The sequence below is a fragment of the Garra rufa genome, chromosome 1 (genome assembly GCF_049309525.1).
Source record: "Garra rufa chromosome 1, GarRuf1.0, whole genome shotgun sequence".
Classification (NCBI taxonomy): Eukaryota; Metazoa; Chordata; class Actinopteri; order Cypriniformes; family Cyprinidae; genus Garra; species Garra rufa.
Genome location: NC_133361.1, coordinates 40,744,235 through 40,815,932, shown reverse-complemented (window position 1 = coordinate 40,815,932; position 71,698 = coordinate 40,744,235). Strand labels below are relative to the sequence as shown.

The window sequence follows — 71,698 nt, the reverse complement described above, 5'->3', positions numbered from 1 at the left end:
TACTAAAGCTTTTTATTTCCGATAAATGCTGATATTTGGATCTTTCTATTCATCAAAGAATCCTGAGAAAAAACTGAACTCAACTGTTTTAAATATTTATAATAATAATACAATTTTTCTTGAACAGTAAATCAGCATATTACAATGATTTCTGAAGGATCATGTGACATTAAAGACTGGAGTAATGATGCTAAAATTAATGATCACAGGAAAAAAATACATTTTAAAATATATTCAAATAGAAAACAGTTGTTTTAAATAGTACAAAATATTTTACAATTTTATTGATTTTGCTGTATTTTAATCAAAAAACATTAAAAGTCTTACTGTTCAAAAACTTTTGACTGGTAGTGTATGGAAAAGTTAAAATTGCAAAAGGTTATTATCCTTTAACAAATGTAATACTGACTTGGATCACTAATAGAAATATTATTGATTTTAATTAATACATTACATAAAAGTTACATAAAAAAAATAAACTATTAAATTCAATTTGAACATACCTTTTTGCCATTTGTGATATGAATATGTGATATTTACTTAAATAAATAAATAGGGCTGGTTTAGATCTTATGTTTTCAAATTAAGACTTTTATGATGCCTAAGACTGCATTTATTTGTAAAAACAGTACATGTAAATTCTATTTTAATATATTTTCAAATGTAATTTATTCCTGTGATAGCAAAACGGAATTTTCAGCAGCATTTCCTCCAATCTTCAGTATCACATGATTCTTTAGAAATCTTTCATACTGATTTGGTGCTATAGGTTCCAAAAAACTGTTTATATTTGAAACAGACATTTTTATAACATTATAAATGTCTCTACTGTCACTTTTGATTAATTTAATGCACCCTTGCTGAATAAGAGTATTAATTTATTTTAAAAAAACTTTTGAAGGATAGTGTGTGTAGTAAATTGTCCATCCAGAGAGTATTACATTAGGTTATACATTAGGTTAATGATACAAAATATCAATATTAGGCCCTTGGGTTCTCTCTTTCACAGTCTGATGTCAGTGTTTTGGACTTGACCAAGTAGGAAGAGTCCAAGAAAAAGGCAGGGGCTGAGAGAAGCTCACACACCCTCTAATCTCTCCAACACTCCACACTGTACTGCAGCACACATGCTCACAAACACACACATACACACACTCCAGATCTCAAGCTCCTCTCTCTTGCACTAAACATGCTCTTTTGGGAATTGTGTTTAGCCCTGCTGATCACCGGCTTCCCAGTGTGGGCTCTGCCTTCAACAAACATCAAGATCACACAAGGTGAGTGCCACCAGAACCAAAGACAAGGATACAACGCAGACACAGTTAATATGCTTTAATTTGCTTCTTTACATGGTGAATAGACAGTGTGAAGCTAAACCAAAGATGCTTTGCCAAGTTATAGATGCTTCCGTTTCGAAAGTATAGTTTTAACCTGTATTTCGCAGACAGTTTTCCCAGTGAAAGAGGGTGTGACATAAATGCAATGCTTGAAATGTTTTATTGATTTACAAGAGCTCAAACTGGCAGTGAAACCATCTGATTTGAAAAAAGTTAGAAAAAAAGCCATAGCACTAAATAATACAATTGTTTTCCCACTTGCAAATGCCTTACACTGCAAATCATTTATTATTTAAATTAGGAAGCATTTTGTCTTACGTTTAGCTGACTTGTATGATTGTAATGTAATATTTAAATACTGTAATGTTCATAATTTTTGGTGGAAAGTGCACCTTATAATGGTTTTTGTTGCATATCACAATTTATTTAGCTCTTGCACAGCTCTAATTAAATTAAAAGCAGGCTAGTGTAGTGAAAAGGAAACTTTGACAATATATTTTGAAATCAGCTAGATACTTTCCAGATGATTTTTCAAATAACATAATAATTTGTTTGTCAGTGTTTGACCAATTATACACTCATACTGTACAGAACTGCTAAATTAAAACAGATTTGTCACTTTCTCTAGCACTGCCCATGCAACTGTCAGACTCAAACCAGCCTGTGACATGTCCGCTTTTCTGGACTGAATTTGTGGGTTACTGTTACCGCTTCTTCCCCTTGAACCGCACGTGGGCTGAGGCAGATCTGTACTGCGCTGAGTTCTCAAACGGACACAAATCTGCCAAACTCACCTCCATTCACAGGTATGACTCTGCAATGATAGTGCAAAAATGCCACAATTTGTCTTTCGGTACATGATTTGGTTGGATCTTCTATTAAAATACACACTTTCTCATAACTCTCATAGCTGGGAAGAAAATGTGTTCGTCTATGATCTTGTGAACAGCCGTGTACCAGGAATTCCAACAGATATTTGGATTGGCCTTCATGATAGAAGACAGGTAAATATGATAACATTTAGAACAACAGAAGTTACAGTTGAGGTCAAAAGTTTACACCCCCTTTTAGAATCTTTACCAAAATAAGAGGGATCATACAAAATGCATGCTATTGTTTATTTAGTACTGACCTGAATAAAATATTTCAAATAGATGTTTACATATAGTCCACAAGAGAAAATAATAGCTGAATATATAAAAATGACTCCGTTCAAAAGTTTACATCCTCTCGATTCTTAATACTGTGCTGTAACCTGAATGATCAGCAGCTATGTTGTTTGTTTAGTGATAGTTGTTCATGAGTCCCTTGTTTGTCCTGAACAGTTAAACTGCCTGTTAATCTTCAGAAAAATCCTTTAGGTCCTGCTAGGGATGGCGAAAACTAAAAAATTTCTTGACCGACCACCGAGCCTCATTAGCCGGTTGAAACCGGTTAACCGATTAGTTTAAAATATGGTACGCTATTTGAAATAACAGCCATTTCCAGCCGCGCCTGCAATTTCGCAACTCTGTCGCATCTGGCCGCGATCACACCGAACGCGTCTTTTAGTTCTAAAAACGCGAGGCGCACAGCACTGCCTTTTTTTGGTGACTTTTAATAAAAGAGCGTGCTGCGTTTTTTTTATGTTGCTAAGCAACGACCAAAACAGCTGTCCTGTCAGTCAAATCAAAGGATTATAGCGCGAGCGCTCTAAAATCTTAGTTTTATGCTGTTAAGTAAACTGTCATATTAGCAGAAACCCTAAATAATACAGCTCCGGGTTACCCACGATAGACACAAAAGGTTTCTCCTCTATTTCTTGCAGTCTCCGGACTTTTTAAGCAACCGTAAAATTCCGTCACCACAACAGAAGGCCCGCCTCTCCATTCATTCGATTGGAAAAGAATGCGAATGACGTTGGGGCGGTTGGGCGTTTTTCCGCTCAGAGTTGATTTTTTTTTCAACTTCACGCGCTCAGAGCGCTCCTGCAAAAACGCGAGGCGCAGCAGGCGGTGAAAACGCGAGGCGCCTGGGACGCATAAGCAGCGCGTAGAACGCTCACTGCCAACAGAAAACCATTCAAAAGAGGCGCCTCCATCTGCAAAAACGCGTTCGGTGTGATCGCGGCCTCTCTCTGCCGCTCTGCCTCCCGCACACACACACACACTGCCACTCACGTCACTTTTTTAAAATCCCCTACAGCGCGAAACATGAGTCCCGCAAACGCGGCGCCGAAGAGCTTGTTGTATGTAATCGTAGGACAAATGGCTCCTTAGTTTCAAATGGTTTGGGTACAAGGTGATCGCTTTGAAAATAAAGGCGTTTGTCTAGGTTAGAAGCTCATTTGAAACATTGCCACGGCTCATTTAAGAAAATGACAGCTCCGAAGAGACGCCGCTTTAGTTGAGGTAGTGCTAACCATATTAAAGAAAGATGATGATCATCATCACCTTATCGGTTACCACTGAAATGTAGATGTAATGTATTTCCAAATCTAAGCCCATCTTATGCGGAATGTTGCCTAATAGACTGCAACATGATAAAACCAATGGATAAAACAGGCACCTTCAGAATGCGTAAAAGACGCACAGGCACTTTTTTTTTTAACCGACTACCGACAACTTTGACCGGTTAACGTTGATACGGTCAACCACCGGTCAAACGGTCATCGGTTAACATCCCTAGGTCCTGCAAATTCTTTGGTTTTCCAGCATTTTGTGTATTTGAACCATTTCCAATAATGACTGTATGATTTTGAGATTCATCTTTTCACACTGAGGACAACTGAGGCACTGATATGCTGATATGCAACTATTACAGAAGATTCAAGCGCTTGAACTGATGCTCCAGAAGGAAAAACCATGTGTTAAGAGCCGGGGGTGAAAACTTTTTGAATTTGAAGATGAGGGTAAATTTAACTTATTTTGTCTTCTGGGAAACATGTAAGTATCTTCTGTAGCCTCTGAATGGCAGTACTAAATGAGAAAATATGATACTTAGACAAAATGAGAAAAATGAACACATCTCCATTCTGTTCAAAAGTTTTCACCCCCGACTCTTAATGCATGGTGTTTTCTTCTGAAGCATCAGTGAGCATTTGAATCTTCTGTAATAGTTGCGTATGAGTGCCTCAGTTGTCCTCAGTGTGAAAAGATGGATCTCAAAATCATACAGTCATTGTTGGAAAGGGTTCAAATACAAAAAAATACTGGAAAACCGAAGAATTTGTGGGACCTGAAGGATTTTTCTGAAGAACAGCAAGCAGTTTAACTGTTCAGGACAAACAAAAGGACTCAAGAATAACTATCACTAAGCAAAAAACACAGCTGTGGATCATTCAGGTAACAACACAGTATTAAGCATCAAGGGAATGTAAACTTTTAAAGGTTGTATCAGCGATTTCTAGCCTGAAACATAAAGTGTCAATTTCAGCTGACCTTTCTTCAAGATCCGCTCGCTGCTTGCCCCATAAATTGTCTGTGAAAAAAACGCGTCTCTCTGGTCAGCCTAGGGTCCGAGATATGCCAAAAAAACAATCGGCACTACCAACCCTTCCACAGATAAACAAACAGTGTTCCAACCAATCAGCGTCAGGGGTTTGGTGTTGTGGACTTTCCTACTGGTGCAGGGATGTGAGGGAGGCAGAGCGAAAGTCCACAACACCAAACCCCTGACGCTGATTGGTTGGAACACTGTTTGTTTATCTGTGGAAAGGTTGGTAGTGCTGATTGTTTTTTTGGCATATCTCGGACCCTAGGCTGACCAGAGAGACGCGGTTTTTTCACAGACAATTTATGGGGCAGGCAGCGAGCGGATCGTGATGAAAGGTCAGCTGAATTTGACACTTTATGTTTCAGGCTAGAAATCGCTGATACAACCTTTAAACATAAAATGCATTTTGTATGATCTCTCTTATTTTGGTAAAATAACATTTTGCAGATTCTGAAAGGGGGATGTAAACTTTTGACCTCAGCTGTATGTAGTGTGTGACTGATTCACTAATATTTTATTTACTGAGATGCAATGTGAAGCATTTGTGATTCCTAGTTACCTATGAAAAACATAAACAGCTACATGACGGACATAGCTTGTGTCTGCTGTAAAAGGCCAAGCCCAGTATGTCAAACCTCCCACTAATAATCCCGTGAATGGAAAATATAGTTTCTCCGAGTGACGTTTAATCATTTCCAGACCAACACTTTGGTCTAGCACCAAGCTGAGGTAGATAGTTTATAGATGATGTTGTAACAAACCCCCCAGATCTGTAAATTGAAAGTTTCTTGGAGATTCTGGATCAAATGATCCAAAAAGCTCCAAAGCCGTGAACTCATGTCTGGCAGAAAGATTTTAGTTATCACTTCAGGGTCTAAGGGCAAGGAACAAGCAAGTGTGATAGAGTTGTTAATCATAGTTTGTCGGTAGGAGGGCACTATGGAGTGGACAGACGGGTCACCCTATGAATACAATTACTGGGATGGAAATCAACCAGATGACGGCATCCATCGCATTCCTGTGGAGGAGGACTGTGTGGAGATCTGGTACAGACAAAACAGTGGTGAGTTGACACTTTTTTGAATCATATAACATTAATTAATTTAGTTAATTAAGGTAACAAGTGTCTTTGAAAGAAATCTTTTATGCCCACAAAAGCTGCAATTTGTATCTGATTTGTAATGAGTAAAAACAGAAATATTGCTAAATATTATTGCAAATAACTTTAAGATCTATTTAAGTATATTATTTAATGTCATTTAATCCTGATGTCAAAGCTGTATTTTCAACATCATTATTACAGTCTTCAGTGTCACATGATCTTTCAGAAAACATTCTAATATGCTGATTTTGACGCTTGAATGACATTTCTTATTTTTAGCAATGTTAAAAACAGTCCTGCTGCTAAATACTTTTTGTGCAACCAGTATTAAAAGTGCAGCCCCATTAATTATGTAACATTACTGAGACAGGACATTACAAAATTTCCATCTTTTCATCTTTTGCAGCACTGAGGTCTTGGAATGACAACAGCTGTGATAAGGCTTTTCCATTCGTCTGTAAGATTCCTACACTGGAAACCTAACCTCAGATATAAGATTGTTTATCCAGTTCTTTATCGTCAACACTGACACCCCAACATCACTCCATCACAGAGTAGCAACAAGATATCCGCTCATCTCCATCCCTGCAGTGATGAAGGGCTCTTTCCAACCTGCTATAGGCACTTTATTTGCATTTCACTCCCCTTTACTTCAATTCCCTGCCCCTATTGTCCTCCCATCACTTATATTTTGAAATCGATACCATGGAAGAACCATTTTTGGATTCCCAAAGAACCTTTAAGTGAATATTTGTTTCTGTGGCAAACATTTTATTAATCTTAAGAGCCTTTTTTTCCACTATTGACCTTATTTAGCCCCATCCCCTTTTAGCACTGCATACTGTGTTCTTTCTTCCGGTTGTATTTACACAGTGATCTGACGGATTTATGAATTAACCGCTTGTTTTAAAATCTTCCTGGTCTACTGAAATTTGTTAAGACATATGCTTTAAACACTACAATGCTCACAATAACTTTCGTTAACTCTACAATACATAAATTCACTTAACCAGCTAAATTAGCGATGCCATATAAATATACAGAGCTATCGCACAAATGGAAGTTCAAAGACAATATTCTATCAAGATGAATAAAGATGGTGACAGGCTTGTTTCTCTGAAGAACAAGGTCAATGAAGAACATTTTGTGCAATGGTAAGCTTCCATGAATGTGGAATGTTCTTCATGGAACCATAGAAGCCAATAAAAAACTTTTATTTTTAGTGTATTTTGAACTGAACTGGACTGAACCGAGTTCATGGATGTTTTTTTAAAAGAAAACTGAGGTCCCCATATCTAGGCATTAATGATCTGAGACACTGGATCCTTCTTTTCAAATAGGGTACTTTTGCTGGAGACCCCAGGATTTTATCAGTCAAATCAAGTCAGAAAATATGTCTCAGTTTTGAAAGAAAGGATATTTTTTAATTTCTTGCAGATGTGTGTGTCCATAAAATGACTCCTGAGTTTCGGTCTAGAATTCCAAACACTGTCAGTGTCCGTCTGTGCACATTTATCTGTCCTTGACCTAGAAGGTGAGATTCTAAAAGAGAAGGCATTTAAGCCTCTGTTGACTGCAGAGCTTCAAAAGGCAGAAAGAGCTTAACCTCAACCAGAGGAGATGACCTTTTTTCTCTTTAGTTTATGTGCTGGACCAATTAGTGACTCTGTTCTTTTTCACACAACTGCTGGTAATGCACCTAAAATTTCACCAAAATTCAAAATGTTGAAAAATGGCTTCTTTTTATTTCATTAGCTGATCTGGATTTTCAAGGCTGTTAAATTGCAATCTGAACTCGGATGACAGGAAGAGAAATTTACTACATTACACTTAGTTTACCCCAAAATTAAAATTCTGTCATTAATTACTCACCCTCACGTCATTCCAAATCCATTAAACCTTTGTTCATCTTCGGAACACAAATTAAGATAATTTTGATCTAATCTAAGAGTTTTTGGACGCTGTATAGACAGCAAAGCAACCACGTTCAAGACCCAGAATGGTAATAAGGACACACTGTAAAAAATGCAACTGCATATTTTCCAATTTCCTAAACCTTTTGAGTCTCAAATACTAAAAAAATGCTATTTTCTTGAAACTGCATAAAACCCTTGTCAGTCCCACAAAATTGCACCAAATGTTGTCCCAACTTGTCAAATACAGTTGTCTGAACAAAGAATTTAATATTGTTAAAATGTTAAGGCTTTGTGAGTTCCCAGCATTAATAAATTATGCAGGTACTGTTATAGGATTATTTTTTTGCTGTTTGCTGACTTCATATAAACTTTTTGTTGTTGTTTTGTCATTATTGTTAGTTATTTGTTGTACTGTGATGCGAAGAGCTCATCTTTTTAACATTTGTTGTTTGCCACCGTTCTTGAGGTAGTGTGTTTAGTCTAGTCACCTAGAGTATGTTCAGCCACTTACATCTGTTTCTTGGTTATCTTAGTCTTGTAAGATATTTTACAAACACAGACAATGTTGTCTACATATTAGACTAACTTATCCATTAATAAAAATTAATAATGTGACTTTTTACACATCTTTTTTTATTCAAGAAACAGAAAAAATTAACTCAACAACAGTAATTTTTGTTTCAGTAGCCGTGAAAAGAATTTTTCTATTATCAAAATAAGACAATCAGCATTGCATGAACAAACAAATTTACGTTGGCTAAACAAAGTATCTTTACTGAAAAGAACAAGTATAAAAACTATTGTTGAGAGAACTCAAAAATCTTACTGCATCAGGTTTCCTTTTTTATAGTTTTCTCAAATATTTATTTTTTACAGTGCATTTTAAAATAGTCTATGCGACATCAGTGGTTTAACCATAATTTTATAATTTCATGGTACTCTCATGAACGCACGTCGAAGACTGACATGAAAGAAAATAAACTGTTGAATAAAGTGTTTTTTTCCCCTCTGCACGCAAAAAAGTTTTCTTGTAGCTTCATAAAATTATGGTTGAACCACTAATGTCACATGGATTATTTTAATGATGTCCTTACTACCTTTCTGGTCCTTGAACATGTCAGTTGTGTTGCTGTCTATGAGTCAGAAAGCTCTTTAAATCACTTTAAAGAAATTCAACACTGTCACGCAATAGATTAGCTTAATAACAATTATGCTTTTTTATTTAGAATATACGTTGATATTTTGAAAACATTTTATATTAGGGGCTGTTCATACAGAACACATTTTTGTATTCCACTGTACTTTTCCAATTGTTTTTCTATGCAAACTTGATAGATGGATGACCATTGCACTTTGTCTTTTTTACATTGTCTCACACGGCACACTGCTTTAAAAATGTGGCGATGAAATGATTAGATCAGCAAAGTGGGAACCATAAAATTAAAAGTTCGTTTTTGTTATAAGATTTTAAAGTTTTCATTTCAAAACCTCAACTTAAATTGCCTTTCTAGATGGGAGTTTTGAATTATGTCAAGAGGAATATTCCAGTTCGTAGAGTTGTTTTGATGATTATGTGCCCGACCCAGGACTCATGTGGACAGTGGGGTTAAGCTGTTCCCCTGTTGCTGAAGAGAGTAATTAACTGACCCTCTTGTAAACCTCAGAGTAATTATCTCCCCCATAAATCCTGCAGAGAGAACATTTTTTACACAAACAAGCCTGAATCATTTTGCTGTGATTTAATTAGTGTATTGCCAAGGTCATCATTGCAATTGGAAAATGAATAACATATAGATTACTCAGTTTTTTTAAAATAATCTAATGATGTTGGATTATTGGATTATTGGATGTCCAACCAAGGTATATGAAATATGACAGATATAAGATTCTATAAAAATATAGAAATGAAATAGCATGGTAAAACAAAGGGAGCAGCATTAATAAACATCACTTTAATGCATTACATCCAAAATACACTTTCCTCACTTACATCTCTCTGATTGATCACACATAACAATCTCTGTGGAGGAGACCTTTAAAGGGATTCTGCTAATCAGAGGTCTGCTTCATTTCTACTCACACTTAATAAACCATTACATGGACAGTATCAGCGGAACAAACTCTCAGAGCAGACAGGGAGACAGTGGACGGAACATTTTTGTTTAGAATATAATGAAGACCGTTAAAAACAGTCACCTTTGAAACTAAAATCATGATTTATCTATATTTCTTTTTTTTTAATCTATATTGCAACATGCTTTGTTCAATTCTCTGTACACAATTTAAGTTATATATATGTACAGATATGTTTTAGAGATTATTGTATAGCTATTATTATATGCATTTTTTATCTAAATAAATAAATAGATAGATACATATCTTCATTGGCACAGTGTCATTATTATTATTATGTGTTAGTATTACGACTCTAATCATTTGTTATCATCTACATTAACATTGACATTGGTGGAAACATACAGCTGACCTGAAACAAACACTTATCTCGCAAAGGTCACACAGAAGAAAGATTTAGAAGACATACAGTAATGTTTCTGATTGCACTTCGATTTATATGCCAAGTATACCCCCCCCCCCCCCAAACGTATCCTATTTATACATACTTCATAGATTGACTGAGAAAGAGTCGAGACAAAACACAGCTCCAAGACGATAATACAGTACATTAACTGAACTTGGCAAAAGCGTGGAGTGAAGGTAACACAGCAAAGAGAAATTCATTTATCTGCACTTTCTTGCAACAGCATTACATTGTCCAAGCTGTGAAAACATGTTCACTGTTGTGTAGACACTAACACTAATGCATTTACAAGGTGATACAGACCTCTACAGAAGCTTTAAAGGGGAAGTTCACTTCCAGAATAAAAAAATCCTGATAATCATGTCCTGATCATGTCTTCAGTCACAAAGAAATGAAGGTTTTTGAGGAAAACATTCCAGGATTTTTCTCCATATAGTGGACTTCAATGAGGATTAACAGGTTGAAGGTCCAAATTCCAGTTTCATTGCAGGTTCAAAGGGCTCTACAAGATCCCAGCCAAGGAATAAGGGTCTTATCTAGTGAAACAATCTGCCATTTAATTTTTTTTTAAATTTATATACTTTTTAACCACAAATGCTCATCTTGCACTAGACTCTTTAAAATAAAGGTGCTTCACAATGCCATAGAATAACCCTTTTTGTCTAAATGGTTCCATAAAGAACATTTAACATCTGAAGAAACTTTGTTTCACAAAAGGTTCTTTATGGCGAAAGAAGGTTCTTCAGATTATAAAAAGGTAAGAAAGAGATGGTTCTTTAAATATCCTTTGACTGAATGGCTCTTAGTGGAACCAAAAATGGTTCTTCTACGGCATCGCTGTGAAAAACCTTTTATAGCTTCTTTATTTTTAAGAGTGTAGCTCTGTGAAATGCATGTGTGTCTTTACGCATTGTGTAATCATGTTGGAAAGATCTGTGTACTTCGATTAAAAAAGGTAGGATAGGACGAAGAACTCGCATCAAAAATCTCATGTTTACCTCCAATTTCAAAAGTGTCCAACATCAGTGTTTTATCTTTTTTTGTAAAGGGCGTTTTTTTTCACAGTCACTTTGTAAACACTGGGTTGGTATTTCTGCCCACATCAAATTAAGCTGGTGCCAGACGGGGATTTGTGGTTAAAAAGTATATACATTTGAATTGTATTAAGAAAATAACCGATTGTTTTGTTAGGTAAGACCCTTATTCCTCAGCTAGGATTGTGTAGGGCCTTTTGAAGCTGCACTGAAACTGCAATTCGGACTTTCAACCCATTGGTCACCACTGAAGTCCACCACTGAATATGGAGAAAAATCCCTGTAATGTTTTCCTCAAAATCCCTAATTTTCTAATCTGAAGAAAGAAAGACATGAACATCTTGGATCACATGGGGGTGAGTAAATTATGAAGAAATTTTTATTCTGGAAGTGAACTTGTAGGATATAAATACAATAACGCATGGCCTCTTAGGGTTTCTGTAGACCTCAGCTGCCGTAAGTGCAAACATTTACCAAACGCACGCTCACAAACATTATTATGTGCATGGAGAACAGTAAAATGGGTCACAAAACACGACAAAACCAAGCTTTGGTGTAAAATTGTACTTTAAACATTCAAAACGATCGACTGTGTTGCCACAGATTTCCAACTACTTCAAAAACTGCAATCATATTGAAATCTGAAAAAAGAAACAATATGATTATTAAAACACTGCAGACCAAACCAGTGGTTAGGTGTGGTTTCACTGCCTGAGCCTCACAGCTGCTCTTTCCTCTGGACACCTGAGCAGCCTGAATGCAGCCGAGGATCAGAAGATTATGAGATTATTGAGCTCCCATGTAAGATAGTATCAGTGTGATAAAAAGAAATCATGGACAGCAGGCTTCTGCTCGTCATCAGAAACAGAAAAACTCTCTGAGATCTTTTCTACAGTCTACATCTCCCCATTATAATAATGGTGAGGGAGAGTGAACACAAATAATCACAAGACAGAGCCCACTATTATATAGAGAACAGATCTATTAGTTTATGTTTCAAAACGTTAAAAATTACTCACAGAAATGTTGGGACAATCCCAGATATTTGTGTTTTAAGTTAGAAGTTGAAGTTCTTTTTCATAGATTTCTATCTCACCTTCAATGACTGTCCTGTATTAGTATTATGTGACCTCGAGTGAAGCCGGAGAGACGCGGTCACACTCGGCACGGGAGCGCAGGCTGTGCCACTGTTCCACCGGGGTGCGCTGGGAGCCCAGAAGCCGGCGCCAATGTGTGGTTTCCTGCGGGCCAGTGGAGAACTGGCCAATCACAATGCGGCCAACAAAATCATTGCTACTCTTCACGTTATGTCCGTAAACTAAGAAGGAAAAAACATAAAAATCAATGTTAAAACCATTCAGATTAAAGGAGAAGTCTGGTGTGATATTGACCTAAAGTGTGTTGAAGCATGATACCGAGTGTGAACTTACCCGTCATAGCTCATGTCGGCTTGTCCACTGCAGTCCGATATCTGGCGTTAGTTAGCCGATGCTAACAACAGGTTGTCAATGAGGGTGAATAGGGCATCGGACTAGCCATGTAAATAAATCACTGTTTTACACCATTTACGAGGCACAAAGTAGCGGCACACTTCATTGGTAGACTTCCAAGGGCCCTGACGTTTAAAACGAGACATTGAGAACTCAGAAAAAGCACCGGTAGTTTATTTACAAGAAGATTTATACAGACATTCCCCTTAGTAAAATTACCGTTCGCCGCCATCTTGAATGTAGTCAAGATAAGTCGAGTGTCGAGCAGGAAGGAAACTACAACCTGATAAGTTGATAACCTGATAAGTTCCTTTCTGCTCGTCACTCGACTTATCGTGACTAAATTCAAGATGGCGGCGAACGGTAATTTTACTAAGGGGAATGTCTGTATAAATCTTCTTGTAAATAAACTACCGGTGCTTTTTCAAAGTTCTCAATGTCTCGTTTTAAACGTCAGGGCCCTTGGAAGTCTACCAATGAAGTGTGCCGCTACTTTGTGCCTCGTAAATGGTGTAAAACCCGTAAAAAAAAAGTGATTTATTTACATGGCTAGTCCGATGCCCTATTCACCCTCATTGACAACCTGTTGTTAGCATCGGCTAACTAACGCCAGATTTCGGACTGCAGTGGACAAGCCGACATGAGCTATGAAGGGTAAGTTCACACTCGGTATCATGCTTCAACACACTTTAGGTCAATATCACACCAGACTTCTCCTTTAAGAAGAGTCTGTTTTCTCCAGAGCTGCTTTACAGACGAATGAAAGTCATTTCATAATTGACCCTTCACAAACAGCTTGACTGACAGGCAATCTGACCAATCATAACGCTGAATCTGCCATTTTGTCCGACAAACAAATCTGACAGGAGAGCAAATTAATTTTGGTGGACTTAAACTTGAAAAATTGTATTGACGTCTTTCTGCGGTTGAAATAAAATAAGTTCTGATGTTCATTCATGTTTATTTCGTGTTTTAAGTTCACATATTGATTGATCTAATAAGGCAATACACTGATCTGTCGTGACACATTAAAGAGCCACAAAACGGTATTTATTGTTTGAATTTCTTGAAAAATGCCAGCATTTTAAAGCTGAGACCTTGTTTTATACCAGAAGTAACCTGCTCTGTCTTGTCTGTCAGCGTGTTGTCAGTTTCCTCTTTGCTCCGCAATGTATTTTTCACTGCGTGAGAACATGATGTATAGTGTGAGAGCGGTATTGTTGCATGAACTGAATCAACAATGAATGGATTTCAACTGAATAATGACTGTTTATTACTGTCTTTTTAGAGCTGCTTCACAGCAGAATTGAACTCAGTTTGCTTTATTGAATCCTTATTCTCCTGTTTATTACTGTAAAGCTCTAACTGTAATAAATAAAGGTGACTTGACTTGACTCACATCTTATTAGCAATAATGGCTATTTGGAATTAATAAATTAAGCTTTTCCCTCATTCACCGCTTTAGACCTACTTACACACAAATCAGGGTTATTTTTATTAACCATTTAAAATATTACAAAAATATTAAAATAAATAAACTAAACCTAAAAAATAAAACTAAACACTAATATTAATGACAAAAACACATGCGTTACACCTTGGGTGTGCATTATTTCCGTAGAATTCTACGGCCCGAAGTCAATTATTCTGCTTATACTACAGTTACCACACCTCAAGACATCGATCAGATGATATATTTCAAGACATTTGTCCTGTTTTTATCCTTAAAATGCTACTGTGAGTAGGATTAATTTCTTACGCAGCTCATTCAACAGCTTTGTTGCTTGTTCCAAAACGTCATTTTAGACCAAGTAACGACGCTTGAGCCGTTGATAGCAAACTAATGCAGTTAATAATGAAGTTTAGACAGACAAGCAGACAGACAGAAAGAGAGAGGGGGAGAGAGATTAAGATCATAAATGACCTCTCTCAAGTCTGTGCGTCTCTCAAAGGTGACTGGCAGCATCGTCTCTACTAACAGTTAAATTTTAAGTTCATTTTCTTCAAGACCACGCCATTGTTACCTCGCGTGAGAACTGTCATGTCATTTTTTAAATGTCAGAGCAGCGCTAACAACATTAGCGCGAATGCTAACACGAGTGCTAACTGTATGTGTGTGCGTCTGTGAGGGAGAGAGCGAGAAAAATAGTGTTTGTGTTTTCTTTACATAATAAAACGTAATATTGTGGAAAAAACATGGACATAATCTGACGTTTTTATCCTGTTGTTTACTGCATTTATTAGTTTGGTCCGTGTCATTGTGAGTTTTGGTTATTTTGGTGTTTTGGGCTATAAGGACCTTTAAAATAACTGAAATCGTGTGGCGAAGTGATATGGACATGTAATGCGGTCAAAAGCTGCTTGGAACTACGTTTGCCGCGCATTTCCCTGAAAATAATGCACACCATTAGAACGTTCGTCAGCCAATCAGATTCAAGCATTCAATGGCCCTGTAGTATAAAACCATTTTATAAAAGCAATAAGGTACTTGTGCTGTATAGAGTGTTTTCACTGTTTCATCAATCGGCCATATTGGTGGAATAGAACATAGAACATAAACAATGCCACTGAACTGAACGAAACCCACATATTTTGCTGATAATTGCTGCTGAAAATGGTCAATTATTGTCATGTTTTTGGCTGTATTATAGACTGCCACATAAACTGCCAAACGTTTTAACAAATCAAGGAGAAGAGTTCGAAAAAATTGTCTGAGGAACAAAAGGTGTTTGTGGTTGACCAAACTGAACCAGGATTTCCAGTGCAAGAATCTTGACAACATTCATGTTTGTTCTTATTTCCGGTCAGGTAGGTGAAATATTAGGCTAATATCTGAATTAATACTGCTCGTATTACCATTAACTTTAGTTTGTCAAAAAAAAAAAAAAAAATCGCAACCTTTCCAGCTTATTAAATCCTTCTCTATGATTTATCAGCTTTCCGCATGTTTTTAGCAGAACAAAGTTTCAGTAGTACATGAACCGTGCAGTCCATGCTGTTGTTTACATCTGAGTATCACCAATATGGCCACATATCCAGGTAACTGATTAAACTGTGATGTAATTACAAACCCTCTATTGTGAATAAGTCATGGCTGAAGGGCATTGTTAGGCATGATGCGAAGTGGAAAACGGCATACAGCACTCTTGTACCTAAGTGCTTACTTAAAATATAAATATATAAAATAAAATAAAATATAATTCTATAAAAAAACTATAATAGTAAATCAATGATACTACAATAAGTGTAAAACAAACATGTCCTCTTGTTTCTTTGGCTTATTATTCATTGTTTCTATCAATCAGTTTTTCTCCGCCTCAATCCAATTTTGATAATGGAGTTGGGTCAGAGTACGAGGCCCTGTTAATTTCATCATTGCTCATAAACAAGATTGAAGACTTTCCTTCTCCGTGCTTTTCCCCACTTTCCTGTAACTGACAGTGGAGTGCTGGGAAAATAGCAGGAAGCGCATATAATATTGTCACAAAGCCCAGAGGTGGCAGCCAGTGATGCAGCCGCACTCCAGACAAGGATCTCACAGCATCACGACTCCAGCTGCAGACCAGAGCTGGTGATACGCCGTCACCAAGCAACATCAGCTCTTGAGAAGAGCTTTATCCTACTGCATGCCAATGACTCCTTCACCTTGGTGTGGCTCAAGTTTTTTTTATTTTATATATGATTTATTTATTACATTTTCTCAACACAATTTACTTCAAATTAAAACAAAAATAAATAAATAATAAAAACCAAAAACAAGCAAAAAAACTAAACAAAACAAAACAAAACAAAAAATAAAAATAAAAATCACATACATACCCTCACTCAAATGACAGGTTAAGAACAATGTCCAATATTATACAGAAAAACTATATGTAACAATACGAACATAAACTTAAACAGAGTAGACATTGATTAGTCCGGTGTGGCTCAAGTTTACAGCTAAAGCTGTCATTACAGCCTACAGGAGTGAAAGCAGTATTTATCTTAGCTACTCCTTTTTCTCATCATTATATGAATTCAAGGTATGAGTTAAACCGCATAAAAAGGATGGGAGACACTCCTATTTATAGTGGAGAGCTGCTTCGAGAACCTTCAGACTGCATCAGCAGATGTTCCTTTGAGGAACCAGAAATGTGAATTTTGAGAAATATCACACAAGACTCTTGTGCTGTATTCCAACCCAAGTGTGGGAGCTTAATATTTTGAATAAATCTGATTCCATTCATAAAACTATTGTGAATTACTCAATTAATGATTGAAAGAACATAAATCCTGTTGAATTTCTGAGCAATCCTTCAAACAAGAATAACTGAAATAATCCCTGTCAATAATTCTATAATTCAAATAAAAGAGTTTGTTAAACCGTATTAATCTTGTTCTCATGCTTTGAAAAATATATGTCCGTTAGAAGGCAAACTCTGAGCTGTTGGGATGGCTGACATCATCAGCTAAAAGGAAACAGGCGTGCTAAGGAACAGGCGTGGTTCGTGTTTGGCGCAGACACATGCACTGGACTCGCTATGTTGGGCTGATGACATCACCAGCTATGTCACAGTCAACGGTCCTGAGGGAACTCCACTGCTCTGGGCTCGTTCATATTTGATAAAACCACAGTTCTGATGAGGTACAGATCATTACTGCTGGTTTAGAATGGGAAATACCAAAGCTGAGGAAACATATGCATAATGCATGAATATCAACTACGCCAAATGCACAATGTATGAAAGGAAGCATATATGAAAGTTAGCGAAATCTCCAGCTCAAACATAACTGCGTCAAGCCAACATGCTGACCTAAACACTATCATTTACAGTGAGGAAAAAAATTATTTGATCCCCTGCTGATTTTGTATGTTTGCCCACTGACAAAGAAATTACCAGTCTATAATTTTAATGATAGGTTTATTTGAGCAGTGAGAGAGAGAATAACTAAAAATTATAAATGGATTTGCATTTCAATGAGTGGAATAAGTATTTGATCCCTTTGCCAAACATGACTTACTTTGTGGCAAAACCCTTGTTGGCAATCACAGAGGTCAGGCATTTCTTGTATTTGGCCACCAGGTTTGCACACACCTCAGGAGTAATTTTGTCCCACTCCTCTTTGCAGATCCTCTCCAAGTCATTAAGGTTTTGAGGCTGACGTTTGGCAACTCGAACCTTCAGCCCCTTCCACAGATTTTTTTATGGGATTAAGGTCTGGAGACTGGCTAGGCCACTCCAGGACCTTAATGTGCTTCTTCTTGAGCCATTCTTTTGTTACCTTGGCCATGTGTTTTGGGTCAGTGTCATGCTGGAATACCCATCCATGACCCATTTGCAATGCCCTAGTAGAGGGAAAGAGATTCTCACCCAAGATTTGATGGTACATGGCCCTGTCCATCATCCCTTTGATGCGGTGCAGTTGTCCTGTCCCCTTAGCAGAAAAACAATCCCAAAGCATAATGTTTCCACCTCCATGTTTGGCGGTAGGGATGGTGTTCTTGGGGTTATAGGTAGCATTCCTCCTCCTCCAAACACGGCGAGTTGAGTTGATGCCAAAGAGCTCGATTTCGATTCAGACTTCAGACGGGCCTGTACATGTGCTTTCTTGAGCAGGGGGACCTTGCAAGATTTCAATCCTTCATGGCATAGTGTGTTACCAATTGTTTTCTTGGTGACATTGGTCCCAGCTGCCTTGAGATCATCCTCCTGTGTAGTTCTGGGCTGATTCCTCACCGTTCTCATGATCATTGAAAGTGATGAGATCTTGCATGGAGCCCCAGACCGAGGGAGATTTACAGCTATAGATGTAACCACCTCAATATTACCATATCAATATTGAGGTGGTTACATAGAGATTTACCCATACTCAGTATGTGAACACATACACACACACAACACTGTGAACACACACTCGGAGCAGTGGGCAGCCAATGCTGCGGCGCCCAGGGAGCAGTTGGGGGTTCGGTGCCTTGCTCAAGGGTCTCACCTCAGCTATGGTATTGAGGGTGGAGAGAGCACTGGTTATTCACTCCCCCCACCTACAATCTCTGACGGACCTGAGACTTAAATCCGCAACCTACAGGTAAGTCCGACTCTAACCATTAGGCCACGACTGTCCCGTAAATGTAGCCCATTTCAGCCTTGTGTATGTCTACAATCTTGTCCCTAACATCCTTGGGCAGCTCTTTGGTCTTGGCCATGGTGGAGAGTTGTGGAATCTGACTGATTGATTGCTTCTGTGGAAAGGTGTCTTATATACAGGTAACAAGCTGAGATTACGAGCATTGCCTTTAAATAATACTTATACTTATTTCACTCAAAATGCAAATCAATTCATAACTTTTTTGAATAGTGTTTTTCTGAATTTTGTTGTTACTATGTCTCTCACTGTTCAAATAAACCTACCAAAAATTATTATTACTACCAATTAAAATTATAGACTGATAATTTCTTTGTCAGTGGGCAAGCATACAAAATCAGCAGGGGATCAAATAATTTTTTTCCTCACTGTACCTCTTTAAATATCTGATTAATCAAAAAGAAAAGAAGGTTTTTTAAGGAAAACATTCCAGGATTTTTCTCCATATAGTGGATTTAAATGGGGATCAACAAGTTGAAGGTCCAAATTGCAGTTTCAATGCAGCTTCAGAGGGAGATATATACCTTTTAACCACAAACCTCAATTTGCACTAGCTCCGCCATGCACATCTGCAACTTCATGCATTATGTAATCAAGTTGGAAAACACAGGGTTAGTTCTTTGTCTATGTACTCCGGCTCAAAAAGGTAGGGTAGGGTGAAAAACTCCATTTAATTTTCTTCTCCAACTTGAAAATGGCCCAACATGGATGACATTTTAATTCTGGAAGCGAACTAATGCTTTAATATTATTGATCATATCATCGGTGTAAATAAAATATGAAATACACAGAGCAGTTCAGAAGTCTCAAATCACTAGTGAAATCAATCCACCTATGATTATGAGTACTGGGAACAATTTTGACCCCTTTGGGTGTGCATAGTTGCCTGATGGGATTCATGTTGAATAGAGCCAGAAGATCTGTTTCCACTCACTGCTTATGGATAGCATATGGACAGAACACCACCATTAAACTCCCATTACCTGCTCTGTCAGAGGCTTCCTTCAGTTAAAGTGATACTTGTGAAAAATGACACTGAGAAATGCAAAGAAATAACAGTAAAAGAACTGATAAAAAGAATGAGCTAAAGAGGAGAAAGAGATACAAAATGAGAGAGATAGTCTCATTAAACAGACCAGGAGTGAGAGACAGAGGCTCAGCAGGGGTGGGATTGTAGGCAGTGTTTGATTGCAGGTCTTTGTAGTCTGAAACATCAGAGAGAAGCAGTGGGCAGGCAGCCCTGGATGGTATGACTGGGAAGAGACACATGCTGACCAGCCTAGATGGGGTACAAGCTGCACTTACCCTTTAGTGTGAGATATAACTTTCTGTAAATATCACTGTTGACTTAGCACTGATTAAACCTGAGTAAACCTGCATCAACAACACGTTGGGCTGGGCTTACTTCTCTGTACGGTCTCAAATGGCAGGTTATGAGCACAGGCCACCATCAGCCCTATGCAATCGAAGTGCATGGATGCACCTGGCTGATGAGTGCACATATTAAAAGACAGTGTGTACCAGTGCATAAAATCTCAGCATGAGCAACTGTCCGGGCCAGCCTCTGACTGGCAGCATCTGTAATTGAATAAATCCTATTGGAATTTAAATGAACCTTAATGAGGTGACCCATGGCAGCCATTGGTCACAAGCTAGATTACACTAATTGTAAGGAACTGACCCTTTGCAAAGACCCGCCCCCATTTTGTTACTGTTGCTATGTCTGCCAAGCCATGGCCCTCTGACGCCATCATGTTCTCATGCAGTGAAAAACACATTGCGGTGCAAAGAGGACACTGACAATGTGCCAACAGACAAGACAGAATTGGTTACTTTTAGTGTGAAAGAAAGTTTCAGCTTTCATATTTTGTCCTTTTTTTATTAAATTTAAACAATAAATACCATTTTGTGGATCTTTAATGTGATGTGACAGATCGCTGTAGCTCAGGGGTGCCCAATCCTGTTCCTGGAGATCGACTTTAATTGCAGCCCTGCTCCAACACTGGATATATCAAGTGGTACCTAAGATAATAATTAGTTTAGTTAATTAGTTGGTTTCGGTGTGTTTGATCAGGGTTGGAGCTGAACTTTGTAGGATGGTATATCTCCAGGAACAGAGTTGGGCAACACTGCTATAGCACCTCAGTTCAAGCAACACGTGAACTGTTCATCTCTTCCTCTTTAAGTTATAGCACAAAGTAAACATGAATGAACATTAGACAGTATCTTGTTTCAACCGCAAAAAGATGTCAATACACACTATTTTTTCAGGTTCAAGTCCACTGATGTTAATCTACTCTCCTGTCTGGTTTGTGTGTCGGACAAAAAAGTCAGAATTTGTGTTATGATTGGTCAGATCACCTGTCAATCAAACTCCAGGCAAAGGGTCAACTGCTACATATCACCTGGTTGAAAATTGGCATGTTCTACCCTGGAGATGTGGCTTTTCACCTTTACTATATTAGGTATCCAACAAGACTTATTGGATCCAAGTTTCAATTGTTATGAACAGGGATTTAGAGTAATGGATCAAGTTAGTGTCATTCATTCGCATTCATTCCCCCCACCACACATCAAGGCCACATTTATTTGAAAAAACAAAACAAAACAAAAAAACAAAAAAAACTGTTCAAACATATTGTGATATATTATTTAAAAAATTAACTGTTTTTATGTTTTTATATTTTAATATATATTTTGAATGTATTCCTGTGATGTCACAGCTGCATTTTCAGCAGTTATTACTCTAGTCTTCAGTGTCACATGATCCTTCAGAAATTATTCTGTGATTTTATTTGGTGATTTTCTTATTATTATCACTGATTTTTGATCACAATTTTATCACTAATTTTTTGAAATATAATAATATGATTTTTTTCCTGTTTTTATTTTGCATTAGAAAAAAATTCTGTTATCAACCATCAAATAAACATAACATTCTAAAATTGTTTACTGCTTAAAAAAAATTTACTGACCCCATGAAAAAGTAAATAATTCAAAATAATTTCCCCGTTCTTCACAAGACAGGTTATCATAAAGACATTGCTTACATTTTTCATTGTATAGAGCTCTGTATGTACATCTTTGTGTGTGCATGTTCAAAACAATACCTGTGAACACAAGACTGACTTCACACAGTTCCTCTTGAGGTACACGGAAACTAAAGGACTCGTTGTAGCAGGGGTCAATGGTGGCCCTCATACAGGATGTTTTCTTAGTCTTCATCAACTTAAGACCTGTCACCAACTGCACCTTAACAAAAGGATCTGGATACAGAGAAGAAACAACTGGGTTAAAGTTAACATGAATTGCTTTCCAAAACAAGTTTTGTTTTTGTAATGTAAAGCATATGTAAAGTTTATGTATAAAGCATATTTCTCAGTGAAACAGGATACTCAGTGGGGACAAATCTGGGCAGGGCTTGATTTTATCCATCAGGAACTGATGAGATCATGAAAGTGTGCATTACATACCAAAATGGAGCAAGACCAATAGCGAATTTACTAAAACATAGACCAGGGATATCCCTGACATAGCCTATTTGACTATTGGTGAACTTTTAGCACATGGAATGTGTGGCCAAAGTGATGTCAGCATAAAAAGTTATTTCAGATACAAAGTATGTTATTCCATGACAAAGGCAATTAGTTTGCATACTTCTGCATAGTTTTCTGTAGTCAATGAAGCTCTGCTATAAGTTTTCTGAAATTGTGGAGGGTGGAATGAGGGAAAACTCACTGAAATACATTTACCTGAACCTTGGCACATGTCTGTCTGAAGCAGCTGCTTTGCACGAATGATGTCCACATTTAACCTGCCAGCACTGGGCAGGTAGTTTAAGGACAGAAGAAGCTCACCAAGCTCAACCTCATTCTGAAAAACATCACACTGAGAAATCAATGCCATGATAATGATGTTAGTAAATTAAAATCTTTTTAAGTGTCAAAAACTGGAACTCAAGTCAGAGTAATTCTACACACCTATAAAAGCATTTGTACATTAAATTGTATCTGGATCATCTGAGAGTTTCCTGACAAATGCTTTGGGTTAATATCATTTGGAACAGAGACAAATACACTACTGTTCAAAAGTTTGGGGTCAGTTTTTTTTTGGAATGAATTGAGTGCTTATATTTAGCAATGATACATTAAAGGGAATCCCAGGTATTAATAGTAGAATAGTTTGAATAGCTTAATATAATGTAAATGATGTCTCTTTCTGAAATATGTAGCAGAAAACCCTTGAAAGATTTACGTTATTTAAAAACTCCATATAGTTTTATACATATTTTGGACTATGAGGGGCACCATTATTTCAATAAAATAAAACAGCGGCACTCAGTGAGCTACTGGCGCTACCTGTTGCTATTTTTACTGAAACACAACTCGGAAAATAAAATACTGATACAATGTCACATTGTGTGGCTTTTGGTTGTAATTTTTCAGTCGAAAGGGCAACAAGAGAAGTGATGTAAGTCTGCACTGCGATAAGAAGAGGAGAAAAGAATGGGAAGATGCCTGTGGACAAATAAAACTTGCTAAAGACCTGCATCTTTGTTCTCTCTACTTTACCCCTGATGCCTTTGAGGCTTGTAGCAGACTGCAGCTACTGAAAAAGCTTATATACCAATGCTTGTCATGATGCCACAGCCACTGAAGGAGTTTCTCAGCACAGATTTCATTCAATATCTGGGTTGTTTAGACTCTTTGTGGGGGAAAATCAATGGTACGGCATTTGGTTTAAGCCCACACTTATATTTATCCATTGCCACTTGTAAGCTCTTGCAGTAGCTGTAGTCACTGTATCAGTATTTTTTCCCAGAGTTATGTTGTGGTAAAAATACCGAAAGGTAGTGCCAGTAGCTCACTGAATGCAACCATTTAATGTAATTGAAATAATGTCTCTCTTGCGAAACAATGTGGATTTTTTAAATAACGTAAATCTTTCAAAGGTTTTCTACTTCATATTTCAGTAAGAGACATAATTTACGTTATATAAAGCCATACAAGTTTTAATACCCGGGGTTTCCTTTAAATTGATAAAAATGACAGTAAAAACTTGTATAATGTTACAAAAGATTTTACTAAATCACTTAATTTAGTTCTATGTGGCCTAACTTCTCAGTTACTGTGGAAGTGCCACACCTAAAATGACTGAAAAAGTAATAGTGTGATTACCTGAGAGCTGGGCACTAGTGCCTTCCACCAATGTCCTCCCTTCACTAGATCAACCTCACTAAGAGGAAGAGACACTTTCCCAACGACACAGTGCCGTGAAAATTTGTCAAAGTCTACCACAGACAGCAGTAGGGTGCGTCTCTGGGCCTCCAGGAAGGGGACCTCAAAAGTGAAGCGCTCTTCAAAAACTGGGTTCTGGGTCTTGCGTTTAACACCGGTCTGTCTGGAGTTCTTGTGGTCAGGCAATAGACTCATCTTCACGTAGGGGTTGGAATGGGCCATGTCTTGGCGAGCACCATCACATGTTACGGGAGGGGGCAGGTCCCGGGCCTCGATGACTCGCACAGTAAGGTGGGCGTTGATGAGGTCATACTGTGTGCTGAAGTGGAGCATGCCCAGTTGATACCGCACCAGGATCTCTTCATCTGTCAGAGAGTCAACATCATCGCTGCATGAGTCCAGAGAGTATAGACGAGGCTCAAGTTTGCGGAAGTAGTCATCTGGTGGTGTCGGGGGCTTACGCAAGGGCTGCACCACTTCCTTCCGAGGTCCCATGGCCCAGAATTCAATCGGCTTTACGTCCACCATGGGGGAGCTTGGCCGTCGAGCATTCAGACCTGCAAAATGGAAGGTGAAATTCCATTAAGTGAAACTCAAGCAATCATTCTAATTTTATTCTGTATAAATTAAGAGTTGAGCCTGGACTCACTGGAGAGCTGGCCCGCCAGGGTGAAGGTGGATCGGGATGTTTCTGAGGTGGGCGGTCTGCAGTTTGTAGTGAGGTCAGTTTGAGCAGGAGAAGAGTGGTTCTCGGACATGATGTGAGAATTTGTACCTTTCTCGTCATTGCTTTCATTGACACTGGAAGAGATGAGTTTGTTAAAGTGGTCATTAACAGAGTAATCAAAATTCCCTTGATCTTTTGACATATAAGAGGTCATTGTACTATAAAAATATCAAGTAAGTTTCAGAACTCAACACTTTGTCGTTAGTCTAAAAACAGCTTATGTTGAAGCCAATCTGCCAAAACAACAGGTTGTGCCATGTGTCACTCTATAATGTAATAGTGTGGTTAAACACTGCCTCCACAGAAGATGATCAACACCTGCTTCTACATCACTGCCTGTTTAGCCCTGCCCACCGATTCACGCAATTAGTGTAAATAATGAGCGGTAAACACAGGTCTATGCATAAATCAAACGATAAAGATGGCTCTGAAGACAAGACACTATTCTGATCTTAACATTAGGAAAGAGTGGATGAACTTTATTTTTAATGAAGATCCAGACCACGTCAATAAGAACTTGGTCCTTTGTTCACTTCATTTTACCACGAATTTGCTTACAAACAAAACACAATTCACAGTTGTGCTGCTTAATATTTTTTTTTTCAGCATAGAACAGTGTTGTAGTACTGGAGTTCATATAAAACAAACTTTGACTCAAGTCCATCTTAAGTTAAGGCCAAGAATATATATTTTTTATGATAAGTCAACACCAGCTCACTCAAGTCAGACTCCAGGTTGAGCACAAATGTTTCTAAAAATATGGCCTTAAACTTCACACAGTTGGAATAGAAAGTTCAATAGAACAGGATTCAAAGCATCCTCACTGAATAAAATTTTCTTTAAAAGAAAAAAAAAAAAAAAAAAAAGGTAACACTAGATTAGGGAACACGTACTCACTGAAGGGCAGCATCTATCTAAAAAAGGAATATTTCGCAACAATGTAAACATTTTTACTGTAATATGTGACCAATTCGATGCATCCTCACTGAATACAATTTTGTTAAAAATAAATAAATAAATGAATAAACACAGGTAACACTTTAGATTAGGAAACATGTATTCACTATTAACTAAGAGTTTTCCCTCAATAAACTCTACATTTGCTGCATATTAACAGTTAGTTGTTAAGTTGTTAAGTTATGTGATAGGTTTAAGGGATCTAAAATATGGTAAATGCAGATTAAGGCATTAATATGTGCTAATAAAATACCTAATAAACAGCCAATATGCTAGTGATATGCATGCTAATAAACAACTACTTAACAGCAAGAATTAGTCCTTAAAATAAAGTGTTACCATAAAAGAAAAGAAAATCTTACTGACCCAAAACTTTGAAAGAGTTGTGCATTTGATCCAAAACAGCTAACTTTGGCATTGCTAGCACCAAATTCTACTTTTTGAGCTACAGGCTATGTTCTTAACAAGCGAAACTTTCTTGCAACAGAAAGTCTAGGGTTATTTAAGCTGTACGATATTTATGAAACATTATGTGTTTGCATGAATGTTTACAGTAACCATCGCACAAATTCATGCTAACCTATTATTCAAACAAGTGTCATTTGCTGGAAAGCTATTACATTTGGAAGAGGGCACAAACTTTTGCATAGCAATTCTATTGGGATATTAATTCATACACTGCTAAAATGTGACAAGAAGCAGGGTTCCTTGACCAATGTGGTCTGATAATAAATATAAGCAGGCTAAAAATCATAGGCCATAGACTAAAAAATAAAACATCTTACAATCCAGCACTCACATTTGTTGTTTATATTAGACACTATGACTAAATCCACTTCTTAATGAAGGTGCAATCACATTATTGCCCAATATTGTGTAATATTTGTTGCAACATCCTGTTCTAATCTAGTTGTTTTCCAACTACAGAGGTAAATATTCTGCGCGGGATATCTTTGTGCAGGCCTGATTCCGAGTCATCCCTTGGGGATCATCAAGGACCCTTTGTGTCCATGACTACAGCTCAGAGGGAGATAGTTGTCATAGCAACGGACGATTCTAAAACAAATGGCCTTAGGAGCAATCCGAGGCAACGAGAGTGGCCGGACTTATAGGGTGGTGAGGTATATGTCATGACTGTCCTTGCTGAAAAAAACAGCATATGCTGGTTAGGTATGTTTTGGTGCTGAGATGCTGGTTTTAGCTGGTTAATGCTGGTCCTTTGCTGGTTTATGCTGGTCCCTTGCTGGTTTATGCTGGTCCTTAGCTGGTTAATGCTGGTCCTTTGCTGGTTTATGCTGGTCATGTTGCTGGTCAAGGACCAGCATAAACCAGCAAAGGACCAGTATTAACCAGCAACATGACCAGCATAAACCAGCAAGGGACCAGCATAAACCAGCAAAGGACCAGCATTAACCAGCAACATGACCAGCATAAACCAGCAAAAACCAGCAAGGGACCAGCATAAACCAGCAAAGGACCAGCATATACCAGCTAAAACCAGCATCCCAGCAACAAAACATACCTAACCAGCATATGCTGGTTTTTTCAGCAGGGGTACCATCACAGTCTGGAAGAACATCTTCTATTCAGATAAAGATGCATCTCTTGCTATGATTACATTGTTCCTGGGAGCTCATAATCAAAAGTCTTGCAACTCATTCAGCCATTTGGCCTGTTTTTCGGTTTTAAACAAACAATCAATTCCCACTCAGCATGATCTCAGTCAAACCAGCATAAGTCAGTAGTCTCTGGTGACCACATCGTGGCCATTCTTAAACAAGTGTGAATGACGTTTGATGAGAGGAAACTGCTCATTGGTAATAATGTGTATTGCCAAATGGAAAAAAAATAACATCTAAAGGCACCTTTGTTAAGTCCTGGTGAAAGTCATTGAATGATGTCATTAATAAGATGCTTAAAAAAGCTTGACAGCCTGTGATGTCTGTTGGCATTCAAATAACAAATTATCCCTGCTAATATATGAATCACGTCTCCATTAAAATCATATTACCCTTGCTGTTCCTGCATGGGAACACAAATAGCTCCACACCCCAGTCATTATGAGCTTGAGTTAACATAGAATAGAAAAACAGTTTCCTAGAATGTCTCAGGAAAGCCATCTGTTGCATGAATATCACATCCATAAGCCCGCAAAACCTGATTTACTGCTCTGTTAACAGTGGTTAGGGTTCAAAGGATTAGTTCACCCAAAAAAGAAAATTCTGTCATTAATTACTCACCCTCGTGTCATTCAAAACCTGTAAGACCTGTGTTCATCTTCAGAATACGAATTAAGATATTTTTGATGAAAAAATATCAAGAGAAAACTACACTTAGTGGTACTCTTGTGGCACTTACAGTAAGAGAAGAAGTTGTTGAATAAAGTCGTTATTTTTGTTTTCTTGGCGCACAAAAAGTATTCTTGTAGCTTTATGTAGATATAATTGGCCAATTGCACACCCAAGGTGGTTTTCGAAGTCAATTATTCAGCTTATACTACAGTGAACACACCTCAAGACATCGATCAGATGATATATTTCAAGGCATTCGTCCGGTTTTCATCCTTAAAACGCTATTGTACGTGGGATTAATTTGTTACGCATCTCATCCAACGCCTCTGTTGCTAATTTCAAAATGTCATTTTAGACCTAGTAACGGAGGCTTGAGCTGTTGATAGAAGACTAATGCAGTTAATAATGAAATTATTAGACAGAGAAAGAGAGAGGTTAAGTGTGTGTGAATTGAGTGAGTCTGTGCATCTCTCAACAGTATTTGGCTGTAGCGTCTTTACTAATAGTGAAACTAGTTCATTTTCCTCAGGAACAGCGCTGTTGTTACCTTGCTTGTAAGAAATGTCATGCCGTTTTTAAGTTGTTTAACTATGTTACTGATAAAACCGTCAGAGCATCACTAGCAACAATAGCTTTATGTTAGTGTGTGTGTGCAAACTGTATGTGTGTGCATCTGTGAGGGAGAGAGTGGGAGAAATGTGCTTTCCATACATAATAAAATGTAATTTTGTGGCAAAAACATGGAAATAATGTAATTTTCATCTCATTGTTTATTGTATTTATTTGTTTGGTCAGTGTCATTGCAGGTTTTGGTTATTTGCTGTTGTGAGACCTTTGAAATAACTGAAATGGTGTGGCGAAGTGATATGGACATGTAATGCGGTCAAGAGCTGCCTGGAACTACGCTGTGCGCTGTGCGTTTCCCTGAAAATATTTGCACACATTAGAACGTTCGTCAGCCAATCAGATTCAAGCATTCAACGGCCCTGTAGTATAAAAAATTTGAGAGGGTGCTTGCTGCAGAGCCAAATGGGAGGAGCTGGAGCTCTAACTCACCCTTGCAGGATGCAATGAATGGAGGTAGACACTCCAACCACACCCTAACCCTACCCCTTAACCAATTACTAATCTTAACTCCACCTATTTAGTTCCACAGAGGTGAAAAATTACGATTGAACCACTGATGTCACATGGTCTGTTTTAACGACTACCTATCTGGCCTTAGTGAGAGGCTTGAAATATTACCAACCCCACACATTTGATAGCATGTAGTAAAGCAATAAAAACAGTAGGTAGATGTGCAGTTACTGTGAAGATACTGTGAAATATTCAATAAGCAGGAGACTATTTCATTCCAAACATAACCACAACACATCATCCATCATCAAAAATGAGCCTTTGACAGAGGGTGCCTTTGGGATTGTCTAGAGATTTGTTCACTAACACTGTGTATTCAATCTCAGTCTGTCTCAATATGAGCCTGACAGTCATGATGACAGAGTAGACAGATGAGATTTATGATGAATTGTTATGGGTTATTTGTGAAGTGTGAGCGTTGTTTGTGGGTTGCATGAGGGTTGTACAGATGTGTACTCACAGCCATGATGGAGTCTGAGCTGGAAAAGGCCCCAGAATCTCCACCTCCTCATCAGTGGGTTCACAGCAGCTGCACTCCCAGCACCACTGCCAACAGGAGCGGCATGACCAGCGACACAACAGGAAGTCAGACAGTCTGGACAGAAGACCCTGAGAACAAGACCACAAAGGGACACAAAGAGACTCTCCAGTAAACCGTGACTGAATGACCTGCACCGGAAACAGACTATGCGTATTATTATGATAAAAATGGTAATGATCAGTGCTTAAAGTATTTTTATTTATTTTTTGTAATTGTCTAGTCAACTGCAGCCTGAAACCAACAGAGTTTTTTACTCTTTATTTGTAGTGAGACTAGCTATTCTAGTGGGACTTTGTGGTAAACTGAGCTGAGTCAGTGCCAATGCATGAAAAATCAAGTGATTTAGTTAAAGATATACTACCAAATTAGTTTTTTTTTTTAAAGAGAATTAATACTTTATTCAGCATGGATGCATTAAACTGATCAAAAGTGACAGTAAGTACATTCATAAAGTTAGAAAATATTCCTATTTCAAATAAATGCTGTTCTTTTGAACTTTATATTAATCAAAGAAACCAGAAAACAATGCATCACAGTTTAAACAAAAACAATTTAGCAGTGTTTTCAGCATTGATAATTATGAGAAATGTTGAGCAGCAAATCAGCATATTAGAAAACTTTCTAAGGGATCATGTGACACCAACGTTTCTGTAGCAGTTAAAGGTTTTATGAGGTTGGGTTGCTAGCCCCACGCTCAACCCTCCTCCTTTTTCATCCGGGCTTGGGACCGGCAATGGCGGAGTTTTAACTGCTACAGAAACGTCAAAGAGAGAAACAGAGACTAACTTCCTGGAAGATGAAGGGCCTCCAACAATCCGGAGACTTATGACGCTAGATGGTGAAAGCCGAAAGGAAACCATCAAGCCGAATAACCTTCTTTCGACCAGTAGAACACGCATAGGCATATGGAATGTCAGGACCATGTACGAGACAGGAAAGACGGCGCAGGTAGCTGCCGAGATGGAAAAGAACAACCTGATCATCCTGGGCATCAGTGAAACCAGGTGGACACAAGTTGGACAGAGGAAACTGATGACAGGAGAGCTGTTGCTGTATTCTGGGCATGAAGATAGTAATGCACCCCATACGCAAGGAGTAGGCCTCATGTTGTCCAAACAAGCACAGAGAGCACTGACTGGATGGGAAGCGCACGGTCCTAGGATCATCACAGCATCCTTCAGGACCAAACACAAGAAGATAAAATTCAACGTCATCCAGATTTACGCTCCAACTAACGAATCTGATGAAGAAGATAAAGACCAGTTCTACAACAGACTGCAGAAAATAGTAGAGACATTCCGAGCCAGAGACATCATCCTCCTTATGGGAGACTTCAATGCCAAGATTGGGCCCGACAATACAGGATATGAACAAGTCATGGGGATCCATGGACTGGGAGTGATGAATGCTAATGGAGAGAGATTTGCGGAACTGTGTGCGGTTAACAAACTGGTCATCGGTGGTAGCATCTTCCCTCATAAGCGGATCCACAAAAGCACCTGGGTATCTCCGGACAGCCTGACAGAGAACCAGACTGACCATATCTGCATGAGCAAGAAGTTTAGAAGATCCCTTCAGGATGTTAGAGTTAGAAGAGGAGCAGATGTGGGCTCGGACCACCACCTAGTAGTAGCCAGCATGCAGCTGAAGTTGAAGAAGAACTGGAAGGAAACAACAGAGAAGTATGACGTCAGCCGTCTAAAGATCCCAAGTGTCAGGGAAGAGTTTGGAATTCAGTTGAAGAATAGGTTTGAGGTGCTACAAAAACTGCAAAATGAAGAGGGAGGAAGTAGTGTGCAGACCAGTTGGAGGGTAATAAAAGAGACACTGAAAACAACCTGTCAAGAGGTGGTCGGAATGAAGAAACATCACCACAAAGAGTGGATCACAACTGGGACCTTGAAAAAGATAGAAGAGAGGAAACAAAAGAAGGCGGCAGTCAACAACAGCAGGACTAGAGCATTAAAAGCTAGGGCCCAAGAGGAATACGCTGTAGCTCATAGAGCAGTAAAAAAGAGCGTTAGGAAGGATAAGAAAGACTATATAGACGAGCTGGCTGCTGAAGCAGAGCAGGCAGTATATAAAGGTAACATGAAACAGTTGTATAATACGGCTAAAAAACTATCTGGAAGTTACAGCAGGCCAGAACGACCTGTCAAAGACAAGGAGGGAAGGGCTATCGCAGGAGTAGAACAGCAGATTAATAGATGGTCTGAACATTTCGAGGAGCTTTTGAATAGACCAGTACCATCAAACACTCCGGATATCAACCCAGCCAACGAAGATCTCCCCATCAACTGCGAAAAGCCGACTAGAGAGGAGATCAGAAAGGCCATCACCCTGTTGAAGAACGGGAAGGTAGCTGGACCAGACAACATACCAGCGGAAGTCCTGAAAGTAGACCAGGATACAGTGGCGGAGATGCTGTATCCCCTTTTTGAAAAGATCTGGGAAGAGGAAGAAATACCAAACGACTGGAAGGAGGGTTACCTAATCAAGCTTCCAAAAAAAGGGGACCTCAGTAACTGTAACAACTACAGAGGCATCACACTCCTGTCAGTGCCAGGCAAGGTCTTCAACAGGATCCTCCTAGAACGGATAAAGGATGCAGTCGATCAACAATTACGTGACGAACAGGCAGATTTCCGGCAGAACCGATCATGCACGGATCAGATCGCAACGCTGCGCATCATAGTTGAGCAGTCACTGGAGTGGAACACACCCCTGTACATCAACTTTGTTGACTATGAGAAGGCGTTTGACAGTGTGGATCGAGGGACCCTGTGGAAGCTCCTCCGGCACTACGGCATTCCAGCCAAGGTGGTCAACCTGATTAAGAGCTCATACGAGGGAATAACCTGCAGGGTGATCCACAAAGGACAGCTCACCAACAGCTTTCAAGTGAAGACGGGAGTCCGTCAGGGTTGCTTGTTATCCCCGTCCCTATTCCTCATTGCTATCGACTGGATTATGATGACAACCACCAGAGAACGCAGGACCGGGAATCCAGTGGACCTTGTGGAGCCAATTGGAAGACTTAGACTTTGCAGACGATCTTGCACTTCTCTCCCATAGCCAACAGCAGATGCAGGAAAAGACCAGTGTATTAGCAGTCACATCATCACAAGTTGGACTTAACATCCACACAGAGAAGACTAAGATCCTTAAGATCAACTCCAGCTGCAACAATCCAGTTACCCTGAATGGTAGTTCTCTGGAGGAAGTACAGTCCTTTACCTACTTAGGCAGTATTATCGACCAGCAGGGAGGAACAGATACAGACGTTAAGGCAAGAATCGGCAAAGCAAGAGCCGCTTTCATCCAACTCAAGAACATTTGGGCGTCGAGAGAACTTACTCTGACCACGAAGATCCGCCTGTTCAACTCCATTGTGAAACCAGTATTGTTGTACGGGGCTGAAACCTGGAGGATAACTAAAACTACCACCCGAAGAATACAGACATTCATCAACACCTGTCTCAGAAAGATCCTGTACATTCGCTGGCCCGATACGATCAGTAACATTGACCTATGGAGAAAGACATGTCAACTTCCAATAGAAACAGAAATCTGGAAGAGAAGATGGGGTTGGATAGGGCACACCCTACGCAAACCAGCAACTAGCATCACCAGATGGGCCCTCAGATGGAACCCCCAAGGAAAGCGGAAGAGAGGCCGTCCAAGAAACACCTGGCGACGTGACCTCGAGGCAGACCTCACAAGGATGGGTTACACCTGGAGACAAGTAGAAAGAATGGCCCAGGATAGGAACCTCTGGAAATCTACCTTTGGCGGCCCATACCCCGGAAGGGGTGGAGGGCATAAGTAAAGTAAGTAAGTATGTGACACCAAAGACTAGTGTAATGACCAAAAACATTCAGCTTTCTCATCACACAAATTACCTTTTAAAATACAGTTAAGGTCAAAAGTTTACATACACCTTGCAGAATCTGCAAAATGTTAATTGTTTTACCAAAATAAGAGGGATCATACAAAATATTATTTTTAGTACTGATCTGAATAAGATATTTTACATAAGAGACGTTTACATATAGTCCACAAGAGAAAATAATAGTTGAATTTATAAAAAATGACCCAGATCAAAAGTTTACATTCACTTGATTCTTAATACTTAATTGTTACGTGAATGATCTAAAGCTGTGTTTTTTTGTTTAGTGATAGTTGTTCATGAGTCCCTTGTTAGTCCTGAACAGTTAAACTGACTGCTGTTCTTCAGAAAAATCCTTTAGGTCCTGCAAATTCTTTGGTTTTTTAACATTTTCGCTAAAACGGTGCATTAAGAGCCAGAGGTGTAAACTTTTGAACAGAATGAAGATATGTATATTTTTCTTATTTTACCTAAATATCATATTTTTTTCATTATTCATTACTTTTTCATTATTTATACTTACATGTTTACCGGAAGACAAAATAAGTCAAATTTACCTTGACCTTCAAATTCAAAAAGTTTGCACCCCCTAGCTCTTAATGCATTGTGTTTGATTAAAAAGCATCAGTGAGTGTTTGAATCTTCTGTAAAAGTTGCGTATGAGTGCCTCAGTTGTCCTCAGTGTGAAAAAATGGATCTCAAAATCATACAGTCATTGTTGGAAATGGTTAAAATACACAAAATGTTGAAAAACTAACTAATTTGTGGGACCTGAAGGATTTTTTTGAAGAACAGTGGGCAGTTTAACTGTTCAGGACAAACAAGGGACTAATGAACAACTACCACTAAAAAAAAAAAACACAGCTGTGGATCATTCAGGTAACAACATAGTATTAAGAATCAAAAATCAAGAATCTTGTTGAAAAGATGTTAACATCTTTTATGTGAAATATCTTATTCAGGTCAGCACTAAATAGAAAATAACATGAATTTTGTATGATCCCTCTTATTTTGGTAAAATGATTAAGATTTTGCAGATTCTGCAAGGTGTATGTAAACTTTTGACCTCAATTTTATATTAAAATAGTAATAATATTTCACAATATTTCACTGTATTTTTGAACAAATAAATGCAGCCTTTGTGAGAATAAGTAACTTCTTGAGGTGAGAAAACACATTTTGAATGGTAGCGTGAACACAATTTTCTTTCCTATGGTGACGTGTTTGTAAATGAAACAGGAAGTTGGGTGGGACAAACATCACTTAGTCACTTAGTGTGACCAATATTAGGTAGACCAGAACTGAGGCCAGATGTTTGGATAGAGGTTCTTCATGTAAGAGATATTAGTTATTTTACAACACAATTTGCTTCTTTTGAATTTAGACTGACTGACTCCAAAGAGACAAAAGAACACAACAAAATCATGAAGATTACTTGCTCCAAAAACCAAGTCACTCTCACTTCTGCAGAGGCTGAATATGTGCCTAGTTGGTTAAATAATGAATGACTTGAGACAGGATGTTGATGGTTAAAAAACAAGATAGAAGAAAAAGGTCAGGATACAACTCTGAGTTTGTAAACAATTTTATATAGAAGCTGTATGTTTGAAAGCATTCAATGATCTGAAGTGGGAGTGAAGTTTCCCACTGTTTCACTTGCATGATTTTAAGGTCATGCATGTCAGAATAAACTGTGAATCTCGGAGCTGCTATAAAACATTTTATAAGACATTTTCCCCCCTACATCATCGTTAATAAAAATTTTGATAAAATAAAAGACTAAATTAATTAATTTTCTCTACATACCTCATTGATGGGTTCCAACTGCCCTTTTTCAAAGGTTGAGTACAGCAGAGGTTCGAGGTCATGTACATGAAAGAGAAAAAAAGTTTAGTAAGAGGAAAGGTGTCTTTACTTAACTTTCACTTTTGTATTTAAATAAAAATAGCATCTTAATAATTAATATTAATGAAACCTGTTAGCAATATTTTGCCTAATTTTATTTTAAAAATACTATTATTATTATTATTATTATTAATGGGTTTTCCTCATGTTTATGTTTTCTTAGACATAAATTTTTGTTCAAATGTTTAGGGTCAGTAAAATCTTTAGTCTTTTAAGGAGACCTATTATGCCCCAGTTGTCCCCAAACTGTGTCTGTTAAGTTTTAACTCAAAATACCCCACAGAAAATGTATTATATCATTTTGAAAATGCCTATCCACTTGTTAAGTCTGGCGTTGTGCGTCACTGCTTCTGGGTCCATAAGCGTCTATCAGATACCACAAGAAAACAACAAAAGGTGGTAATATACACTCACAATGTGATATAATACTACTAAAAAATAATAACCTTTAACTCCATATCGAAATCCCAGATAGCCACAATGAAATTCTTACGTCACTACTTAACAAGCAGATTTTAAGTGGAAGCAGAATCACGCTGTTTTCGTTCATGTCTCTTGCAATGAGCTGCTGCTCCCTTTGCCCTTTTAAAGAATAGAACTGTGCTTTTACAGCTCATTCCTCAGATACTCTGCTAAAAAATGCTGAAATCATGCGTTTTAAAGCCATATCAGTTTAAACTTCTGATATAAGCTTTTCTGAACACACACATCCGAAACACGTGCACAGAAAGCTGCTGTCACACGACATGTGAATACTAAATTAGGTTCTCTTTCATGTCTTTTTGCGCCTAAACTGTCAAATACAAGTTTATGTTAAAAACAGTTACAAAAAAATCCAAATTAATCCACTGCTCTCTTGTCTCCTCTGAGGCTGGGACTCTAAATAGTTTTCCGAATAAAGTGAATAGTAAATAAAGGCCTCCTGTAGCGAATCAATGCATTTTTTGTTAGAAAAAATATCTATATTTAAAATACCATATTTAAAATGGCACAAGCTAGATTAAAGTGATTCTTATGTTTTAAAAATGGAAAATTTTCTAACAATTATGCATCGATTCGCTACAGGAGGCCTTTATTGGCCCCCACCAGAGCCATGCGAGGCACTTTACTGCACTTTTTAGTTGACTTGTTTCGGACTGATGAAGAGAAACACCTGCCCATGACCATTCTAAAGCTTGGAAATGCCAGAGTAATTTTTAATATAACTCCGATTAGATTTAACTGAAAGCAGGAAGTCATATACACCTGGAAGGTGAGTAAATAATGGGCTAAGTTTAATTTTTGGGTGAACTAACCCTTTAAGGGGCGGTAATATTATAATAAAATACCCTTTCTTCGTGGAGCGAAATCTGAGCAGCTTTTTCACATGCTTGCAGAGACAGGCTTACCAAAACTAAGTAAATGGGTTGTTCTTTATCATGTTGTTTGGGTTGGTAGATGCATCGGGGACACTATTATAGCACTTAAACAAGGAAAAAGTCAGATTTCATGATTTGTTCCGTTTAAAATGAATACTTTTATTCAACATGGATGCATTAAATTAAGCAAAAGTGACAGTGAAGACTAAGACTAAAGCATTTTAAAACTTTATATTATTTTATATTTTCTTTTATATAGTTATACAAGATTACTATTTTAAATAAATGCTGTTATTTTGACCTTTCTATTCATCAAAGAATTCTGAAAAAGTATTACACAATAATATCAAGCAGTACAACTGCTTTGTCGTTACAGGAATAAATTGCATTTGAAAATATATTAAATTATAAAAGTTGTAAAAAGTGAGCATAAGAGACTTCTTTCTAAAACATTTTACATTTTACCAACCCCAAACATTTGAAAAGTACTATATGTTCCTAAGTCACATGTTAGCTGAGCTGAGCTGTATAAAAAATAGTTGTAATGTTAATGCCACCACCACTACATTTGGTCAGACCACCAGAGACAGGGTCTAAAACACATAAAATCTTATAAGATCAACACATCTGATTGCTTATCCACGTATGCACCTCCAGCACAGTTATTTACCCCTTCCTCTCAACACTTGTGAACATGTACAGGTTGATGTGTCTCTCGTTCCCCACCCCCTGCTCCTGCTCTCAACCTCAGTCCGGCTCTCTTGCTCCTCATCAGCGGCCCAATGTTGTCTAAGCAATTAGCTGTGGCTGTAACCATGGCAACAGCGATACGAGCTCCTGGCGCTCCCAGCCCGCACCTTGCTGCCGCTGGCTCAGGCACAGATGACGCATTAGGGTCACTGAGATGAGGAGGGGGCGACTGTGCATAGTTCCCACTGGTCAGAACGGCCAGTTCCAGTAACTGATATTCCAATGCCAGGGGTCTCCAGCACAGTCCCGTGAATCATAATACAGCATACAGACACACAAATACACCGCCACAGAGCTTCAACATCAAAAACAAACTGCACTCATACTCAACATGACAAAAACACCATTGAGTCTGTTTATATGTCTGTTTCGATTGATAATATTAGGAGTGGTTTTACTTATATGTGACCCTTGATTGCAAAACTAGTCTTGAGGAACACGGGTATTTTTGTAGCAATAGCCCAAAGTACATTGTATGGGTCAAATGATCTAATTTTTATTCCAAAAATCATTAGGATATTAAGCAGAGATCATGTTAAGATCATGTTCCATGGAGATATTTAGTAAATTTCTTACCACAAATATATCAAAATGTAATTTTTGATTAGTAATATGCATTGCTAAGAACTTCATTTGGACAACTTTAAAGGTGATTTTCTCAATATTTAGATTTTTTTGCACCCTCAGATTCCAGATATTCAAATAGTTGTATCTCGGCCAAATATTGTCCTATCCTAACAAACCAGACATCAGTGGAAAGCTTATTTATTCACCCTTATGACTGGTTTTGTGGTCCAGGGTCACATATGAGTAAAGAGATTCATTACAAGACACTGATTCTGTTAAAAAGACCCCTGAACACTACAGAAATCAATAGACATTTAGTTTTTAACACACATAATGTATAAAAAAAAAAACAGTGTCCATAGACAGTTGATATCATCAAACCCTTAAATTTCATAAAAAATAAGCCATTAAAGTAAATAAACACACACACAAATAATACATATAGAACTGAAATGGTTCAAGGCCTTGACCAGAAACAATCATGAGATGAAAAAAAATAAATAAAAAAAAATAAAAATCTGATTATGGACAAATGTCTGAAGCAAGACACATACGAGCATGAAAAGAGTAATCCAGAAGGATCCAGATGGGAGAGAGTGTAGTGACCGGGACTCACCTGTGTGTACGCCATCCTCCTCTTACTCTCGCCCCACTGTCTCACTTCCCATCCAGAGCAACATGCCACTCTCCGGATCCAGATTGACTCAACAAAACAGAGAGAAAGAGTGAAAGAGAGAGAGAAAATCTGTAGATATGAATCGAGTAATGAATTCAGGTCTCTGTGGACTTGGTTCCTCCATCCATCCTTTCAAAATCTACTTGAAGAGTGATGATGAGCCAAATAGAAAACAACAAACAAACCCCTTCTCCCTCTCTATCTCTCTCTCTCTCTATCTCCTCTTCCTCCCCATCATCTTCAATCCCACCCACCCAGACACTCCTAATCTCCCTCTCTTTCCTGCCTCCCTCTCCGGTCGTGCCTAGTCCTCACAAATGACACGCAAGACAGCCAGCTCTCCTCTCCCTGGAGAGAGCAGCGCCCTCCTCCCCTCCTTCCCCCCCTCCTGCCCTGTGTTTCTTTCAGAGACCAGTGACTCATCCAGGTTTGCAGAAGCACTGATGGATATCAAATCTGTTATGTGCATCTCTCCCCGCCTCCTCCAGCCTGTTTTTACAGCACCTCGCTGGCTGCAACCACTTGTTGTTCCCTCCGCCGCGGACTGAGTGGAGAGGCTGAGGAGAGACGGGCAGGTGAAAGGGCTAATTGCTGCTACGGCAACATGTTACATTGGGAGTTTACGAGAGATGGGGTCTGTGCGGCCACCTGCTGCTGCTCTGTGACTGAGGTACGCCAATGTGCTGCCGTTTCTAAAACGTTTGGGTTTGGAGAGCCTGTGAGTTGTGTTATCTGAATATGACAGGATGGTCACTTGTGGTGCAGCTTTGTAATCTGAGTGGGGAGATCACAAGGAACTTTAAAGTAAGTTTCCTTGGAAACAGCAGGGGCACATGACCTGTTGCTGAAAAAAAAAAGGCCTCGCTCACCAGCTGAAACTAGGCATGTATGGAGCATTGCAGATTATAGGGTTGAAAATTTCACAGAGAGAAAAAAACATACTACAGTTCAAACGTTTGGGGTCAGTAAGACTTTTTTTTTTGTACATTTTTATACAGTAAGGAAAAGATTTATTTTTCAAATGACTGCTATTTTGAGTTTTCATTCGTCTTTCCATTCATCATTGAATTCTGAATAAAAAAATTGTATTATGGATTTCACCAAGGACAGCTGCTTTCACCACTGATAATAAAGCAGAATTTTTAAAAAAGAAATCTTGAGGAGAAAATCAGCATATCAAAATGATTTCTAAAGTATCATGTGACACTAAAGACTGGAGTAATGACTGCTGAAAATACAGCTTTGCATCACAGGAATAAATTACATTTTAAACATATATTCAAATAGAAACAGCTCTTGGAAATTGTAGTAATGTGTCACAATATTACTGTTTTTTACTTTATTAATAATCAAATAACTGCAGCCTTTGCGAGCACAAGATACTTCTTTTAAAAATATTTAAAAAAATCCTACCCACCCAAACATTTGAACAATCATTAACAGTATTTCATTTTTCAACATTTTTTTCATTTAATATTATCTAATACTTTATCTACGTTTATTTATTAAAAAATGTCCCTCTAACACTAGCATTCTTTGTTCTTTTTATATTCTTTTAAATTGTTTTCTTTTTTATTTATTAAAAAAATTACACTTTAACATTAGCATAAACAACAGCATGGATTGCATGGTTAATGTACTGCTGAATACGTTCTGTTAATTTATGCTGTCTAAAACCACAGAAAAAAAAAAAACATGTGGAAGCTGCTAAATCATATAGAGAAGGACTTAATAAGCAGGAAAGGGCGCAATATTTTGACGAACTAAAGTTAAAAGGTGGTAAAGACACATACTAGCAGGATTAATTAGGATATTAGCCTAATATTTCACCTACCTGACTTGAAATAAGAACAAACATGAATGTTGTCAAGATTCTTGCACTGGAAATCCTGGTTCAGTTTGGCCAACCACAGTTTGGCCTTTTGTTCCTCAGACAGTTTTTTGCACTCTTCTCCTTGATTTGTTATAACTTTTGGCAGTCTCCACAGTACTCCAAATGTTTCTCCCAGTCTGGCTGATTAGTACAGCCCCAAACATGACAATAATTGATCATTTTCAGCAACAATAATCAGCAAAATAGGTGTTTTGTTTAGTGTATGTTCTGTGCCGCCAATATGGTCGATTGATGATGTGTCGTAGCTTTACCTTGTATTTTACTTGTATCTACTTGTATTATTTTTATTTATTATAAAAGAAATACTCTCTTACACTAGCATTCTCTATTCTATCTACTTGTAATTTTTATTTATTATAAAAAAAACTTAGATTAACAGAGACTTGTCATAGCACTTACATATTATTGCTCTTTTGTTGATTTTGATTGTGTCTTCATTTGTAAGTCGCTTTCGATAAAAGCATCTGCTAAATGACTAAATGTAAATGTAATAACTGAGTGCTTTACAAACTAACTAGTGAGGAAGTCAAAGAGTGACATAGGCAAGGAAAAAAAAACAAGATGTTTAAATAGAAGAGCAAGGAACTTTGGAAGTAACTAAGACTTGGGATGTGTCAAGTTGGCACGTGGAATAGAATAAAACAGAACAGAATTGAGGTTTTTCCTTAAACCATAACATTCAAAATAAATAAGACTTAAAAGGATAGTTTACCCAAAATTATGTAATTAATTACTCACCCTCATGTCGTTCCAAACTCGTAAGACCTTTGTTTATCCTCGAAAGAGAAATTAAGATATTTTTGATGAAATCTGAGAGCTTTCTGACTCTGCATAGACAGCAAAGTAACTTAAAATGTTCCCAGGCCCAGAAACGTAGTAAGGACATTGTTAACATAGTCCATGTGACATCAGTGGTTCAACCGTAGTTTTACAAGAATACTTTCTGTGTGAAAAGAAAACAAATATTTTTGGTGGTGCTGCTGACGTAGAACACGCATGCACTGCGCCTTGTTTATGAGCAGAGGAATGCACACACATGCGTCTTGGTGAACTACCCATTTAAGAAACAGGAAATTTAACACAGATCACATGATACACAGTTGAATAAAAACAGAAAAGTACTGAGAGGGAAAGAGTGAATTCAGTCGCTTCATTTCCTTCAGTTCCTTGAGAAACTGTTGATGTCCAAAAAAAAAACAAACAAAAAAAACATGGACCTACAGTGACCTCTGCTGTCATATCAGGCATCTTTCTGCTGCGTTTTGCAGTGGTTCCCAACCACGTTTCTGGAGGCCCCACAACACTGCACATTTTGCATCTCTCCTTTGTCTGACACACCCACTTCAGGTCTTTGGGTCTCTGCTATTGAGCTGATGATCTGAATCAGGTGTGTTTGATTAAGGGGGCATGAAAAACATGCAGGTGTTGGGGGCTTCCAGGAACGTGGTTGAGAACCACTGTTTTAAAGAGATGCCCAACCCTGTTCTTGGAGATCTACCAACCTGCAGACTTTAGTTCTAGCCCTAGTACACTAAGCTGCTGTTTTCTGTACAATTAACTATAGACACTATAGAGGGACACTATAAAGGGAGCCAGACACATACTGACCTCTTGTGGCACCCACATTCCCATCCAATCCTGCATCTACAACAACAGCTGTGGTCTACTTTGCCAACAAATCAAATCCTGCAAGCAAATGCATAAATTAAATGATAATTAGAAAGGATGAGATGATATCCGTATGCTTAAGAGCACCAACTTTATGCCACACTATAATTTACACTGAGCCACATCGCTCTAAACATAACACTCAAATGAGAATAAACACTGACAAACAAGACTATACAGAAGATAATTACAGTGTCTGTGTCTGAGTGAAAATAAATGAAATGAAATAAAAACAAGTTGAGTTTAGCATTTAGTTTCACTGTGTCATGTGACAAATGTATAGACTGCACAAAATTTACGTGATCTAAACAATTACCTTTTTTTTTTTTTTTTTTTTAGAAGTGATATTGTGTACCTGAAGCATGCATATTTCTTTTTACTGAAGACAATCGCAACACCTGTTTATGGAAAAAATATGGCTGACATGAGATGAAGTCTCTTTTGTTTCCAAGTCCTATTTTCTCTATCCCTGTTAAAAAAATAATCACAATCAGCAAATATTCGACAAAACGGTGTGCAGTCCAAAATATTTATATTTATTTCAATTCATGTATTAAAGTACATATATAAATTATATCTACTATATATATACAGATTGCTTTCTCTAGTATGTACATCAAGTACAATGTGCTTTACAATCAACTTACATTCACATACAGTACCAAATATACATATACAAATGAAATATACATTAATATACATATACATTCAACATTAGTTACTCTGTATTTTATATTGCTTGTTTTGGACTACATTTAAGCATTGTTTTCAGAGCGTGCCCCGTTTCATTTCCTCATTTCATTTTCTGTTCTGCTTTCAGGAAACAGACAAAAATAAGCCTCAAAGACTTTTGCTAAGGTACCACAAACAGGTTGATGAAGTACGAACAAGAAAGGTACTACTAAACTAACCTCAGTACCTGCAAGAGATTAATACAGATCTTTGCTTACTTTGTGAAAGTAAATGCAATGCAATCAGGAATTAAGACTAAAGCTACAGCATGAATATGTGACCCTGGGCTGAGGTAGCGTGTCTCCATGGTGACAGGCCGTAGAGGCACGTCTCTGAAGGAGAAGATCATGTGCACGCATGTTGGGGTCCCTGTGGACAAGTAAGATGAAGTGAAGCAAAGGGCATGCCATCAGTGGCTTATTCTTAAGAGGGCCAATTAAGGTAATGAACCGAGGTGAACTAAAGCACCAATTATGATTTCACTTAACAGTGGAATGCTTAAGCAATCAATTAAGTAATACTGAAATTGCTACAGATATGAAACAATATTACTAATTTATTCATTCAAAATATTTGAGTCTGTAAAGCATTTTGCAATGATCATGCAATCAATTTTACATTTCTTGATCAAAATGTAATAGCTGTGGTTAAACTGCAGTTCTTCCCTTCAAAACAGGATGTTCATCTATTTAGGCTGGCATTACTAATACTGTGTGGGTGTGGAAAAACTTTGGTGTTTATGCTGTTTTGACTGCTTAGAACCGTGACATCATGGTCACCCTGAGTCAACACAAGTCTAGCAGCTCTCAGACTCATGAGTTTTATCTGTAAACTAAAGCCTGGAGCGAACTAAATATATAAAACGGTTACTGTTACAGTACAGCAAGTTTTAACATATCAGATTCTCTCGAAATAAATTTGCATGAGCAGAAAATCAACACAAACTTTGAGCGACCTTGCTTTTTAAAGTACGTCCTGCAATACTGATTTGTACAGTAAAAAAAGACTTATTTGATAAAAGTATTGCCGTACCTACTGAATACTACCATTTACAGTTTTACCATCAGTTTTACTATTACCATCAAAAGTTTACATGCACTTGGCAGAATCTACATAACGTAATTATTTTACCAATATAAGAGGGATCATGCAAAATGCATGTTATTTCTTATTTAGTACTGATCTGAATAAGATATTTCACATAAAAATGGTTTACATAGAGAAAATAATAGTTGTGACCCCGTTCAGACGTTTACATAAACTTAATTCTTAATACTGAGACCCTTGTTTGTCTTGAACAGTTAAACTGCCTGCTGTTCTTCAGAAAAATCCTTCAGGTCCCACAAATTCTTTAGTTTTTAAGCATTTTTGTCTATTTGAACCCGTTCCGACAATGACTGTATGATTTTGAGATCCATCTTTTCACACTGAGGACAACTAAGGGACTCATACAACTATTACAGAATGTTCAAACGCTCTCTGATGCGTCGGAAGGAAACACAATGCATTAAGTTTAAAACTTTTGAACAAAATTAAGACGTGTACATTTTTCTTATTTTGCTTAAATATCATTTTTTTAAATTTAGTACTGCCCTTCAGAATCTACAAAAGATACTTGCATGTTTTCCAGGAGACAAAATAAGTTAAATTTAGCCTAATCTTCAAATTCAAAAAGTTGTCACCCCCAAATAATAGCGGGCAGTTTAACTGTTCAGGACAAACAAGGGACGCATGAACAACACAAATAAACAGACAAATAAAAAGAGAGCTGTGGATCATTCAGGTTTAAAACAGTATTAATAATCACAGGGTCATTTGTATAAATTCAAATATTATTTGCTATTGTGGACAATATGTAAATGTCTTTTCTGTCAAATATCTTATTCAGGTCAGAACTAAATAAAAAATAATTTGCATTTAGTATGATCCCTCTTATTTTGGTAAAATAATTAACATTTTGCTGATTCTGCAAGGTGTGTGTAAACTTTTGACTTTAACTGACTGCTAAGGGAAAAAGATCCCCAACTTAAGTTAACTTAATTTAGAAAAAAAATCTGACATCATTTCCAAACATAAACAACTAGGGTGTAGCAACCAACGTCTGTTTGTGTTCAGCAATACCAGTTACAGTTGACCTTTACTCTGCATCAATATATTTGCAGCGGACACCATTGCCAAGGCTGGTCCTCTGTGGTCGCCCGAGGCGAATTAGGCGAGGGAGGTGGTTCCAGCAGTAGGCCAGTCGGGCGGAGACCATATCGAGGGTGACGTCACTGAAATCTGCCCACAGGTTGGAGGGTACCGTCTCCTTTAAGAGTTTGGGCAGAATGACAGAGTCTGGCAGGAACCCATTAACGCCTCCAACGAGTAAATGGCAGAGAGCCCGAGACTGCAGGCTATCCCTTAGACTGCGAAGAAGATCATCCAGCCGGTCCACAAGGTTGCACTCGTCCCAGGATTCAGGGGGTGTACTGAGCAGCAGACGAAGCCATGCGGTCTTCAAAGCATAGGACGAAAGCACTCCTCCCCACTCAGCTCCAGACTGCTGGTCCAGAGTCTCCCCACTGAGGTTCCGTACCTCTTTCAGGAGCTGAAGACATTTCAGATGACATGAGTTCGGAGGCAGTCTGCCTTTTAGCCAGGCCAGCAGTCTTTGCTCCTGTCTGGGGAAGTACACCGTCCAAAGGTCTTCTCCTCGCTGACCCTGCCGGGATGCTACCAGGAAGGCGCCATCGCCAAGAGGAAAGGCTGGGATCAGCCGAATGCCCATGGAAATGTGGCAGCAAACGTAATCAGAGCGGGGGGTCAGACGGAGGAGCACCTGCTGCTCCTCACTGAGAGACAGGCTGAGGGAGCAGCGCTGCTCAAACGGATAACGGACAGCAGCGAGACACCGCTGGGTGGCTGTGTAAAACCAGCGCTGGACAGAATCTGGACTCATCTTGTAGAGACTTTGAGCATTGTGCAAATGCATAAACGTGTCCATGAAGGCCTTGTGACGGCGTGTCCATTCTCCCTTGCGAGGTGTGTTTAGCGTGCAAAGCGGTGGGCCGCCAGGTTTGTCAGTGCAAACACCAACCTCAAGTTTTAGCCCACGAGGTGCTCTCAGAGGCACAAGGATGTCAAAGCAGTCAGGTGAGCCCACTTTGTGCTCCTCATAGGAGCTGCCGATCTGAATGAAGTCCCCCCGGAAGGCCAAAGAAGACTCTGGCGGGACATCGGTGCGACCCACTCTGACAAGTTCGCTTACCAGTTTGGCAACATGGGCTTTGCTGTGGCCCAGCACATGTGGAGAAAGACGCACATGCCTCTCGTAGTGATCGTCCAGCAGCTCTCTTTTGGAGACTCCTGATTTTCCATGTACCTCCGGGACTTTGTGCAAAGCCCTCCTGGCAGAACCAGGTTGAGTTGAGCAGTACTTTATGAAGAAGTAACATAGGATAAAAGCTAGGATGTACTTGAAAAGCGCCACAGCTCCGGGTCCTTGGTCAGCGCAGTCATTCCCTTGCTCCTCAGATTCTCTGAAAAGATACTGGTGCAAAAGCAGCAGAGCAGTGAGGATGCAAGTGACCAGCGGCCAGAATAACCTGAGGTTGAGTGTGTAAACGCTCATCCTCCTCCTCCTTGCACTCTTGCAGTCCACTCCAGCTCTGTGGGAAAAGTTGGGGCTAGCCCATGCTGAACCACTCGCCCAGATGCTGAAAATAAGACCAGGCTGATGTTCTTTCCGTCCTCTCGAGCAAAATCTGTTGTGTAAGGGGAAGTTTACCCTGTGAAGTTTCTTTGCAGATGCGGCGTGTGCCGAGGGCAAGACGAGTCCTCTCATTCAGGATGTTTGAAAATCCCCCCTTTTGTCGCAAGCGATCACTGTGTGAAACGGGAAAGCGGGCTCTCAGTGTGTGAGCTCAGAGGAAATGCCAAACTCTTGAGAGAGGAATTTCTGTTTGAAAAAAAGAGGCGTTCAAAACCCAGAGCCTGTCCACACTCCTCCTCCCTCTTCTCTTAAAGAAACAGACCTCAAAATGGGAAGCGCTAACTGACAGAATGGGCCTGTTTTTTTTTTTCATCCAAAAACTCACCTTCATGTGGTCTTAAATCTGAGTTCCTTTTTTCTGTGAAACACAAATAGAAATTGTTCTTTAGTTTCACTATCACACAACTCACAATACTCAGAATAAATTTAACAAAATTATGTCAGTAGGGGTGTGGCCATTACAAACTACACAGAAGGTCATTGAGAAAGTTTACAGTAACACTGTACACACACCCTAAGTATTTGAAACAGCTCTCTGTGAAGGGAGTGACACAGTAAGAAATCTGTAACTTTGTTGATCCGTTACTGACCCCTAACCTCAGAACACGAGCCCTCCACCGGTCACCCCTGACCCTGTGACACTGAACAAGAAACCAGTCATCTCTTTTTCAGTCCACAGAGTGCTTTTATGCCACTGTTAGGACATAAGTCTTTTATTATCTTACTTTATGGAGATAAGGTTTTAATATGGCTTATTCAAAGCTTAGTCAAATACAACTGAGTGCCCTAATCACACTATCCCAAATGCAAGTCCTGTGCACAGAATTTGAATTTAAGCAAAATGACATTCAGTATGTACTTCACTGGTGTAAACCACACCTTTTCTACCAAATGCATGTTTCTACTAAGCTCCTCTGACTTTTTTAAACAAACACTGGCCATGGATCAAGTAAGGACACTTGATGCACAACATAGCAGCACCTGGCTAAGTCACACAAACCTGTATGACCCGTCAGAGGATAAACACAGAGACAGCTCGCTAAACATGGCTGGCGGAACAGTTTAGATAATAATATAACTGGTCTGTAGGGACTAAACAGATGACTGAGGAAGGAAGTGATGTTCATGATAGGGAACTTAAAAAGGCAACAGACAGGAGGCAATTACTGCTGCTTTCTGCCATGTACCTTCTTATCAAACTCCTTGTGCTTTTTTGATCGGTGTGGCCCCCTCTAAAAATATCAAGCTGTCTGAAAGATATCAGCAACTACTAAACAACAGATAAATGACTGATGATTCGCATTTACCATTGAGTTGAGTGCAGCTCTCTGCCTGTCTTGTGGTTAGCATCTGTGTCCTGAGGGAAACAAGCTCTGAGAAACAGTCTCACAATTACATGATTCACAACAGTAAGCTTTTGCGCAAGAGACATGCAGTGTCAAAACTTGTTAGTAGTGAGCTATGCTAAGTGCTAATAAGAGAAAAACACCTAAATTCTTAAGAACTTTACAACTTTTAATGTCTTTAATACTGGTCAATAGTTGAAAAAGACAAAAGACATTTTGTGTGTATCTCACCCATTTAAGTCTGTGTAAAATAGCTTTTGCTCTTGGAAAACAGTGTGCTATTAAGACTTAAAGACATGTGATCAGTTCACAATGAGCAACTCATGCAGCGTTTCCAGATGGGTCAGCTTCCTCTGACACATCACGAGAACAAAAGCTTGTGTGGCAGCTTCTGCATCACATTAAGCGATGCAAATATACGGGGGAATATGTTTAAAAATAAAAACCTTCAAAAGTAGAGAGAAAGGAGGAGAGTGTGGCAAGTGGTCATTTGAAAACCTCACAAACTTTGAGTATGTTAAGAGTTACGTGTGGTCACAGTTGATGGTACACAGAAAGCTGAGGAATACTTGTAGTTACACTGGGATTGCATCAGCCTCCTTCTCTCTGAATGTGAGTTTACAGTAGCTCTGCCCACTAACAGAACCTGCCAAACTAAACAGGCCTCTCAAGAACTTTTATCCAGTACAGTCAGCATAAAAGACTTTAGACAAAGTGAAGCAAGAGGCCTGGAGGATAATTTGTGCACTTTTTGTAGCCTGCTCTTTCCTTATCAAACCAAATTTACCAATTGGCAACATACTGGAAAACCCCTGAAAGCCAGGGTCTCATACTCTCTGTGGACGGTCCAGGATGACTTCATGCCCTCGTAGATTAAGTCATGGGAACCACAGGGAGATGGAGACAGCTGTTTTCAGCGTCTCTGCTACAGATTATGTTACATGTTTTCATAGCCACCCCTGTGTGAACTTCCCCTAATGCCCTATGCAAAACATCTCTGATATATAGTGTATATGGATATTCTAAGATAACAAAAAAAGTTTATAGCATATTATATATATGTGTGTGGTCTCTTTTTGTGACAAAAATAATTTCAACAGTTGAGTCCAGACCGCCCTGTTGTGTTGGTGGCTGCACATTATCTTTTACTTATCACGTAAACACTGCCCTCTTGTGTTCAAAGTGGTCTTTGCAAACACAAATCCTGTAAAGACAAATGACTTCAATAGCACAATAACACAATTGTGATTGATAGAAAGTTACAGTATATTAATCTTGAACATACATTTAAAAAAAATAGATTTGAAATATTTTTATACTGCTGTGATGCAAGTATGCAATTTCTACAACACTAGTGTCACTATTTTTTACAGTCTATGGCAGGGATCCTCAAATCTTACCCTGGAGGTCCAATGCACTGCAGAGTTTAGCTCTAACCCTAATCAAACACACCTGAGAATGCTAATCAAGGTCTTCAGGATCATTAGAGAATCACAGGTAGGTGAGTTTCATCAGGGTTGGAGCTAAACTCTGCAGCGCATTAGACCTCCAGGGTAAGATTTGAGGAACCCTGGTCTATGGTCACTACATTAAAATTGCAAACATGATATTTTTAAAACTAAAACTAAACTAAATATTCCTCCTTCCCACTGGTCACACAAAGAGATAGTCCCAGCCCAAACGTATGCTCTTGGTTGAGTTTACATTACTGTGTTGGGCAGGATGGGATGCTCAAACAAACAGAGCAATGTTTTGCTAAAAAAAGATCAACCCAAAATGGCTTACTTATAGTTGTTTCTGCATATTAAGATAAAATATTAAACACTTTAAAGATAAAGAAGGTAGCATTTATATTTACAAGACATCAGGGTAACTATTTTAAATACTACATAAAATGCTAAATAAAATTTTAGAGACGTTCTGAGACATAGATTGCAGCTTTGCAGCCTGCCTGTATGATTGCTTTCATCAGCTGATCTCCAGGCACCTGCAATAAAGATGCATCATGTGTTAGTAAAACATAAAATGGCAGAGCAAAAACATCTCTGTGGCTCCTGAAAAGCAAGTATTAAAATGATTACTGTTACTGAGGATTTATATTTTAATATTGCAGTTCATGCAAGACATTCTGTCATGGCAATAATTCAGACTTACTGATTCAGCATCATGTTCCAGTGCAGTGTCATGGTGCTCCATTTCATCGTCCCGAAATTCTTTAATCAGCTGACAAACAAACAAACAAACAAACAAACAAAAACACACATTACTTTAGTGAGTAACATTTTATTCATTATCATCATCCATATATTTTTGGTGGGGTTTTAAATCTGAGGTCATGCTTCTAAAATGCATTTTTAAATGTAATATTTTATACTGCCACTAACAAATATTTTGGATTTTAAAATGACTTAAAATGCATATCTAGTAGCAATGAATAATCGTTTCAAATAAAATATTCATATGTTTTTTTTAACAAAACAGTTTAAATGCATGACGTAATAAAACAATATAATCATAACTTATGTAAATTATGTATTATATCAAATGCCTGCAAAGGGAATTCACAATTGCATTATGATTTTTATATTGTTTTAATATTTCGTGCAGTTTTAGAAAACGGTCTAATAATGCTTTTTAATGGATTCTCATTCGTGGAATGCTTCCGGTATTTTGTTGGTTAATCAACGCAAGCAAAATGTTATCAAGGACTTTTCATAATCAAGTAGGCCTACTCAAATTTAATCAAGGAATCATGAAAGCCCTACTTTTTGGAAATTACATAATCAGCATAAGTAGAAAGTTAAACTAACAGAATTTTTGTGATATTAAAGAAACAATTGTGATCCTGGACCACAAAACTAGTCATGTGTAGCATGGGTATATTTGTAGCAATAGCCAAAAATACATTGTAACGGGTCAAAATTATGCCAAAAATAATTAGGATATTAAATAAAGATTATGTTAAGTAAAGATATTTTGTAAATTTCCTATCGTAAATATATCAAAACTTAATTTTTCATTAGTAATATGCATTGCTAAGAACTTTATTTGGACAACTTTAAAGGCAATCTTTTCAGTATTTTGATTATTTTGCACCCTCAGATTCCAGATTTTCAAATAGCTGTATCTCTGCCAATTATTGTCCTATCCTAACAAACCATATACCAATGCTTATTTATTTAGCTTTCAGATAATGTATAAATCTTAATTTTAAAAATTGACACTTATGACTGGTTTAAAGTCATGAAGTTTAAATCCTCTAATACAAAATTTAAGGAAGTGTCTCATCACAATTCTACAGTTTCTCTGTGTGTAGTTTGAAGCCCGCCATTGTTTAAGGGTTGTACACACCTGCAGCAGTTCTGTGTACTTCTCAGGATCTTTCTCCATTAGAGTTCTGATCTGACTGTTGTAGTGCTCTGAGATACTCTCCTCGACAGCCACAGTGCAGGCCATCGCCCCTTCCTTTCCCAAGAGAGCAGAGCCGGCGCCTGTCCAAAAAGCAGACATGTCATGGACCAGATGTGGAACTTTCAGACATCCTATGTTTTATTTTAAATAAAGACATTTTCTAGAAATAAATAACCCAAGTACACACAGAGTTTCCACATCCCTATAGATCAATGATCTTCAATGACTTTTCCAGTTGCCCATGATTTTTAAAATAAATTTTTTAAAACAAGTGCATAGAGACTAAAGCAATTTCAGTTGTGCACTTTATTGTAATTTATTAAAGTACCAGTAAAAGAACAAAAAATCATTTAAATAAATTTATCACTGCATCACTTGCTCACCAATGGATTATTTGCAGTGAATGAGTGCTGTAAGAATGAGAGTTCAAAACGCTATATATATATATATATATATATATATATATATATATATATATATATATTTAGAGAGAGAGAGAGAGAGAGAGAGAGAGAGAGAGAGAGAGAGAGAGAGAAAAATGATGCGCCCACCCACCCACACACCACATTGAATTTTAAATTGTTCATAGAATTCTAAAATGCTAATTATTTGTTCTGCTTTTAAAATGTATATACATGCATGTTTCTGTTTTACATTCAATGTAAACACTCTGCTTTGGCAATACACTGTAACAATTGTCATGCCAATAAAGCACATATTGAATTGAAATGAGAGAGAGAGAGAGAGAGAGAGAGAGAGAGAGAGAGAGAGAGAGAGAGAGAGAGAGAGAGAGAGAGAGAGAGAGAGAGAGAGAGAGAGAGAGAGAGAGAGAGAGAGAGAGAGAGAGAGAGAGAGAGAAGTACTGTAAAGGTCACACTCACCAAGTGCAAATCCTGCTATGTTCCACAAAGGAAGCAGGAGAGTCGGACGCACTCTGTTCTCAGCCAGTATCTCATTAAACTTACTCAGGTGCTGCTTCTCTTGATCCCACATTTCCTTTAACAGTAATTGATATATCAGCACATTCATCATTACACTGAATGCCTAATTGCATATTACATCGAACCTCACTGAATGCTGTTCTTTTTTAAACAAACTAACATGACAACTTCATATAGGAACAAATGTGATATGTGATGCCAGGGAAATGGTAATCTTTGGAAATGGTAATCTAGGTTTATGGTCTAATACCTGAATGAGTGGACTTATTTGTGTCTGGCCAAGAACAGCCATCTGACCAGCATAGATTCGGTTGGCCCCATATTCTCCTGCATGGTCCACTCTCATCATCCTGTGAAGAATGGCTTTTTCTTCTTCCTCGTTGGTGGGAGGCAATACAACATATCCCCTTGCACATGCCACAACAGCTGGAAGAGCATATAAACATGCAAAGGTAAGTGAGTACCACAGAAACAACATTATTGTTGTTACATCACAAACACACAGCCTGTATTTAAAATACAGGAGTTCTGAGCACCTAAATATATTATATGTACAAGAAATTACATTACAAAAATAAAACACAAATTTGCCAAACATTTCAAATTTGGCAAACAAAAATATACATTGTAAACATGAAAGTACTTTATTGATTATTTGCTCTGAATTTCAAGTAGCAATTCTTTAAACTGCGGAAATGTAAAGTAATATGTAGTTATAAGTTATGAAACTGTTGTGAAACTGTTTTGGTAATACTTACATTTGTGATTTAAACAAAGTTGACCCGCTGTCGGTAATAGTGGCTGTTTAGCACCACGAGGCATAAAACGAGGTCTAACAAACCTGTGCATGTTTGTAGCTGTTTTTGATAACAGAAAAATCGATAAATGTCATTGAAAGGAACTAGGTGGGCGTGTCGCACACGTAGCTTTTACCAAACACTGTATTTGGCGCTTAAATATTACGTCAGCGACTGGCGTTATGAAAAACGGTCCCTTCGCGCTCAGGTAAGACAATTATTTCGCTAATGTTTCGCTGAATGTAAAATTAAACAGAGCTGACATCGTTCGCAACTCGCTCAATACAGGGTGCTTTCTAAATTCAGTTCAACGAATAAATAAAGAAATTAATTATATAATTTAGTATGTTAAATAATATTTTCAAATTATGTGATGCTGTAGCTGACTCCTGTAAAGACGTGCCCAAAATTTGCTAAATGCTTAACTCACAATTAATGCTGTAGTTTTTATTTACATTTTTTCATAGCTACTAATCGTGTTATAGTGTTATTTAGTATCAGTATTCAACTATTTAATTTCTTATGTCTCTAGAAAAGCATTGAGGCTATTTTTTATTTAAACTTTTATTATATTATTATTATTATTATTATTATGAATATATTATATAATATAATATGTTTTAGTATTTTTCGACAGTTTTTCCATAATATGGTTTACCATAATGTTTACAACAGTTTGTGTTTTACAACATTTTTTTTTTTTTTTCTAATCTCTGCCCTCACTTGAAAGCCATATTAAAGGCATTTAAAGGTTAAATATTCTGCAGGTATAAGTTAAATGAAAGCTCATGTGTGGTGCAACTAGCACTGATAAATGCTGATAAAAAAAGTTTTAAGTAATGGAAAACATAATTTCTTTTACTGCATTGTACAGCGCATGTATATCTGGAACATAGAAGATGGTACACTGCTGGATTTGTTGATATTCTTGTTGTTTGTGCAGGAGATGCTGTCATTCTGGACACAAGCGAGTGGGCGTCTGCTGGTGGGGGTTGACACAGCACCTACAGCGCGTCTGAATGCTGCCATCGCTGAGATCAGAGAACAGTATGAAGGCCTGCTGCCCAAGAAACACTGAAAAACTGAAGCACAGTTCAAATATGGGGTAAATAATTTTAGAAGCAAACACAAGTACACACACAGTGACTCGTTTCTGTCTTTTTCTCTCTTACTCTTCCCTGTATCAGAGACAGATGGTTGAATGTTATACTGAAAGCTTTCTTATCCTTTTTTATTTATATGAGATCTAGTCATATGTTTCCTGTTTTATCTTATATATGACTCTTAATAGCTCATAGCGTCCTAATAATAATAATATATACAATACATACTGCATGTAGGTTTGTGTCACTTTACCTCATCCATCCACACAGTGGCACTCTCACACAGCAAATAGCAAAAGCAAATCCCTTTGAACTGTGATTTACCAGCATAAATCTATTTTCAGATTTGACATGAAATGTATTTTTCTTGTACAACTGGTCTTGTGGATTTTTCTGGTAGAAAATGTTGAAGAAAATAATTCACAATGCACACAAAAATAATTACTTGTTAAGTTAAGTAGTTAAGACGACAATTCCTTTTTTTGTTTTAAAAGAGTGTGCTTATTCATTTTTGAGTTTAGCTTCCCAGGGTGTATCTTGAATGCAGTGTAAAGGCCTGTTTAAAGGACGATGTCTATGGTTAAAAAGTTTTAATAATCATTCTCAGTATCCAAACCACAGCTATATTGGGTAAGGTGACTTCTTGAACTTCTTACTGTGATTCAGTCAGACTCTGAATCAAGTCCAGACTTGCCATTTTGTCTGAGAAACGAGTAAGACAGGAGAGTGGACTTGAACTTGAAAAATAGTGTTTATTTTGTGCTATAACTAGTGAAGAGAAAGATATGACCGGTTCACATCCTGCTTGAACTGAGTGAACACATTGAACACATTGAAGAGTGACAAATCTGTATTTATTGTTTGAATTTTTTTTTTTTTTTTAAATGACAAAATTTAAAAGCTGAGACCTTGTTTTATTACAAAAGTAACCTGCTTTTTCTTTCTGTCGGCCTGTTGTCAGTTTTCTCTCGCTCCATGCTCTATTTTTTACTGCGTGAAGACGTGTGATGTCAGAGCGCCATGACTTGTTGGACACAGCCATGGCGTCCAAGAAAGAATCTATGTTGCCTTCCATTTACCTCGAAAGTTGGATATCGAAGCTGGTAGTGACATCAAGTGGACCATGTTCCAGTACAGAACTCCACAACAACCATGGTGGAGTTTTTAGCAATAGCAGTTAGTTAAAAAGTGGTATTTTGCACAGATAACGCCATAGTATCATGTCCACAAATAGAGGCTGGATAGTACTGTGTACACCACATAGTTTATTGAGACACAGATAAACATAAGTGCTAATAAACAATATACTGTTTATTTTCTGTTGATGCTCTGAATAGCCATATTGGATTCTGAAGTTGGAATTGTAGTTCCTCCCAGAATTCCAATTCAGAACTGACTTGGGAGGGCATTCCAGGTAAAAGTTCCTACTCAGAATTTCCAATTTACGAGTACAAATGGAACATACCATTAGACATTATCGTTACTCATCCCCATGTCATCCAAGATGTTCATGTCTTTCTTTCTTCAGTTGAAAAGCAATTAAGGTTTTTAAGGGAAAACCTTCCAGGATTTTTCTCCATAAAGTGGACTTCAGTGTTTGATAATGGGTCCAAATTGCAGTTTCAATGCAGCTTTAAAGGGCTCTACATGATCCCAGCCAAGTTATAAAGGATCTTATCTAGTGAAACAATTGGTCATTTTCGAAGAAAAATATAAATTTATATACATTTTAATCACAAATGCTCATCTTGCACTAGCATTATATAACCCAGGGCTCTAGAGTGCGACCAATTTGGTCGCATGTGCGACCTAATTTCTCAATGGTGCGACTAAAAAAAATCAAAGGTTGCACCGGTGCGACCAGCCGTTCGAGGGGAAAAAAAACGAAACTCCTTCACTCTTAAAGTCTCCCTGTTGCTCAACAACAGACACACATTAGACCCATATCGTGGTCTAAACCAATCAGAGATAAAGGACGGATCCCGCCCCCCCTCTGATTGTCCATGGTCCAGATATTCCTGTGCGTGTGTGTACGTTTGAAAATGCATGTGATGCAGTCAGGATGTCTCTACATTGGCAAGCGTTTACAATGCCTCCTCCGCAAAAACACGGACTGGATCGCGGACTCCATTCATAAAAAAACGAATTTACTATGGCGCGGAATGCCACGTAATACGTTGATTTCTGGATTGATAAATCAAAAGTTGGTCTGTCACTTAATTCAAATCGCGATATGGACTAGTGTCTATGAAAACTGAAAGGCAAAAATACCGTTTAAAACGAATCCTGCATGTTCCATTCGCCTCTATGTATTAGGCTAATGGTGGAGACGTGTATTTTTTTTTTTAACTACACGCGTATAGAAGCACGCGTGACGCTCCCGCTAATTTTTGGAATTTGCATCTCACATGAACAGATAAACTCAATCTCCAAACCTACTGTGTCACTTTTACCGTTTCATTTGAGAAAGCATCACATCATACTGTACACACAGAAACTTCACGGAAACCTGTCAAAATAAAAGTACGGTTTAACATGAAACAAAACAATATTAGTCCTGTATTACTTTTGTACAGTATAATGTTGGTGTTTATATATTCCCATTTATAAATCATATATATGTTTGCCAAAAATTAAAAAGGTTTATTTTTCATTTGATTAAAAATAAATACATGTTTATGCTTTCATTTGATTATGAGAAAAATTAAAACAAGAATTTCGAAAAATAGAAATAAAATTAAAAAAAACAATTTTAGAGCCCTATTGTTCAAAATGTTAAAATAGAGAGTTTTGGACTTATTTTTTCACTGAAATGTTTTTGTTATTACACAAAGTAGGGTAAAGTACTGGGGAAAAAATATGCTTCAAATAAAGAACTTTATATTGACCAGATTGTTAGTTAATCATTTACAAGTCAATATTGCCTATATGGACAGGAATTAAAAAATAAATAAAATAAAAAAGTAAAAAAAAGTGAACTTGTAAAACTGCAGTGTTAAATGTGATGCGGTTGAAAATTTGGGTGCACCTAACTTTTGTGCTGGTGCACCTAAGAAAAAAAGTTAGGCGCACCAGTGCAACCAGTGCAAAAAGTTAGTCTAGAGCCCTGTAACCACACATGCGTGATGTAGGTGGAAGTATCACCCCAGTGTTTACAAACCAAAAAAAGGTAAAGCAGAAGTTGGAGAAGAAAATAAGATGGAATTTTTTGCCTTACCTTTCCTTTTTAACTGAAGTACACAGAAGAACTAACGACACGTGACTTTTCTAACGTGATGTGCAATGCATTAAAACATGCATGCACATCGCAGAGTTGGTGCAAGATTAACATTTGGGGTTAAAAAGTATAAACATTTAGATTTTTTTTAAAGAAAATGACAGATAGTTTCGCTTGATAAGACACTTAATCCTTGGCTGGGATCATGTAGAACCCTTTAAAGCTGGGATTTTCAAGAATTTGGATCTTCAACCCACTGATCCCCATTGAAGTCCACCATATGGAGAAAATTCATAGAATGTTTTCCTAAAAAACCTTCTTTGCGACTGAAGAAAGAAAGACATGAACATCTTGGATGACATGGGGGTAAGTAAATTATCAGGAAATTTTCATTCTGGAACTCGACTCAACACAATGGACTAAGGTCCAACACTACTGTGATCTTGAATTCACATAATCCACCTTCTGCAGTTGAACTTCGCCACTGTCAGTTCATTACTGATCTTGTGCACTGATCTGCAAAGTGAAAACCCTCAAATTAGCTCTAACTTGTGCAGATCCCACATTTTAGGACAACCTTTGCCCAAATCCCTCGTCGGACGTCTCTGAGGTTTCCTTTATGTGTGTCGTTTCACAAATTACAACTTCTCCTTGTGAGAGATCCAGTGACTAAACAGCCTGTCCTCCAAATGAAAATCAAAACTAGAAATGTAGAAAAAAAAAATCTTTTTGGGGTTTTGGTTCACAGACGGAGCAGACAGAAAAATAAGCACAGACAAAATTTCACACTTTTAAGAGCTCTCCAAAAATATCTACTGTAATATAATGGAACATTTCCAATTGATGTGTTGCTTGTTTTTGTCCATATTTTGCTGAAAATGTATTTTTGAATGGCCATCAATGAGGAAAAAATAAAGATTCTTTTTAGCATCTCTTTACTGGCATAATAGCATCTACCAGCAGAGACTCATTTTTAGATAACCATCCAAACCTTGACTCCTCGGCTCAAACAAACTGCAATGTTTGCACAGAACAGTAGCGTTTAGGCTTTTTTGGGAAATGTACAAACTCTGTGAATATCTTACTTTGTGCTTAGTTTAATTAAGCATGTACACCTTTAAGTACAGCTGCAAACTTTATTTGGTGTGTCAGTATTAATTACCATTTCCCTGTGGCATGCACAGACATGCATACACACTCAAATGCACAAATACACAACAGCGTAAGCAAAATAGAAAACATTTCCCTCACAGTGCAAAACAAATACACTAGGGAAAAAAAGAATACTGCTTCAAGCTTAAGTGTAGGGGAAATCCACACACCTGACTCAAGATAGCCACTGTAGCATCAGAAAAGCACTTGCCATATGTTTACAGCATTGTGCAACAATACTACAGAGATATCTGTTAAAGAGCTGACGTTTAGCCTGCTTATGTATGGGCTTTCAATGCAAATGCCACAGCACATAGAGAAAGAAACCTTTGATCAGTGATCTTATTTGGTGATTTGGGGCTGTAGTATTAAGAATAGATTGAGAAGCAATTCCATCCACTGAATTAAGATTTCAGAACGGACTTGAATTTATTTTTGATGTTGGTAATAGTGCTGAAGCCTACTGAGGCGTGCTCTCTACAAATGTTGCTCTTTGACCTTGATGACTGGTTTGTTAGTGCATTAAATGAGATATAGGTTCCCTCCGGATTTGGGCAAGTAGTAATAGTTGTTTGTAAAACCTTTAGTTTTCCAATTACAGCTCCATTTCTTACTGATAAATTAGCATTGATGTTTCTGATAGTGAATTGTGAGTATCGAGTAAGCTGGAGAGACATCATTCAGCGCCTGCTGAAGGAGTTATTCAGGACTAGAGGAGTTTAAAGATGTAAAATGTGCTCTGCCAGTTCTTTGATGCTGTAATTCATTCTTTATATCCTCGTCTCTGTCTTTCGGTTCCCATGGTTCAGCTGCCCTCTTCAGGCATTAGGAATTTCCAAATACATATTACACAATATTTACACAGGACCATTTCCAGCTTACGGCGAACAGCCTCGACTCTCATTTGAGATTTTGAATACACCAATACATACAGCACAGAGCCTTCAGGCTCAGTAAAAAGGCAAAGGTATTACTATGAAATTGCAGATAAATATTTATTTGAAAATATCTCAGCAGTGGCAGTCAGTACAGACAGTATGTATTGTTCACAGGGATCTTTGCCCTGATGAGGGAGTAAAAAAAAAAATCACCAAGGAGATGGTTTGACTGAATAACAACACAATGGCTGCCTGATATGAGAGCGGATTTAGCCTGCAGGAAGCATAAGCAGACTGTAAACACACATCTGAGGCTTTCTTCTGACAGAAAAAGCAAACAGTTTAAAGTGTGGCATATTACAGATGTATTAGATCCAGTTTGAACTCTCTCAGATCATTTTACCATGTTCAAATAACCTAAAGAGCTGGCAAGGAAGCTAAAAAAGAAATAGTGCTTCACTGGTAAATGGTAAACTGGTATAGGCAAACATTTTGATACACATGTAAAAACCATATATTTTGATTCAGTAAAATGGCTGACTGGTTTATATGTTTAGCTAGTCTGCTGACCCAGAGGAGTCAGCAGCTTGTCCCACACCTCCAGTTTTATGATAGCCCTGCCTAAAGGACACATGGTGGCCCTTAAGTCCACATATTTTCCATCAAAGTTAATGCCTGACCCGTTAGCCTCCTCCCTCACAAAGCCCTGCTGGTTCTTTTGATAGTACATTTCTTTATAAAGGGCCTGGTCACACTCTTTTCCTTTTGGGTAGATGCCTACTGCAAACCAATTCTTATACAGATTGTAGTCCCAGGGGACGGAAAACATGACGGCCATGGTCTCAATGTAGTCATTTCTGCTCCGCTCGAAGAGGTCGTAGGTCATGACCCCCACGCTGCCGGTGGCCTGAGCGCTGGTCTTGCTGATAGTGCATACTTCGGTCTTGAGGGGGCGCACTGTGGGCTGAGGTGGGTTGCAGGCTTCGCCATTCTCAAGATAGACCCTGTAGGATTTATATACATGAATTATACACAAACATGCATATATTGCTGCACAAAATGCACATTTAAATGGATAGTTCACCAGCCCAATTTTAAATTCTGTTATCATTTATATCATTAATAATAAATAAGCTTTTCATTAATGCATGGTTTGTTAGGATAGGACAATAAATGACAGAGATACATTTATTTGAAAATCTGGAATCTGAGGGTGCAAAAAATCCAAATATTGAGAAAATCGATACTAATCAAGAATTAAGTTTTGGTATATTTACGGTAGGAAATATACAAAATATCTTCATGGAACATTATCTTTACTTAATATCCTAATGATTTTTGGCATAAAAGAAAAATCGATAATTTTAACCTATACAATGTATTTTTGGCTATTGCTACAAATATACCCATGCAACTTAAGACTGGTCACATATGGAAGTTTAGAGGCAAAGTTTTAGTTTTGAATGCTTGGTTTAACATTAGTTTTGCTTCTGGTTGTAGTCTCACTTTGGGTTGAGGAGGCAGTAGTTGTTTGTCAGGTTGGTGATCTCTATGGTGGCGTGTCTCTTGCTGCTCACGTTGGCAGCGGCAGCCTCAGCAGACTCAGTCATGATGGTGCACGATAGATCTGATTGACGGCTGAAACGGAGGGAAGTAGAGAGGAGAGGCATGGTGTGAGAAAAGAAGTCTGTACCTTGCGGTAAAAAGAAGTGGAAATGCAGTTTTGTTTACACTTCAGGGCTGCAGTGCAAATACAATAACTTTTCAGTTGTTTTTCTGTGATATAAAGTTAGTTAATTGTCCTCTAGTTGAACTGCTGTGCTGAATTAATGTGTTGAATACAGTGTTTTATTCCTAAAAAAATATTTGGTGCTGTCTGGTGTGTGTGTGTGTATATATATATATATATATATATATATATATGCATACACTTCAATATAAAGCATAGAAGCATTCGATTAAGGCTCATCTGATGAACATTTTTGTTTCTTTTATTACTATTGTCAATGTAAGCTAGCGAATAAACAGGATCATAGTAATTACATGCCAAGACCCCACCTAAAAATACTTTGTGCCTGAAGCATCTTTCATTTTATAATGCCTTGCTTTAAGAAGCGCAAAAAGTGTAAAATAAGTTGCTCAAATGTCCATAATTGAATAAAGTGTCTTGCCATGTTATAATTTTAATATGGAAATAAAATGATGCATTAGAATACATTAGAATTTAGTTCTGATTATTGATTAGAATGAAGGCTTACCTCTGTACTACTTCGGAGAGTGTGTGTCGCTCAGTAACAGTGTGTTCCAAAAGAGTCACTGAGTTTTTACTTTGTCCCTTTCCCAGGCTTCATGATCAGCAACAAGAACAGTACATACCCACCCACGAAAAAAAAAAAAAAAGCATGCCTACCCAGATTTAGTGTACACCCCCTTTACACACAGATATGGAGACACACTGACATGGGTGGAAAAAATGCTTGGAGTTCCACGCCCAAAACTGTTGTTAGATTTGTTACACCATAACAGTGAATTTCATGTACAGATTTGTCTCAGAAATTGCTCAGTTTTCAAGGTTAGCTCAGATTCAAACAAGTAGGTATGCATTTTACAGGAATACGTTTTAGGTGAGGTTTCCTGTTCATTCATCATAATCAGTCTTTATAGTGTTTAGTACAGCAATAATAGAATTGTGAAATTGTTTTGATGGGAATGTTTGTTTCGTAATGTGTTTTGCATATTGAGCCTTGAAATCTTCTCACTTCATTTCCTGCTTAAACCATTGTGGGATAAAAGTTGTTCAAAAAACTGTTTGCGTGCACACACACATACATGTACACAACCAGTCAAAATTTTTTGAACAGTAAGATTTGTAATGTTTTTTTTAAAGAAGTCCTTTCTGCTCACCAAGCTTGCATTTATTTGATCCAAAGTACAGCAAAAACAGTAAAATTCTGAAATATTTTTACTATTTAAAATAACAGTTTTCTATTTGAATATATTTTAAAATATAATTTATTCCTTTGATCACAGATACATATTCAGCATCATTACCCCAGTCTTCAGTGTCACAAGATCCTTCAGAAATCATTCTAAAATGATTTTTTGAAAAAAAAAAATAATAATTTTTTATTATCATCAATATTTAAAACTGTACTTTTTTTTAAGGATTCTTTGATGAATAGAAAGATCCAAGGATCAGCATTTATCTGAAATAAAAAGCTTTTGTAACATAATACACTAAACCATCCAAAACTTGGAGTCAGTAATTTTATAGAAATGAATAGTTTTATTTAGCAAGGATAATTTAAATTTGATCAAAAGTGATGATAAAAACATTTATAATGTTACAAAAGATTTCTATTTCAGATAAATGCTGTTCTTCTGAACTTTCTATTCATCAAAGGACCCTGAAAAAATTATACTCCACTGTTTAAAAAAAATAAAAAAAATAAATAATAATAATAAATGTTTTTGAGCAGAATATTAGAATGATTTCTAAAGGATCTTGTGACTGGAGTAATGACCCTAAAATCACAGGAATAAATTATATTTTAAAATATATTCAAATCGCAAACAGTTACTTTAAATAGTAAAAACATTTCAGAATTTTATTGTTTTTGCTGTACTTTGGATCAAATAAATGCAGGCTTGGTGAGCAGAAGAGACCTTTCAAAAACATAAAAATCTTACTGTTTAAAAACTGGTAGTAGATGCTACGGCAATGACAAGGTCATAGGTTTTAAATCCCAGGGAGTGCATACATTTGTGTATACTTTATGTATTATTTTTATGAATGGATGTATAATAATTTTATATAATTTATGAATGCAACGTCTCTTTAAAGTCTCTTTAAATAGAAGCATATTAAAACTCAATAATTAGATTTTTTTTGCACCCTCAGATTCCAGATTTTCAAATAGTTGTATCTCAGCCAAATATTGTCCTATCCTAACAAACCATACAGCTTTCAGGTGATGTATAAATCTCAATTAAAAAAAAAGATTACCTATATGACTTGTTTTGTGGTCCAGGGTCACATATTATATGTGGTGCAGACACAGAAGCAAACATAAATATTCAAAACAGTCTTTTTTATTTAAATGCATTTTGAGAATCAGAAAACTGGGCAGCATAAATGCAAGTATTCATACAGACATAAAAAAATTACATCAACATTTGTATGTCATGTGCATTTTAATGTTGTTTAAGATCAGAAAAAGTATATGAAACAATTTCTTAAATCATATGTGTACTGTTACTGTTGTCAGACTAAATTTGTTTATGATTTAGCCCATCTTGTCATAGACCTCTAGCTTGATAATAGCCTTGCCCACAGTAGACATAGTGGCCCTCAAGTCTATTTTCTTTCCTTTGTGGATGATTCCAGATCCCCCTGCATTTGCACGGGTGAACTGGCTGAAGTCCTTCCCCTCATACATGTGCTTGTACAGGGCCTTGTCACATCCACGGCTGCTCTCAAACAACCCAATGCCTATCACATTCTTGTACAAGTTGTAGTCGAAGGGGATGGAGAACATAACGGCCATGCGCTCAGTGCACATACGGTTCTGCATGTGGAAAAGGTCATAGGTAAAGATGCCCACAGCTCCGGTGGCGGTGTTGTCATCTTTAGTGAATGAGCAAACCTCTGTCTTGCCAGTGCGGATGGTGGGCTGGGGTGGATGGTAACTGAACCCACTGGACATGTACACCCTGAGAAAAGTTTATAGTTGACATTGGTCAATATATATTTTATAGATGTACAATTACAATAAATAAAAGACAGTTTCAAGTAGATTTTTTATAGGGTACAATTGAACACTCTTCTTTTTTAACTGCATTTTGAAAGAGTTTTTCCTGATTTTTTCACTTACTAAACAGATTTTGTCAGTAACGTAAAGGGATAGTTCACCCAAAAATGAAAATTTTGTGTTGTTGTGATGTGTGATCTGCTTACCCCCAGGGCATCCAAGATGTAGGTGACTTTGTTTCTTCAGCAGAACACAAACAAAGATTTTTAACTTAAACTGTTGCAGTCTGTCAGTCATATAATGGCAGTCAATGGGACCCACGAAAAGATTACATTTGCTTGCGCAAACTCACTCACTCAGCGAGTGTTGACTTTTCACAGACTTTTGAGCCTGATTGACAGAAGTTATGGTTGCTTGCTCTTAGTCACACACCGGCTGTTCAGGGCAAGTTGAACAGTTGAACATTTTGGTGGATCAGAGGTAAAAAATGATAGAAATACTGTTTAGTGTCTTGCACAGACCGATTGTTTCATGTGTTAAGACATTAACATATGCTCATGAGCCGCAGGGTTTAATTTGGTTTTGTCTGTGCTTTTTTTTGACTCTCAAAGCATTGGGTCCCATTGACAGCCATTATGACTGACAGACTGCACTGGTTTGGGTTTGAAATCTTCATTTGTGTTCTACTGAAGAAACAAAGTCACCTACATCTTGGATGCCCTGGGGTTAAGCAGATAAACATCAAATTCAAATTGTTGGGTGAATTATCTCTTTAATTTAAATAATTGTAAATGTAAAATTTTTGCACTTCCTAAAGCAAGACTTACTTTGGATTGATAAGGCAGTAAACGCTGCTGACATTGCTGATTTCCACAGTACAGTTCCTGTTTGTGTTTATAGTTGCTGACACGGATTCTGCGTTCTGCATCTTGGCGCTGCTTCTGTGGGGTCTTGAAAAAGGAAAAATATTATAGGAAAAGATTGAAAAATTATTTTGAAAAGAAATTTGCATTCAGCAAAGTACTAAAGGGACAGTTCATGTAAAAAGCAAAAGGAGATACTTAGAAAAGCGCCCAAGCTGCCTTTTCCCCCCATACAATTAAAGTTGATGGGGACCAACTGTCAACTTTATTCACTTACATTTTATTTAAAGAAGCAACTTGCATATTCTGCTAGATAATTATTCTTTTAAAGCAAACAAACTGTATAGCAAACCCTACAGCATTCTAATCAAATAAGTTTGATTGACAAGCTGCTCAGCATTTACACGCAAATCAAGCCAAAGCCTAATCTGTCTTCTTGTCAGAAACTAGCCAGTAAATGTGACAGCAGGTAGACAGATGAGTGTTTTCCACAGTTTTAGCACAGGCGCTAAAAGATCTCTAATAACAGGCCTGACAGCATGGCAGAATATGGAAAGCCACTTGCGGTCTCCATATGGCTTCAGAGAACTAAACTGTTAGCAGAGACGAACAGTGGAGCGGTGAGCTGAGAACCATGACATGCACTAGCAGACACAAGCAATGAGACTGTGGTTACAGCATAGATGAATTAAGGGTTAATGCTAGATAAAAGCTTTTTCACCTTTTGTTTTTATAGCGCACACATGAACACAAACTGGTTAATAAGTACCTGCTAGTAAGAGAGGCTGCTGCTGCTGAGAGAATTGAGGGTTTGCTGCTCGTCTGTTTCAGCGTAGATGAAGAAAGTGGTGGCTGAATGACAGAAACACCCGTAGACGCACAAACAGCTGCTTGACAAACACAGGCGTGTCCCTTGCTTTCCCCACCAATGCTGACAGGAAAAAAAAAAACAGCAGAAACATTTGTGGGAGAGTTTGATGGGAGTTGACGCAGTTAGGTTGACTAACTGCTTTCATAAATCTTCATCCCCAAAGCGTCATTTAGAGACTTCATGGGCACACAGCCAATAAAAATACAATAAAAATATCTTGTCAAACAAAAAACTAAAAACACTGACTAATTCTGCAGAAATTCATATTTTAGTAGGTAGATTATCCACTAAGTGCTAATGAAAACATGACAAGTTATGAAATGCCTTGTTGGTTACAGTGCAAATATTGTACTTAAAATCACTGCTGAAAAGTGCTAAATCCACCACACCCAAAACCTTTATGTTAAGTGATGAAGGATGATAAAAACAGTGTGCATTACTTGTGTAATATTTGCACTACACTTCATATTATTAATGCATGTTAGAGCCTCTCTTTCCTAAGAGTGACAGTATGTGATTGAACATGTCATGGTCCGATGAAGCAAGAGAGTGAAACCACACAGCCGCTCCCTTACCGCTGACAAAACCGAGTGTTGAGAGTCCCGCTGCATGTACAGGCATTTCCCCTTCATTCCAGCACAGTTTAAACACACTCACACACCTAGAGACTTGGTAGTTTGCAGAAATGCACTCAAGTCTGAATGAAAGTTGAGGGCCCTCATTTATTTTCCAACAGGGGGCAGCAAATGTACATTTTTTCACCCCATTAATCCTCTTCTAATTATGAAATCCTTAATCTAAGAAACATTTTACATTTAACATGGAGATGTTAATTAATTATACATAAATTTTAACATAAAAAAGCTAAATGGGCTATGCTATGTTTCCTTTAAAGGGAGAGTTCACCCAAAAAAATGATCTCAATAATTTACTCACCCTTATTCCAAACCTGGATTGTAGACTCGGAAGTAAACGCCCACCGTTTGATTGGCTATTGGCTATTGGCCAGTTGTCTATGTTTGACAGCCTACGTTATTCACAGATGAACACTGTTGTGATTTAGGTTAAAAATGAATAAATACTCAGTACATATCAAACAACCTGTAATAACTAGGGATGTCACAATACTCAATATAATATTGAACCGTTCGGTACGACATCCACGGTTCAATACGCGTTTGTAAATTGCGGTTATTCGGTTTTGCATCTAAATATCTTCCATTTATTTCTCTTGGAATTTTCTGTATGTTTGCCCACTATTTCATGTGCTGAAATGAGAAAACGCTTCCCCTCTTATATTTGAAAAAAATAACGCAACACGCAGAGCATCTTCCATTCTAATGACATGCAATGATAAGCCTTTCTAAACCTGTTGTCCAACAAAAGTTATAAAAACAAGTTACAAAAACATTAAAACTTGTTTTTAATTCACAACATCAGTCGAGTGTTTGAAATAACTTCCTTATGTTGTGATCTGATGTGGATTCTCATCACAGAATGAGGCAGACGATAAATTCTATACTCATATTCAATGTATGTCGATTAGCAATGGCTTATGAAAATACCCGAGATGGCTTGAAGAACACAGATAAACCATTTATTATTGCAGACGAGTTTATTGTCCTTAGATTTCATCATTCAAAACGTTTACCGTTATATCTTGTCTTTAATAAGTTACAGCAATAGCGATGCTTTTATCCATATTAGAGAAGCTGGAACGGAACGTTATTAGCGCTACTTCTTTGATACATATGACATGTTCCCTTCCGAAGGGAACTCTCACTGCGTCCTCTAGAGGGCGCTTTTGGGGAACGCTGCAGCGTGCCTCGAGTCTGAAGAATGCATAGAAAAACTACATGAAATGGCCGGCGCCAGCGTATGACGTCACCGCGGCGCGTCAGTCGCTGCCGTTGCGTCACTACCGGGCGACCATAACATAAAGAGGCGCCCGTGCAACACAATACATCTTCGCTGTCTTCAGCTTTCCCGGTTTGGATGTGCATGGGAAGAAACGGTAAGAATCCTTTCTTTGAACTACTATCATGGCAAGCACTAGCAAGTCGTTTAAACGGTGTGTTCATCCGTGTCCGCGTTATTTGACACCTGATGACACACATGATCTTTGCGATATTCTGTTTGGGCTAAGAGCACACACGCGATGTCCTTGAGGGGGCATTGTGTATACATTATGAGCGCTTCTCTATGAAGAAGCTCCGGTCTCGTCTGTCTCTCTTTCTGAGGAAAGATGAGCGTCCACTTGCCCCTCGCGGTTCGGGTCCTGCCGTTGCCGAGGCACGGAGGAAACTGAGCTCGTGGGGCTCGCAAGTGGAACTGGCTGACGATCTTGAGAGGGGTCTCTCTCTCTCGCCAGCCGGAGACGACGACAGGCTCCTAGCTGATGATGGTGCGTTATCGCTGACGTCATCAGATCCAGGAGCAAGTGCTCTTTTGGGTTCCACCCAAGAAGAGCAGGAAATGCTAGAGATGGATGAAGACGCTGAGGCTGAATCCTCTCTACCTTCCTGCCCTGCATACGAAGAGCTGCCAGAGGTTATGGACCGCACCACGGCCAGGCTTGTCCTGCTGTGGAAGCGGGCTAGAAAGATAGCGCCGCGGGGTCGCCTTGACGAGCGATATCTTTTCAGGCCATAACCATCCAGCTCTGGTGAGTCTCCCATTCCTTCCCGATCTTCATACTGAAATCGAGAGGGTCTGGAAAAAGCCGTACGCGGCGCGCATTCATAGTTCGTCCATTGCGAACTATGCTAGTATCGAGGGTTTGCGCGACCACGGCTATGAGAGGACGCCCCTTGTGGAAGAGATGCTATCTCTCCACAGGGCGGGCTTTCTCTCTCAAGACTCCCTCTCTGCCTTCTCCGGCCCTGCTGAACGGCAGAGCGTATGCAGCAGCAGGTCAGGCGGTGGGTGCACTGCACACCATGGCAGTGCTCCAAGCCTACCCAGCCGATCTGCTGAAAAATCCTTTATCCCTCGAAGGTCCAGGTATTAGCCCGAACACCACAGGGGTCCTGCTCCGCCTCCTTCTGAGGAACGGAGGTAGGTGCAGAAGGCTAGTGTTGCATCCCGCGCTCCTCCCCCGCCTGCGAGCAGGTCTAGGAGGCGACGCGGATCGAGAGGTGACAGACAGGATTTCAGGGAAGTCATCCAAGCGAGACAAAATTCTCGCAGGGGTCAGAGTAATACCTCTCCTTCCCTCGGTCCAGTCGGGTCGCCATATTAATTCCCCTGTCTCCATTTAAGCTTCCTGCACTCCCCGGACCCATGATGTCCTTTGGGGGTTCTACCTGTATAGAACCCTAATTTTCGGACGGTCTGGAATCAGGCGGTCTCTGAAAAAAAAAAAAAAAAAACCCCGCCTCTTTCTATGAAACAGGATGCTTTTAAATGGGTGAGTATGATCCATTTTTTACGTGAAGGAACTTCATACTGTCTCAGACCTGTGTATGTTTTTCTCTATTCACAGAAGAAATACGACGAGTCTACGGCAGACGCCCCCTCTGATCCTATGGATTAAGGTTACGGCAGTGTTTGCCCTCTCCACTCCACAGGCTGTGCGGTAAATCAACCCTTACAGCATATATTACACATAGGACCTCTGTCCTCTTCAAGGTAAGCTCCCTAAGTTTTTCTTAGGTTTGCCCTTGGTATGTTTATGCTGTCCTTTGCAGGCCTAGTGTAGACTTATGTCCTGTTGAGACAGGAGCATAACTCCCTAGTTACGCCCCCCTTATGGCTGGATAGGCGTGTTGCCTGCAGGGTTTGGGTTGCGTGTTGTGTTTTTCCCTCAGAAAAGGAATGTGGAAACATCTCAACGGAGCACCCCTCCCTTCCGGTTGTATGGTGGTGTCCGTCTACACAACACTCGTTCCAGCACAATCGGGCTTCTCCCTTCAGTGGTTAAACGAGCAAAAGGAAATTTTTCCTTTCTCCCTAGGTAAGCATCTTAAGATATTTATATTTAAGATTGCACTAGTATGTTTAACTCTGTTGCAGACGGCCTGCGTGCGAGGATCCGCTTCGTGTCCTCTCCTAAATACGGTTTCTATGGAAACTGAGTGTCTACACCTGTTGAGACAGGTGTTCACTTACATAGGAGTACCAGCAGTCCGGAGTGCTCGCTGCGGACTCGGAGCAGGTTTGGTTGCTCCCTTTTCTGCGGAAAAGGCTTTTTATTTGAGCACCACCTGGTGACACGCTTTCCAGCTGGGGTCTTGATTCTCGGTGTGCGCTCCCCTTTCTGAGGAAAGGGGTTTTTATCTGAGCGCTACTTTGAGACTCTCTTCAAGTCGCCTCATTCTAAGCCTGAGGGCTGAAGCAGCACTTGATGTAGGATCTACACCCAGGCTGTCGAATGTCTCCCCTACAGAGGGTTTGAGCATCCTTCGGTGTTTAACACCTTAGAAAGCCGTCACTTTAGGATCGATTCTCGCTCCCCAGGCCTAGTTCCACTTCCCTTTCTGAGGAAAGGTTTACGAAGTGTCTGAACTAGGAAGCTGCCCTTATTCATTTCGGAGCTTCCCAGAAACTTTCAAGGCAAACAGTGCTCCCCTTTCTGAGGAATGGGTTTGTTAAGGTTAAGAGCTCACGTTCCTCCCTGTGCGCAGGATTGCTGGAACGGACCTGAGCTCCCCTAATCCAGGGTTTCCTTCAGAGCAACTTCCCAGGACTGAGTGCTCCCCCTTCTGAGGAATGGGTTTGTTAAGGTTAAGAGCTCACGTTCCTCCCTGTGCGCAGGATTGCTGGAACGGACCTGAGCTCCCCTAATTCAGGGTTTCCTTCAGAGCAACTTCCCAGGACTGAATGCTTCCTCCCTCCTGAGGGTAGGAATCTACCAGGGACAGACCTTTGAGAGTTATGGACCTGCTACAAGGATGTTGGCGTGCCCCCTTTCCAGGGTTCACTTATAAGAGCACCACTCCTTGGTGGCCAAGTTCTCCTCCCTGTTTCCCAGGGTAGGAGCTTGACCTTCATGCTTCAGGTTTCTACTCTCCAGCCTTTATTCTGGATGTATGCTCCCCTCTATGAAGGGTAACAGTGAGAGCATTCGCTCCTGTTCGGTTGTGCAGCTCCCCTTCTGGGAAGGGTCTTCTATGAGCGCCAACCCACCTTCGTGAGATTGCCAGACCTTCATACAGGTCGCGTGGACCGGGCTGTGCACGCTTCCCCTTTTCATTAAGGGTTCCCTAAAAAGACAGCAGTGCCCCCTTCTGGAGAAGCGATTCTCCCTGTGGATCAGGGTCAGGATT

General features: G+C 38.5%; 6 protein-coding genes across 6 annotated transcripts; 1 reads left to right on the top strand and 5 right to left on the bottom strand.

Moving 5' to 3' along the window:
* The first annotated feature begins 1,126 nt into the window (after positions 1–1,126).
* Positions 1,127–8,169, top strand: clec19a (C-type lectin domain containing 19A). Its single transcript, XM_073840664.1, has 5 exons — positions 1,127–1,277; positions 1,966–2,143; positions 2,248–2,341; positions 5,742–5,874; positions 6,320–8,169. Exons 1-5 carry the CDS (start codon positions 1,190–1,192, stop codon positions 6,394–6,396), a joined length of 570 nt encoding a protein of 189 aa, XP_073696765.1. The 5' UTR covers positions 1,127–1,189; the 3' UTR covers positions 6,397–8,169.
* Positions 8,170–9,762: 1,593 nt separating this feature from the next.
* Positions 9,763–39,330, bottom strand: syt17 (synaptotagmin XVII). Its single transcript, XM_073840654.1, has 8 exons — positions 38,994–39,330; positions 35,604–35,621; positions 29,828–29,976; positions 24,905–25,056; positions 24,196–24,812; positions 22,771–22,891; positions 22,129–22,284; positions 9,763–12,720 (listed from the first exon to the last, which is right to left on the bottom strand). The coding sequence occupies exons 1-8, from the start codon at positions 39,006–39,008 to the stop codon at positions 12,524–12,526; spliced, it is 1,425 nt and encodes a 474-aa protein (XP_073696755.1). The 5' UTR covers positions 39,009–39,330; the 3' UTR covers positions 9,763–12,523.
* Positions 39,331–44,575: 5,245 nt separating this feature from the next.
* On the bottom strand, positions 44,576–47,257 carry itpripl2 (ITPRIP like 2). Its single transcript, XM_073821520.1, has one exon. It carries the CDS (start codon positions 47,171–47,173, stop codon positions 45,485–45,487), a length of 1,689 nt encoding a protein of 562 aa, XP_073677621.1. The 5' UTR covers positions 47,174–47,257; the 3' UTR covers positions 44,576–45,484.
* A 3,099-nt stretch (positions 47,258–50,356) lies between these two features.
* On the bottom strand, positions 50,357–53,217 carry LOC141288583 (5-demethoxyubiquinone hydroxylase, mitochondrial-like). Its single transcript, XM_073820782.1, has 5 exons — positions 53,050–53,217; positions 52,740–52,854; positions 51,799–51,938; positions 50,602–50,670; positions 50,357–50,434 (listed from the first exon to the last, which is right to left on the bottom strand). Exons 1-5 carry the CDS (start codon positions 53,146–53,148, stop codon positions 50,357–50,359), a joined length of 501 nt encoding a protein of 166 aa, XP_073676883.1. The 5' UTR covers positions 53,149–53,217.
* Positions 53,218–60,049: 6,832 nt separating this feature from the next.
* apnl (actinoporin-like protein) lies at positions 60,050–62,340 on the bottom strand. Its single transcript, XM_073820455.1, has 3 exons — positions 62,205–62,340; positions 61,453–61,584; positions 60,050–60,950 (listed from the first exon to the last, which is right to left on the bottom strand). Exons 2-3 carry the CDS (start codon positions 61,554–61,556, stop codon positions 60,500–60,502), a joined length of 555 nt encoding a protein of 184 aa, XP_073676556.1. The 5' UTR covers positions 61,557–61,584; positions 62,205–62,340; the 3' UTR covers positions 60,050–60,499.
* Positions 62,341–64,020: 1,680 nt separating this feature from the next.
* LOC141288204 (uncharacterized) lies at positions 64,021–66,479 on the bottom strand. Its single transcript, XM_073820347.1, has 3 exons — positions 66,330–66,479; positions 65,525–65,647; positions 64,021–64,659 (listed from the first exon to the last, which is right to left on the bottom strand). Exons 2-3 carry the CDS (start codon positions 65,623–65,625, stop codon positions 64,233–64,235), a joined length of 528 nt encoding a protein of 175 aa, XP_073676448.1. The 5' UTR covers positions 65,626–65,647; positions 66,330–66,479; the 3' UTR covers positions 64,021–64,232.
* Between the last annotated feature and the right edge of the window lie 5,219 nt (positions 66,480–71,698).

Coding starts and splice junctions, on each gene's coding strand:
- apnl (XM_073820455.1), bottom strand. CDS start 61,556: ATGACTGAGTCTGCTGAGGCTGCCGCTGCCAACGTGAGCAGCAAGAGA. Junction 60,951..61,452: donor TACTGCCTCCTCAACCCAAA/GTGAGACTACAA, acceptor TAAATCCTACAG/GGTCTATCTTGAGAATGGCG.
- clec19a (XM_073840664.1), top strand. CDS start 1,190: ATGCTCTTTTGGGAATTGTGTTTAGCCCTGCTGATCACCGGCTTCCCA. Junction 1,278..1,965: donor AAACATCAAGATCACACAAG/GTGAGTGCCACC, acceptor CACTTTCTCTAG/CACTGCCCATGCAACTGTCA. Junction 5,875..6,319: donor CTGGTACAGACAAAACAGTG/GTGAGTTGACAC, acceptor CATCTTTTGCAG/CACTGAGGTCTTGGAATGAC.
- syt17 (XM_073840654.1), bottom strand. Junction 22,892..24,195: donor CACTAGTGCCCAGCTCTCAG/GTAATCACACTA, acceptor GATGTTTTTCAG/AATGAGGTTGAGCTTGGTGA. Junction 12,721..22,128: donor AGTCAGTCTTGTGTTCACAG/GTATTGTTTTGA, acceptor TTTCCTTCTTAG/TTTACGGACATAACGTGAAG.
- LOC141288583 (XM_073820782.1), bottom strand. CDS start 53,148: ATGATGAGAGTGGACCATGCAGGAGAATATGGGGCCAACCGAATCTAT. Junction 52,855..53,049: donor AAATAAGTCCACTCATTCAG/GTATTAGACCAT, acceptor TTACTGTTAAAG/GAAATGTGGGATCAAGAGAA. Junction 50,435..50,601: donor TGGAACATGATGCTGAATCA/GTAAGTCTGAAT, acceptor TCTTTATTGCAG/GTGCCTGGAGATCAGCTGAT.
- itpripl2 (XM_073821520.1), bottom strand. CDS start 47,173: ATGAGAGGACTCGTCTTGCCCTCGGCACACGCCGCATCTGCAAAGAAA.
- LOC141288204 (XM_073820347.1), bottom strand. CDS start 65,625: ATGCAGAACGCAGAATCCGTGTCAGCAACTATAAACACAAACAGGAAC. Junction 64,660..65,524: donor TACTGCCTTATCAATCCAAA/GTAAGTCTTGCT, acceptor AACTTTTCTCAG/GGTGTACATGTCCAGTGGGT.